At 59.3% G+C, this 65,601-nt stretch overlaps 7 protein-coding genes across 10 annotated transcripts; 3 read left to right on the plus strand and 4 right to left on the minus strand.

The window, feature by feature from the left end:
• The first annotated feature begins 12,738 nt into the window (after positions 1–12,738).
• On the plus strand, positions 12,739–26,887 carry TIMM44 (translocase of inner mitochondrial membrane 44). Its single transcript, XM_065874544.1, has 13 exons — positions 12,739–12,828; positions 14,619–14,720; positions 17,490–17,660; positions 18,657–18,737; positions 19,460–19,609; positions 20,584–20,723; positions 21,018–21,103; positions 21,725–21,817; positions 21,914–22,038; positions 23,415–23,465; positions 25,214–25,303; positions 25,918–26,028; positions 26,341–26,887. Exons 1-13 carry the CDS (start codon positions 12,745–12,747, stop codon positions 26,458–26,460), a joined length of 1,404 nt encoding a protein of 467 aa, XP_065730616.1. The 5' UTR covers positions 12,739–12,744; the 3' UTR covers positions 26,461–26,887.
• A 1,161-nt stretch (positions 26,888–28,048) lies between these two features.
• On the plus strand, positions 28,049–28,297 carry CTXN1 (cortexin 1). The gene has a single exon (XM_065875352.1). It carries the CDS (start codon positions 28,049–28,051, stop codon positions 28,295–28,297), a length of 249 nt encoding a protein of 82 aa, XP_065731424.1.
• Positions 28,298–30,780: 2,483 nt separating this feature from the next.
• Positions 30,781–33,179, minus strand: SNAPC2 (small nuclear RNA activating complex polypeptide 2). The gene is made up of 5 exons (XM_065875610.1): positions 32,977–33,179; positions 32,161–32,280; positions 31,943–32,011; positions 31,358–31,649; positions 30,781–31,265 (listed from the first exon to the last, which is right to left on the minus strand). Exons 1-5 carry the CDS (start codon positions 33,157–33,159, stop codon positions 30,934–30,936), a joined length of 996 nt encoding a protein of 331 aa, XP_065731682.1. The 5' UTR covers positions 33,160–33,179; the 3' UTR covers positions 30,781–30,933.
• Positions 33,180–34,638: 1,459 nt separating this feature from the next.
• Positions 34,639–37,234, minus strand: TGFBR3L (transforming growth factor beta receptor 3 like). The gene is made up of 7 exons (XM_065875611.1): positions 37,165–37,234; positions 36,030–36,166; positions 35,644–35,952; positions 35,553–35,561; positions 35,175–35,301; positions 34,914–35,072; positions 34,639–34,706 (listed from the first exon to the last, which is right to left on the minus strand). Exons 1-7 carry the CDS (start codon positions 37,232–37,234, stop codon positions 34,639–34,641), a joined length of 879 nt encoding a protein of 292 aa, XP_065731683.1.
• A 2,491-nt stretch (positions 37,235–39,725) lies between these two features.
• On the minus strand, positions 39,726–47,450 carry MAP2K7 (mitogen-activated protein kinase kinase 7). 4 transcript variants are annotated; one of them, XM_065875607.1, is made up of 12 exons: positions 47,327–47,450; positions 45,459–45,506; positions 42,312–42,453; positions 42,082–42,148; positions 41,851–41,964; positions 41,659–41,778; positions 41,404–41,511; positions 41,111–41,290; positions 40,930–41,010; positions 40,665–40,807; positions 39,983–40,028; positions 39,726–39,860 (listed from the first exon to the last, which is right to left on the minus strand). In XM_065875607.1, the coding sequence occupies exons 1-12, from the start codon at positions 47,448–47,450 to the stop codon at positions 39,726–39,728; spliced, it is 1,308 nt and encodes a 435-aa protein (XP_065731679.1). The 4 variants fall into 4 exon arrangements, with proteins under 4 accessions (XP_065731679.1, XP_065731681.1, XP_065731680.1 ...); XM_065875609.1 differs by lacking the exon at positions 45,459–45,506; XM_065875608.1 differs by lacking the exon at positions 45,459–45,506 and having other exon boundaries at positions 40,665–40,828.
• A 2,674-nt stretch (positions 47,451–50,124) lies between these two features.
• On the minus strand, positions 50,125–53,189 carry LRRC8E (leucine rich repeat containing 8 VRAC subunit E). Its single transcript, XM_065874693.1, has 2 exons — positions 53,052–53,189; positions 50,125–52,374 (listed from the first exon to the last, which is right to left on the minus strand). Exons 1-2 carry the CDS (start codon positions 53,187–53,189, stop codon positions 50,125–50,127), a joined length of 2,388 nt encoding a protein of 795 aa, XP_065730765.1.
• A 7,819-nt stretch (positions 53,190–61,008) lies between these two features.
• Positions 61,009–64,537, plus strand: PRR36 (proline rich 36). The gene is made up of 5 exons (XM_065873837.1): positions 61,009–61,276; positions 61,393–61,492; positions 61,721–61,833; positions 61,927–63,846; positions 64,023–64,537. The coding sequence occupies exons 1-5, from the start codon at positions 61,009–61,011 to the stop codon at positions 64,535–64,537; spliced, it is 2,916 nt and encodes a 971-aa protein (XP_065729909.1).
• The last annotated feature ends 1,064 nt before the right edge of the window (positions 64,538–65,601 follow it).

Consider the following 65,601-nt stretch of genomic DNA (forward strand, 5'->3'; position numbering starts at 1 on the left):
GCTGACCTAGGAGTCCCCGCTGGACTCCTGGCCCTGAGGGAGGGCGGCAGGGCCTGGGCCACCTGTGCCTCTGTCCCCACAGCTCACCTGTCCTCAACCTCTATCCTTCCGGTCATTCTTTTTTTCAGTCCGTACATGTTCACCGGGTAGAACATTTTAAGGCAGGTGGGCCATCAACACACGAACATAAACACAGTGTGGTCCATCCATACAGTGGAGTGTCATTCAGCCGTAAAAAGGGATGAAACACGGACAGACACACTACAACATGGATGAAGCCAGAGAACGTGATGCTCAGTGAAAGAAGCCAGACGCAAGAGGCCACACATTATATGATTCTATTGATGTGAAATGCCCAGTACAGGCACAGAAAGTAGATCAGTTATTTCCAGAGGCTGGGGGAGGAGGGAACGAGCGCTGCTGCTTAATGGGCACAGGGTTTCCTTCTGGGGTGAAGCAAATGTTTTGGAACAAGATGGAGGTGGTGGTTTCACAACCTTGTGAGTGTAGGGAAGTCCACTGAATTGTCCAGTTTAAAATGGTGAATTTTCTGGGACTTCCCTAGCAGTCCAGTTGGTTAGGACTCTGTGCTTTCACTGCTGAGGGCATGGGTTCAATCCCTAGTTGGGGAACTAAGATACTGCAAGCCGCACAGCACAGCAAATAAAATAAGACAAAATAAAATAAGACAAAATAGAAATTTCTGATACCGGAATTTTATCTCAATTAAAAAAACAAAAATCACCTTAGGGCTTTCCACTGCCAAGAGTCTGACATTCGTGGTGGATCAGCTGACCCAATCATGCGTGCTCAGCCCATGTGGGGACCCCATTCGGCACTCCAAATCGGTCAGCTCACGTAGGGAATATTGAGTCTATCCATGCACAGATATTAGCGTGCAACGGGCATTAACTAAAGACGTGTCTTAGTTTGCTAGGGTGGCTTAAACAACAGAAAAACTTCTCACAGTCCTAGAAACTAGAAGTCCAAGATCAAGGTGTCAGCAGAGTTGGCTCCTTCTGAGGGCTGTGAGGGGGAATCTCTCTCTCCTAGCTTCCATGGTTTCTGGCAATCTTTGGCGTTCCTTGGCTTCTGGTAGCCTGACTCCAATTTACGCCTTCACCTTCACATGGAATTCTCCCTGTGTGCGTGTCTGTGTCCAAATAAGGCCACCAGTCCTATCGGATTTGGGGTCCAGTATGACCTCATCTTTATGAATTACGTCTGCAATGAACCTATTTCCCAATACGGTCACATTCTGAGATCCTGGGGGTTATGACTCCAACACATGAATCTGGGGAGACATAATCCAACCCATAACAACCTACGATGCGCTGGTTCTGAGAGTACAAAGAGGAGCCCAAAAGGACAGTCCCCGTCCGCACGGAGCATGTGCTACGCTGGTCAAGGCTGAGCACAGCAAACAAGTACAGGACCGGAGCAGAGGTGTCTAGAAATGCGGGAAGCCGTTTGATATCGTTGCGACCTCCAAGCGCGTCCTCAGCTAAGCCTTCTCCTTGCCCAGGGTCGAAGCCAGTCTTAGAAGTCGCTTGGCACTTTCCCAGCTGTGTGTTGGCCACATACAGCAGAACCGCGCGTTGCTTCACAAGAGATTGGAAATTTAAAAAGAAGCACAACCACAACCCGATGCTTCACTATCCATTGTTAGAGAAGAACAGTGAGCCTCAAGAAGGGGCAGCAGAGGGGCCCAGTCTAGAGGGGGCTCAAGCAACTGGGTGGGGATTTCATCCAATCAGGAGGGGCCAGGGTAGGCAGGAGGACGGAGAAGCCATTGGCGGAAGCGGGCAGGAGGAAGCCAAGGGCGGCAGGGGCAGGGCTCCTGGGACGACTCCATCCACAGACACAGCGGCACCTGCCAGAAGCCGTAAGCAAAGCCAGAAGAAGACAGAGCCCCGGTGGTGCCGGCGTTGTCAGCCTGGACCCCAAGCTTGGTCCTGGCAATCCCCTCCGTTCCGCAGAAGGCTCGAAGGCAGAGGGCCTGGGAGGGATGGGGGGGAGGTCTCAGCATTGACGATCCCAGCCTCCCGCATCACCCATGTCGTAGAACCTGCCCTCAGTCCTGCTCCAGCCTTCCTGTCTTTGTCCTTTGGCGACGCTACTCCTGTTCCTTGCATATTAACTGTGTCCTTTATTTTCTGTATTCTGATGATTTGACATCTTGGGGCCTTGGTGATCTGGGAGAGACTCCCAGGGCTAGCTAATTCCTAGAGAGAGTAAGCAACTTACCAACAAGCGCACCTTTTGTGTTGGTGGACAAATCCACCAGTCCAGAGCCAAGAGCGGCAACCACCTCCTTTATCAGGCTTTCGCACTCCAGGAGGTAATATCCCTCTGCCCTGATCACCCCGGCACCAGGTGCCAGACAACTAGGGCCAGCCCCTACACCCAGAGCCTGCTGAAGTTATTCAAATTAGCCAAGCGTAAGCCTTGCCCATTTCTCCCCATGGAAACCACAATAAAGGCTGCTGCACACGCTCCCCGCCAGCCCCACCTTCCACCCCCCACCTCCTGACCAACCCTGGCCACCAACTCCTAATTTATCCCTCCCCCCCTTTACCCTTTGGTAACCATAAGTTTTCTACGTCTGTGAGTCTATTTCTGTTCTGTAAATATGTGTCACTTTTTAGATTCCATTTGAACTGTTTTTAAGGGTCCAGTTCAGGGGCATTCAGTACATTCACTTTATTGGGCAATCATCCCCACCATCCATCTCCAGAATTTCCTCATCACCCCAAACTGAAACTCTACCCCCATTAAGCACTAACTCGCCATTTCCTGTGTATATTCTTTTTTTCTAAATTTACTGAAGTATAGTTGATTTACAATGTTAATATCTGCTGTACAGCAAAGAGATTCAGGTATCCATACATATATTCTGTTTCATATTCTCTTCCATTATGGTTTATCACAGGATATTGAATATAGTTTCCTATGCTGTACGGTAGGACCTTGTTGTTTATGTATCCTATACATAATAGTTTGTATCTGCTAATCCCAAACTCCCAATCCTTCCCTCCCCCACTCCCCCTCCCCCTTTGCAACCACAAGTCTGTTCTCTGTATCTGTGAGTCTGTTTCTGTTTTGTAAATATGTTCATTTGTGTCATATTTTTGATTCCACATATAAATTACATCATATGGTATTTGTCTTTCTCTTTCTGACTTACCTGGCTTAGTATGATAATCTCTAGGTCCATCCATGTTGCTGCAAGTGGCATTAGTTCATTCATTTTTATGGCTGAACAGTATTTCATTGTATACATGTACCACATCTTCTTTATCCAGTCATCTGTCGATGGATATTTAGGTTGCTTCCATATCTTGGCTATTGTAAATAGTGCTGCCAGGAACATTGGGGTGCATGTATCTTTTCAAATTATAGTTTTGTCTGGGTATATGCCCAGGAGTGGGATTGCTGGATCATATGGCAACTCTATTTTTAGTTTTTTGAGGAACCTCCACACTGTTTTCCAGAGTGGCTGCACCAGTTTACTGCATTCCCACCAGCAGCATAGGAAGGAGGGTTCCCTTTTCTCCACACCCTCTCCAGCATCTGTTATTTGTAGACTTTTAAATGATGGCCATTCTGACAGGTGTGAGCTGGTACCTCATTGTAGCTTTGATTTGCATTTCTCTAGTAATTAGTGATGATGAGCAGCTTTTCATGTGCCTATTGGCCACCTGTATGTCTTCTTTGGAACCCTGTGTTTATTCTTAATAAGTAATGTTCACTGTGCAAAGCATACGAGGTCCAAAGATGAGTGAAGGAAAGCTCCCCCTCCCTCTGGTTTCCCAGCCACCTGGCTTTCCTCTCTCGAGCTGCCTGTGTGTATCCCTCCCGAAAAACTCTGCACATTCAAGCCAACTATAGGTCTATGCTGTATTTTAAGTGGGGAAGGGGAAGCGAGGCCACCAGATCTGTGTTTTAAGCCCACCCAAATGCTGAGAGGAGAAAGGCTCTTTACATGTAGAGTTTCGTGCATTTCAGAAACCGTAGGCTTATTTAACAAATGTTTTCAGATTCATCCATGCTGTAGCATGTATCAGAACTTCATTCCTGGGAATTCCCTGGCGGTCCAGTGGTTAGGGCTCAGTGCTTTCACTGCCAGGGCCCGGGTTCATCCCTGGTCAGGGAACTAAGATCCTGCAATCCACATGGCCAAAAAAAAAAAAAAAAAAGAAAGGAAGAAAAGGAAAGAGAAAAGAACTTCATTCCTTTTTAAGGCTGAATAACATTCCATCGTCTGGATGGACCACATTTCGTTTTTCCATTGGTCCCACTGCTTATTTTTTTCTCTCTTCCCTCCCCACCTCCCCTTCCTGGGTCATGGTAACAAAGGAGTTGATAATGGCACCCAAGACTGAAGAGACAGACCTTAGCGTGATAAGGCCAAAGAAGTAAGCTAAAATCACGCCCCGCTGTGACTTTCATGGGTCCCAGGCACTGTTGCCTTCATGGGTCCCATCCTTCACGAAAAAAAGAAAAAAAATTTTAAATTATATTTTACAACTAAGTTGGCATAAAGATGACTATAATTCCAACTAGATTATATATATTTTCCTTCTTATTTAAAAAAAAAAAAAAAAAGTGAAACATTTGCAAGGGCCCCCAAAGTGTCATGGGCCCTAGGCAACTAATAGGTAGGTCAGCCCTGCTAAGAGGTCAGGCCTGGTTCTTTGAAAGGCCTGATCGCCTTAGAAGCCCTGCATCTACTGCCTGACTATTCCACCCACACCCTCCATAGACTCTAATAAGCGCAAATAATTGTGAGAAGAGAGATGAGGTTCCAGAGAGAGAGAGTGTCCTCAAGGGCCACTGGAGATGCTAGAAGCCCCTCCCGATCGCCCGCCTGCGATGGCCAAGGGCACTGCACCACGGCCGCACCTGGAGGTTGACAACCAGGTGTGCCACCGACCTGCACCATAAAAGGTTTCCTTGTCCCTGAGTCCTGAGCACCCTGACTCCTGGCTGCTCAGCAGGCCCATCTGCCACGTCCCCTTCGTTTGGGACACTGTGATCTCCTAGCGACCACGGTGGCCTCCTCACTGGAACGAGAGGGGGAATCTTTCCACAAAACAGAACTGACCGTATGGCTCACACAACACCCCGCCACGCCCCATTTAAAACTCCCCGGAGCTCCTGGCTTAGGCGACCCTCGTGATCTTGTCCCTGCCTAGTCTCTCTGGCCAAGCTCTTTTGCTCCCCCGGACACTTCCCCAATCTGTCCTCATCCCCTGCTGGTGCTGTCCCCACAGCAAGCCTTCTAGTCTAGCTGCCCTTTATGGCTCCTTTCAAACGCCTTCGATTTCCCCATCCTAGCACTTGAGTGGCTTAACTTCTGGAGGCCTTTGCTTCCTTGCCAGGAAAGGGAATGATGCCACCAGCTTCACAGATATGAAGGAGGATTCAAAGCCTGTCTTACAGACGGCCCTTGCTTTCACATCACCTGGTCTGGGCACAGCCGACGGGGCCAGGGGTCTATGCTGTGACCTGGGTCCGAGGCTCTGCCCTAACCGGGCCAGCTAGATTCTCTTTGTTGACTTGGTCAGTACGGGCAGCTTCCTTTCCCTCTGCAAGCTTTGGGTGCCGGTCTGTACCAGAGCGCTAATGATAGCATCCGCCTTGAAGGCTGGTGGGCTGGTGCTAAATGAGACACCGCTTCCTGGGGCCTGGCGCGCCGTCTGGAACAGGGAAGGCACACAGCCAGTGCCAGCAGCTATTATTATTCCTGGGGAAGGAGGACAGGAGAAGGAGGAGAGAGTCAGCCGGGTAGAGGGGGCAGCAGAAGTGGGAAGGAGGCCAGACAGAAGGGAGACAGATGGCGGAGGCCCGTGGGCAGCAGAAGCTGGGTGTGCGCAGGGGCTCTGAGCCTGAGGGGAGAGGTAGAGGATCTGTTGTCTGAGTTTGCATGGGCTGCCCTAACAGAGGACCACAGTCTGGGCAGCTTACACAACAGAAATTAATTTTCTTGCCGTTTTGGAAGCTGCAAGTCCACAGTCAAGTTGTCTGTAGGGTTGGTTTCTCCTGAGGCATCTCTGCTAGCCTTGCAGACAGCTGTCTTCTCCCTGTGTCTTTACATGGTCGTCCCTCTGTGTGTGTCTGAGTCCTAATCTCCTCTTCTTATACGGACACCAGTCATACTGGCTTAGGTCCCACCCCGGTGACCTCATTTTACCGTAATTACCACCTCAAAGGCCCTCCCTCCAAACACACATCCTGAGGTCCTGGGGTTAGGACTTCAATACATGACTTTGGAGGGACACCACTCTGCCTATAACAGCTGGTGAGGGGGTCGTTGGGAGAAGGGGAGCAGGAAGGTTGGAGACAACAGATTTCTCTTAATAACCAAGTGCCTGCATCCCAGTCTGAGGCTGGAGGGACAGTTCAGTTCTGCCCACGAGGCCCAGCTGCAGGGTTAGATGGCTGTCCCCCACCCTCCCGACTCAGGCTCCTTCCAGCCACAGAGGGCCTCCCTAAACCAATGTGTGAAGCACTTGGCACACTGCCTAGCCCAGTAAGAGCTCTACAAATCGTAGCTATTATTGTTCTAAGGATTATTTGATCAGTGATATTAATTTCAGAAAAAAAAATCAATGAGGTCAAAAATATTAAGAACCTGATTATATAATGATTACCGTTACCGTAAAATTGGAGCTGTGGCATTATTAAACCTAGAGCCTTCATAAAATACAATAATAAAACGGAAAAAAATGTTAGGACTAGAAGGCATTGACAGAGGCGTTAATTGCAGCGAGAACTGAATATCAGTGTATATATTGAGTGTACTGAGTGTATAAAAAAGAAGTGTATAAAAAAGAAGTAATTCTGAGTGTATAAAAAAGAAGTAATTGATCCCGCAGTTGCCCCTGTTGGGATTTTTCCAAACGAGGTTAAAACTTACCAGCGCACAAAAACCTGCACGTGGATGTTTACAGCAGCTTTATTCATAATTACCAACCAAGACGTCCTTCAGCAGGTGAGTGGCTAAATAAACTGTGGTATATCTGGACAGCACTCAAAAGAAATGACCTACCCAGCCATGAAAACATGGAGGAAACTTAAATGCACGTGACTAAGTGAAAGAAGCCCATCAGGAAGGGCTACGTGATGTATGATTCCAACTCTATGACATTCTGGAAGAGGCAAACCTATGGAGACAGTAAAAAGATCAGTGGTTTCCAGGGCTTATGGGGCAGGGAGGGACGAATAGGCAGAGCCCAGAGGAGTTTTAGGACAATGAAATGATTGTCTGATACCGTGATGGTGGATACAGGTCGTTGTTCATTTGTCCAAACCCATAGAATGTTCAACACCAAGAGTGAACCCTAATGTAAACCATAGACTCTGGGTGGTGATGATATGTCAGTACAGGTTCATTGATTGTTACAAAGGCACCACTCTGGTGCCAATGTTGACAGTGGCGGGGAGGCTGTGTGGGGCGGCTGGGGGGCAGGGATTATATGGGAACTCCCTGGACTTTCTGCCCAATTTTGCTATGAGCCTAAAACTCTAAAAAATAAAGTTTTATGTTACAAAAAAAAAAAAAACCCAACAGAAGACGAAGAATGGTCCCTAATTATTCTTTTTACGTTAATGCCTATATTGAGACTAGTAAGGCGAATACATTAAAATTATGCATCTATTCATTAAAAATAATGACACAGACACCATTTCCCCTATTAGCAATATCTTAGACTGGTAGGAGACATTTGTTACAATTAAGGAACTGATACCGATACATTATAATGAACTGAAGTCCATACTTTATTCAGATTTTCTCAGATTTCCCCTAATGTCCTTTTTCTGCCCCAGGTTCTGTTTGGTACAACTGTAACAAATAACGTTTGAGTTAGCCCTCAGTCTTGGCCTCCCCAGGCCATAGAATCAAATTGCTCTAACACTTACAAAGAGTGTAGGTGGGGGGCAGCCTCTAAAGTAGCCTCCAGGATATTCATGCTCTGGTCTGATCCTGTCCCCTTGAGGGTGGGCAGGACCTAGTGAGCCCCTTTTAACTAATAGAATATGACAGATGTGGTGGGATGTCACAGCCAAGATTTGGTTACAAAAGACTGTCTTGCTGGCCCTCTCTTGCACCCTCGGATGGGAGCCAACCGCCATAATGGAAGCAGAAACTGAAGAGGGTCGCCAGGCAACAGTCAGTGGGAAGCAGAGGCCCTTCATCCATCAGCCAGCAAGGGACTGAATCCTGCCAACAGCCACGTGAGTGACCTTGGAGCAGAACCTTCCCCCAGTTGGGCCTAGGGGGGCAAACTTCCAGATGCTTCTCATCAAAGTGCCCCAGTACCTTTATAAAAGAGGCCCCAGAGAGATCCCTTGCCCCTTCCACCATGTGAGGACACACAGCGTTATTGAGGTACCATTGATATACACAAGCTGCATACATTCAGTGTATACAATTTGATGGGTTGGAGCATCTGCACACAGACCCCGTCGCCACCATCAAGGTGATGAGCACGTCCATCATTTCCAAAGTTTTCTATGTATCCCTTTGTTTTGTGTTTTGTGTTTGGCTTTTTGTTTGTTTGTTTGTTTGTTTTGAGGGGCGTGGGGAGGATGAGATCTACCCTCTTTTTTTTCACTTTCTTTTTGATTGATGTATAGTTGATGTACCATATCACATAAGTTACAGGTGTACAATATAGTGATTTACAATTTTTTGTGTGTCAATCCCAAACTCGCTATGTATCCCTGCCCCCCACCCTTCCCCCCTAGTAACCACAAGTTCATTCTCTAAGTCTGTGAGTCTGTTTCTGTTTTGTAAATAAGTTCATTTGTACCACTTTTTTTTAGATTCTGCATATAAGTGATATCATATGATATCTCTCTTTCTCTGTCTTACTGAGATCTACCCTCTTAAGAAATGTTTTAAGTGCACAGTACAAGACTATTAACTGTAGGCACCAAGCTGGCTGTATGAGAGAGCTCTAGAATTCACGCACCTTGTGTATCTACCCCCAATCCCTGGCAACCACCATCCTACTCTCTGTTAAGCCGTTACATTTTGGGTAATTTGTTGCAGAGCAGTAGATGAATAATACAAAGAGTCTTTCTGTGATCATCTCAGCCCCAGATCTTGCCCTTCCGGGGACACCATGCACACACTGCCACGCACACACTCCCCATTGCCTTGGTCCATGTCCCACTCCTGGCCTTGCTGTTGACTGTGCCCAGCCCACTGTAACACACACTCACTGGACGGCATTGGGAAGGTTTCCAGGCAGCCTGGGGTTAGTCTGCTGATCCGGGAGAACAGACTTGTCTTAGTCAGCTAGGGCGGCTATAACAAAACACCACACCCACTGGTGGCTTCAACAACAGACCATGATTTACTAGTATGCTTTGCAGGAACATGTAGATCAATCACAATCACCAATGACACACCAAGTCACAAGACGAAGCTGGTAAGTCTGCAACTGAGGTCTTATCAGGGAGCTGAAATCACAAAGACCCCTTCCCTTTTACCTTTTTTTTGCCTTTAAGAAGACCTAAACAGACATTTCTCCAAAGAAGACAAACAGATGGCCAACAGGCACATGAAAAGATGCTCAACATCACTAATTATTAGAGAAGTGGAAATCAAAACTACAATGAGGTACCACCTCACACTGGTCGGAATGACCATCGTTAGAAAGCCTACAAAATAACAAATGCTGGAGAGGGTGTGGAGAAAAGGGAACCCTCCTACACTTTGGTGGGAATGTAAATTGGTACAGCCACTATGGAGAACAGTATAGAGGTTCCTTAAAAAACTAAAAATAGAGTTGCCATATGATCCAGCAATCCCACTCCTGGGCATATATCCAGAAAAGACAAAAGCTCTAATTTGAAAAGATACATGCACCTCAGTGTTCAGAGCAGTACTATTTATAATAGCCAAGACATGGAGTCAACCTAAGTGCCCATCAACAGACGAATGGATAAAGAAGATGCGGTATACGTAATGGTATATATAATAAGTAATGGAATATTACTCAGTCATAAAAAAGAATGAAATAATGCCATTTGCAGCAACATGGAAGGGCATAGAGAAAAGCTTACTAAGTGAAGTAAGTCAGAAAGAGAAAGGCAAATACCATATGATGTCACTTATATGTGGAATCTAAAAAATAGTACAAATGAACTTATTTACAAAACAGAAACAGACTCACACACATGGAAAACAAACTTACGTTTACCAAAGGGGAAGGGGGGGAGGGATAAATTGGGAGTATGGGATTAACAGATACACACCACTATATATAAAATAGATAAACAGCAAGGACCTACTGTATAGCACAGGGAACTATTTCCAATGTCTTGTAACAAACTATAATGGAAAAAAATTTTTTTAATCATTATACATATACATATATGTATATAATTGAATCGCTTAGCTGTACACCTGAAAGTACCACAATACTGTAAATTAACTATACTTCAGTAAAAACAAAAACCTTGTGCCCACAGCCAGCCAGAAAGATGGATTTGAGATGAGTCTAGGTCTCCCATCTTCCAGGTTGGTGCCTCTTCAACTAATTAACCTTTCTCTGCTCCGAAGTCCAATGTTTCGGTTTGTTTGCCTCACTGTTCCTTGGGCACACAACCTTGAGTTTGACAACACATATATATTTGTTTGCATACATATGTTTGTTTGCATATACATAGAGAAAGAATGCTAAAGCAAGTGTAGCAAAATGAATCTAGGTGAAGGGTATATGAGTGTTCATTATAGTGTTCTTGCAACTTTTTTGTAGCTTTGAAATTTTTCAAAATAAAAAGGTGGGAATAACACAAACCACCCTCACTCTACCCCATATGTCCCTCCAGCTGTCATCATTTCACCTTCTAAGCACGGCAAAGATTCCTTGGAGGCGTCTCTGTTCTCTCTCTCTATGTGGTGGTTAAACATTTAATAACTGGCCCTCCAAACAAACCAGAAAGCTACCGATCTGTAGTGTTTGTCAATTCCTAAATACTCCCACCACGGGAGTAAATACTCCCACCACGGCCAATTTCAGGCTATTAATGTGGTGTCATTAAAGACAAAATGCATAAGAGATGCACCGCATATAGTATGGTATTTCCAGCCTACAGATGTGATATATGCAAATAACCTCAGTAACATAGATAGTAACATAATTAAGAAGTGTTGAGTTTTGAGTAGTTATTACCTTTGTTTTAATATAATCCAGTTGATCGTAAGGTTATACAATCAATTTTTAAATAATGGTTGTGTTTAACAACTGGCCCCAAAATTCCTGAAAATTTGATAGTTGGCTCTTGTCAGGCAGTACAAGCTGGCTCCAGTACACCTCTGTAAAAAAAAAAAAAAAAGAAAAAATCTCAGCCCACTGAAACCTGGCTTCCACAGCCACCATTCAACCAAAACCCTCTAGCCTGTCTCCCCAGGGACCTCCTCCATACTACAAAATGAAAAGAACGACAGATAGAGCTCTGGCCTGGTCTACCTTGCTTGAGTTCTCTACAACATTTAGCACTGTTTACTCTACCTGCCTTTTCCAAGGCCCTCTAGGTCCTCTTCTGACCTGCTGACCAGTCCTTCCCAGTCTCCTTTAAGGGCTCTTCTTCCTCCATTTGACTATGGGGCTTTGATGTGCCCCTCTGACATACTCCCCCTGGGTGCCCTTGTCCAACTCCACGGTTTCAACTACAACTAAGAAGCCCAGACCTCTTTCTCAACAACAAACCTGTATATCCCAACCTCTTAACTAGTTTGCTCCTCTTGCAGTAAAGACATTTCAAACAAAGCCGAGTGGAAGCCCTCATCCCTTCTGTCACCTCGAGGTGGAGGTCCTGAGTTACAGGAAACGCAGATCTGTCCAATCCTGAAGCCAGGGAATGTATGTTGCCTCCCTTTCAAGTCCCATAGACCTTATCACAGTTTAGTAATGCAAAAGGTTTCAATAGGGCAAAGGCAACATACATTAACTCTCCCCGGGGTACCAGCCCACCACCCCTCCCCAGCCTCAGATTGCATGGCCATGTCAAGGTACCGCCACTTGGTGGCGGCATTCTCCAAATGGAAAATAGTATCTGGGTGCTGACATGACAGAGGCTTGAGCTTCTTCAGGGCCAGGTGTATCAATTCACAATGAATCGATGGAGGGAGGAGTAGTCCACCACCACCCAGGTCTCAGCTCCCCGTTCCTTTTCTGGACCAAAACCAACAGGCGCCTTCCCAAAGTGCTGTACAAAAGTGGGCTCATTCGCCCTTGCTCGTGAAGCAACTCACTTGCCCGTCTGTTGATCACTGTCCATCATTGTCAGTGAGAGCCAGAGTCAGTGGCTTTCGGGCTGGTGCGTCGGTGTGGGTGGCTCTGTTTACCCGTTCTTCCGGCCACGAGAACCCCGAGTTGCCAGTCGGAGAATCACAGCTCGCGACAGAATCCACACCCTCAGGCTCCGCCCCCCCGCTGTTTTATCCAACCATACGTCTCTGCCTCACAGGAGTACCCGCCCCCCAGGTCACATCCAGTCACAGTCCCCGCTCTTCCGAAATTCTGCCCTATCAGAGGCCTAGCTCTCTAGGAATCCCCGCCCACTATTAGGCCACGCCCCCATTGTGGATTTCCCTCCACGGCGCCGCCCTCCTTGGGAGCCCTGTCCAGTGATAGGCCTTTCCCTCCCACAAACCCCACCCGCAGGTCTCGCTTTTCCCAGGCCCGGGCCGCACTAGGCCGACGCGGCGGATGACGCCATCGGATGACGCCGCGAGAAGGTCACACGGGATCTTCCAGCATGGCGGCGGCGGCGGCGCTGCGGGGATGCTGGTGCCGCTGCCCGCGGGTGAGCAGAGTGCGGGGCCGGGGGGGCGGGCTTAGGGAGCTCCGGACCCGTGACCTCCAGGGCCTCGTTCTCCCCAGGCCTTTGACCCCTTCGGCTCTTCCCTGAGCTCGGCGAGAGGCTAGGAGTTTGGTCGCTGGGTCAGCCGAGGCCGGGGCGGGGGCCCCGGAGCGAGGCCTCGGAACGTGGATCCCGAAGCAAGGCCGGAGGGCGGGGGCCGGGCGTGCCGGGCCGGGAGCGGATCGCCCCTCACTTCCTGGCTGACCCCATGTGTACCGAGGAGTGAATGGTGTCCGTGGTGCTCAGTGGAGAAAAAGTAGCGAGGAAAAGGCAAAAAACCGTGACAGTCACAGCTCACCTTTATATGCCACGTCCCCCTACCAGGAGCATTTCCTGCATCGCCTCTCTTAATCCTCTGAAAGTGTGGGAGGTAGTTGTCGCCCTGGCTAAGAGCCTGGGCTCATAGATGTCCTGGGGGTCAAGGCGTGTAAAGCGGCTTCAGAAAATAGTACTCACGTTGCAGCTGTTTGTCGCTGTTTCACAGGGTAGGAAGCTGGGAACTCAGAATTGTTAAGCAAGCCGCGCACGGTCTCAAGAGTTTAGTGGGGTGGCTGACCTGGTCCAAAGCTCAGGTCAGTCTGACGCCAGAGCCAGACTCTGGAGGAAGGAAAATATCTGCCAGGAATCTGAGTGTCAGGAGAAAGAAGGTGTTTTTGACTCAGGACTGAGCTTTTTTTTCTGGACTTGCTTGTCTTTTGAGGCAGGTTTTAAAGGTTGAATGTACACGTGTTTGGATTTGGACACGTCCCAAGGAGAACCACCCTCAGGTTTGGTCCTGCTGGGGGATTTTTCTCCTCAGTGAGACAACCATCCACGTCTATTTCAGGCTGTTGCTGAAGTCAGTGGCTCCAGGATCAATGGGTGTAGGCATTCAGAGGAGTAAAACAAGTTAGTTAAACTCCCAAGAGTTACTCTTGAGTAACTATAGGAGAGTGTGGCATCTGTGTAAGTTCGGGGTGTTGCTTAGAGTGACTGGAGACAGGAAGCATGGAATGGGGAGAGGAAGGGCCCAGGGGATGTGGAAATGGAAGAGTGGTTCTATCAGGTCATTGACATCAGTGTACCTAGCTCCGTGCTGGGTGCTAAGGTGTAGCGTTGAACAGGACCTGCATGGAGCTTCCCTCATGGAGCTTTAAGTTCATCATTTGGTAGGAGAAGAAATGCTTACCAAAGAGGTGCTGCACATGAGGTTAGCAGCATCTTTGCCCAGGTGACGCCCCTAAGTTGCTCCGCTCACATCTCAACCCTGGACCAGGACATGGTAGCTTTATTCCAAGGTTGTGCCTGGGACAAGTTAGCAGTGTTTACCCCTTGAAGCCCGGGCCTCTGGTCCTCCAAGGCTGGCAGAAGTAGGGTGGGCTGGTGAGAGAAGACTGCTTGCCACCAGCATCGAGTCTTAGCCTGCCCATTTTCAGACTAAGGTGTTCAGCTAGACTGGCATATTTAGCCTTCTTCCACCATACGTTGGCATTTCCTAGGACCCATCGGTTTCCCCCACGTTCAGAGGCAGGAGGGTAGATATGGGCCCCGGAGGTGCAAAATCGAGCGTTTTCTCTTTCCACCAGATTCCGCTGGCTTCTCAGAATTTGGGAAGATGATCAAGCATCTAGCATGGAGCAGACATGTGATAAAAATCGTCAAATGAGTCTCAGACAACCCCTGCTCTTTTAGCGTGGCCTACTTCCTCATCACCCTCTAGTCTAAATGGATCTTTCTCTTTTCTCCCTCAATAGAGATGCCTTGGAGGGGGAGTCCATCTTCTCTCCAGCCACAACCTAGTGCCACTACCCCATCGTACCTATCAGATGCCCCGGCCGAGTGGAGAGCTGACCCTGGTGAGTGACTCAGGATACAAGCAAGCCGGCAGGAGGGGGAGGTGTGAAAATCAGACCTAGTTGACAGGAGAGAGGGCTGCAGGATGCTGTCCACACTGCTGGGGGTGTCTGATTGGCAGGCATTCCACATCCAAGGTCTTCCGGAGTTACAGAGCCCAGTGGGCCTGGTCCTCTTGGTATCCCGGGAAGTGCTCGACACTGTTAGGGGTAGGGCTCCTGCCTCACACAAAGTAGCGTGTCTCAGCTCTGATGGCTAGAAGGGCATTCCTCTAGCTGAGCTGAAATCCACCTCCCGGTGGCTCCCACGTGTGGGTCCTTCGCTAAGCAAGGCTGTGCCCTCTGCTGGGTGACAGCCCTCTGGGCATTTGAGCAGAGTCACCCATCCATCTCCTGGAGCTGGGTTTCCCCAGGCCATATCTCCCTTCCTCTTTATGTTGTTCCTCACAGAGAGCATTTTCTAGAGCTTTTTTGCCCTCCCTGTCATTTCTCTTCAACCACGTTTCTGTTGGTTCCTTACCACCATGGGGAAGAAAGCCTGAAATCTCACAGTCTCCAAATCCACATGCTCAGGCAGCCCACACCCTCCCTTCCCTTCTGAGTCTCATCTCAGCCTCAGCATGCTTTATCTCCCAGATCCTGTCCTGGGGCTGTTGTGGGCTTGGGACATGCCCTTTGGCACTTCCCCTTAGTTGTCCAGCCCCGCCCTCACCCCCAGTTTGCAGCCCTGGAGTGAGCGGTGGGGCTGCCGCGAGCTGGCGCAGTCCCTGACAGTCTTAGAACTTGGACTTCCCCTGGAGCAAGGCTGGTCAGGGCACATCTGGACCAGACAGCAGCCTGCTGTTGCCAGGCCGGGCCACCGCACCTGTGGGGCGGCACCCAGACTTGCTGCTGTTCTCCCTGGGGCTGGACAGGGACCGGGTAAGCAGTCGCCCCTGAAACTGGTAGGGTGAACCCCCAGCCGCTGCAGCGGACCCTGCACACCGGCAGGGGTGGTGGGAGCAGCTGAGCCCGTGCGGCTATTTCCCTGTGACTTACTGGCTCACGGTCAGCCTCTAAGCTTTCTCTCTCCCGAGCCTGCACGTAGTTACACGGGGGGCGAAGCAGGCATCTACAGCCGGCTGTGTCTGACCCCGAAGGCTGCGTCTCAGGTAGGGCAGTGCCTGGAGCAGGGCCTCAGGCTGTCTTCTGGCCTCTGGGTGTGTTCGGTTGGGTTTTCCTGTGGGGATTGGAGGGGGGACGCTGAGCTTGGGCTCTCAGAGACTGTGATCCTGTGGGCCAAGAGAGGGAGGTTTGTACCAGTCCCCAGGCCCTTGGGTGACATGTAAAGCCCAGCTGGGGACTCGGGAGTGGCCCCAAAGGAAGAAGTTACGCTGGGCCCAGAAGCCCCTGGAGTAGTGCCTGGGCCGGCTCTTTTGGGATAAGGGGCCACAGAGTCCTTTCAACTCTAGTCCTGGGACGAGGGTCCGTTTGGGTGTTGGCCTTTTCCTTGGGTGGGCGTGTGTGAGGCCCCATGAGGATTCCAAGCTGTGCCTGTTTCTCTCACCCCAGAGAGAGAAGGGGCCTGGCATTTTCTTTTGTTTTTTAATAGACTTTATGTTTTTGAGCAGTTTTAGTTTTACAGGGATATTGAGTGGAAAGTACAGGGCCTGCCCATCAACCTCCTGTCCCCCTCTCCTCCCACCGGGCACGCAGTTTTCCTCCGGTTGTACATCTTGCCGTTAGGGCGGTACATTTGTTAAAATTGATGAGCCAGTATTGACACATTATTGTTGACTTTAGTCTGTGGTTGACATTGGGTTCACTCTCTGTGTTGTACATTTTATGGGTATGAACAAATGTATAACGTATCTACCATTAACAGTATGGTTACAGAGTAGTTTCATTGCGGTGAAAATCCTCTGTGCTCTGTCTGTCCACCCTCCCTCCCCTCCTCCAGCCCCTGGCAACCACCGGCCTTTTCCTTGTCTTCATAGTTTCACCTTTTCCAGGATCTTAGAGTTGGAATCCTACAGCCTGTGGCCTTTGCAGATTGGCCTCTCTCCTTTAGTGATATGCCCTTAAGGTTCCTCCGCATCTTGTTTTATTGCGATGTAATTGACATAACATGTCATGTGACTCCTGTATTTTTTTCATGGCTTGATAACTCATTTCTTTTTCTTTCTTTTTTTTTTTGCGGTACGCGGGCCTCTCACCGTTGTGGCCTCTCCCGTTGCGGAGCACAGGCTCCGGACTCGCAGGGTCAGCGGCCATGGCTCACAGGCCCAGCCGCTCCACGGCATGTGGGATCTTCCCAGACCGGGGCACGAACCCGCGTCCCCTGCATCGGCAGGCGGACTCCCAACCACTGCACCACCAGGGAAGCCCAACTCATTTCTTTTTCTTGCTGAATATCTTGTCCCACAGTTTACCGCCTGGTGGCTTTTTACTTTGTCTGTTATCTCTTCTAAAAGAGATAACTATTCATTATGGGGTTTTTTTGCCTTTTGTTTTGCTTTGTTTTGTTTTCGTTGTTGTTTTTGTCCGCACGGAGCAGCCTGCAGGATCCTAGTGCCCCAACCAGGGATTGAACCCGAGCCCTCGGCAGTGAAAGTGTGGAGTCCTAACCACTGGACTGCCAGGAAATTCCCAAATATTGTTTTTATTTATTTTTAATTTTTTACTTATTTATTTATTTTTGGCCACGCCGTGCGGCTTGTATTCATTGTTAAACCTATATCAACAGAAAGGAGAAAATGAAAAAATTCTTCGTTCCTTTTACATTCTTTCTAGTCCAGATCCTATTCTTCTGGAAACAGGAAAGGCTTTCTCTCCGGCTTGCTAGATAATATCAAACAAGAATTAGCCAAAAACAAAGAAATGAAAGAAAGTATAAAAAAGTTCCGAGACGAGGCCCGGAAGCTGGAAGAGTCCGACGCACTCCAGGAAGCCAGGAGGAAATACGTGAGTCCCCTTTGCTCTCAGTCTGCCTGGGCAGTCACACTTGCTCTCAGAGCCAGGAGTTCCCTCCCAGTGCAGTGCTGGGGCGGCCGGGGAGTGAGGGGACAGGAGCAGGCCCCCAGCCTTCCAGTTCAGCGGTGAGACTGCAGCCTTCTCTGCACACGGCCCAGCAGCACTGACGGGGTTTCAGAGCCCTCTCGACCTGCTGCATCAGGATCTGCATCTCCACGGGCCCCTCGGGCACTAGGTTTGAGATACGCTGCTCCTGAGGGCCTCTGACTGAAATGGGTAGAAAGTGAGTTGCGGGGCTGGTGTAATTATTATATCAATCGCTGCCGCCGTCTCTCACGGAGCAGCTGCCAGGCACCCGCCAGCGGATGGGCTTGGCGCCCTTTATTTGTCTGCCCTTGAGGGCTCTGCCCGGCGGCACCCCCATCTCACCTGTGGGCAGCTGAGCCTGGGGTTGTGGGCATTTGCCCCAGGCCCCTCGGGGGTTTTGTTCTGTTGGCGCCCCTCCCAGGCCATGGGCGACGCCTGTACCCCTGAGTCTCCCCAAGTCACTCACTTGTATGTAACTACCTGTGAGGGATCCGACCCTGCGGGAGATCGCCCTTCCTTTTCATTAAGGAAGAGGAGTGAGCCGAGGTGTCGTCTGGGGGCAGCGCAGGCCGAGCTTGGGGCCGGGTGATGGGGAGGGGGCAGAGCCAGGCAGGATGACGCTGAGAATGCCCCGCCCCACCCCCAATATATCACTGGTGAGCATATGGGCAAGATCACCCCCTGCTGCCCAGAGACAGATGCGGGGCCTGAGGCCCTGTGCTCAGGAGGGTCCCTGTCCCAGCCTACAGCCAGGGACCCTGGGGGGCCGGGAGGGGCCGGGTGGACAGGCTGAGGGGGTGGAAGAACGGAGTGTGTCTGGGGAGGAAGGAAGGGACTTCTGAGAAAACACTTCTTTAGACCGTGTGTCGCAACACAAAAATACAACATCCTTTACCCTAGAGAACCATTGAATCAGAAACCATGCGGACGGGCGAGGTGATCAGGAAGAAGCTGGGGGAGATCACCGGCACCGTGAAGGAGGTAATGGCCTCCGGACCCCCAAGGCCCCTTAGGGCCCCCAGAGCCCATCTGTTCCTCACCTCTGGCAGAGGAGTCAGGGAGCAATGCTGGGGGCAGCCGGGGGTGAGCAGGCGGGGGAGGCTGCCTGGTCGGGAGGCTTCTGGAATCAAAGTGCAGGATGCCTTTGGGAAGGAGGGAGAGCTCAGACTAACCCACTGGCCTGCGAGTCACCACTTAGGTTAGAAGCCTCTGAACTACAGGCGAAAACAGGAGGGTGAAAGGAGGATGCTTTTCTTCCTGCCTTAGGCTAGAGGGAAGCTGGGACCCTGCACGCCCCGCCCCCCACCCCGACAGGGTGGAGGTGGGGGCGAGACTCCTGGAGGGCCTGGGAGACTTTCTTTTTGTTGCTTCTCCTGGGCTGGAGAGAGGGGCAGGGCTTTACCTCGAGGCCAGCCCGGCGCGCTGGACACACCTACTTCCCCTTCGTGTCCTGACCCCGGGGCTGCTGCTCCTGTACTGTCCTTCCTGCGTGTTCCAGGCCGGAGCCCTAGGGTCCAGCGCCCCAGAAATCGTAGGCAGCCTTCTGGGGCATGTGCACCCCAGTCTTGGCTCCATGAGCCAGATGGGCTCAGGACACCTGCTCCCGCCCTCTGGAGGCCGGGTCTGCTGTTAGCTAGGGGGGGAGCTCCCGCAGGCCCCCACCGGGTGCCACGCCAACACCGCCCTCTTCTCTGTCTCAGTAGAGTCTTGACGAAGTCAGTAGAAGCGACCTTGGCCGGAAGATCAAGGAGGGTGTGGAAGAAGCAGCCAAGACCGCCAAGCAGTCGGCTGAGTCTGTGTCCAAAGGTGGGGAGAAGCTCGGCAGGACCGCCGCCTTCAAAGCCCTCTCCCAGGTGAGCCGGGCTGGGGCTTGTGCCCGCGGGCTCTCTGGGCTCAGCCCCGAGAGACCTCACCGAGGGCTGCAGGGCACACCAGGCCTCAGCCCCTCCTGGCTGAGCAGCCTCGGGCAAGTCACAGCCCCGAGGGAGCTACACATAACCCGATGTCAGCGGCTGACACCCTTAGCTCACATCCAGAACCCAGAGACTGTCGGGCTCTGGGTCACTTGAGGTCCTGAATTCATTCCATCAATATCACTTACCACACGCTGGGCCCTCTACTGGCCATGGGGCCTCAGGAGAGAAGGTCCGAGTTCTTGCTCTCAGAGCATCCTGGGACAGGAATAGGGACAGGGAAGGGGCAGGCAGTTCCAAGTAACACGTGACAGAGGAATGCTCGGGGAAGGCGCCGGGCCAGGGGAGCGGGCATCACCGGCTCGGGGTGCCCCACGCAGCTAGGTGTGGCCAGAGTGGCTGCAGGGACATCAGAGGGTCCTGGAGGCTGTGCGGGGAGTTTAGGTTCATCCTGAAAGCACAGCCTCCCGGTAAGGATTCCGGCAGCAGCTCAGAGGAGGCCGGAGAGTGCCTTGGGTGATGGAGCCAGGAGGGAAATGGGCTCCAGAGGTTTGCGGAGGTGGGATCCAGAGGCTGGGTCAGCTCGGATGGAGGTGGTGGGGCAGAGGCAGCCTCTCAGGACGCCTGTCCGGTTTCTGGTCCATGTGAAGGAATGTTTCCAGCGAGAGTGTGGAATCGGCCTCAGAATGTGAGGGTCATCTGGGGGCAGCTCTTGGCGGGGGGCAGGTGGGGGCAGAAGTCAGAGCTGGGGTCTCCCCTCTGCCTCCCCCCCGAGGCTTGGGCGTGTCCTTGCCCTGCACCTGCGAGTCACGTGACCTTGAGACCTGGGAGGCATGGCCCTGGGGTGGGTCCACAGCTGCTGGTCTGGGGTGTTGGGGAGCCCCAGCTCCTACGTGGCCGGCTGTGCTCTGCAGGGTGTGGAGTCCGTCAAGAAGGAGATCGACGAGAGTGTCCTGGGGCAGACCGGGCCCTACAGGCGGCCCGAGCGGCTCAGGAAAAGGAAAGAGTTCTCCGGAGAGAAATTCAAGGAAGAGAAAGTGTTTGAGGCCAATGAGTAGGTACCAGACCTGCCAAGGGGCCCACCTCTCACCACCTCCCTTTGCAGCACCTGCACTGCTGTCCGTTTCCCAGGACCCACAGAGGGTTCCTACCCAAGTCAGTTTCTGGGGTTTCTTTCTGCTCGAGGTTTCCAGGCACCCTGAGAGAACCGGGAGGGGAAGGGTAGGGTGGCAGGAAGGGGCAAAGAGAAGGCAGGAGGCCGGGGTCATCACACCGTCCTGCTGCCCCCTCTGGCCGCGAGCGGAGCGGCTCCCGGGCTGCGCTCACTGGCTTCCCCGATCTTCCGCAGGGAGGCCCTGGGGGTCGTGCTGCACAAGGACTCCAGGTGGTATCAGCAGTGGAAGGACTTCAGGGACAACAACGTGGTGTTTAATCGTGAGTGTTCCCATCTCAGAATTGCCTGACAGCGGGCCGGTGATGGACACCTACCGAGTGCTCCCCGAGGGCCGGGCACGAGGCAGAGGAGGAGGCGGGGGTCGGAGAGGACCAGTCACTCCCACAGGGTCGCCCAGCGAGTGAGCAGTGGAGCGCAGGCCTCAGGCGGCCTGAGGGGAAGCGAGCAGTACCTCTCGGGCGCGGGCGGCCGCCGTCAGGGCTGGGCCACCAGCTTGGCTGGAGCCAGTGTCGCTGTGAGGCAGCCAGGTGCACGCGCCAGCCACCCCTCCGTGTGAACTTGGCCTCGACACACCCCCTCACGGGCCAGGAGCCAGCTCAAGGCCCAGAGCTCTCTGCTCAGTCTGGGGCACGTGGCTTCCCAGGCGCTGACAGGGAGCCCTGGCCCTCCTCAAATGAGGATGTCCAGAGGCCTGTGTTCCCTCAGTAGCGACAGCCGCAGCCAGGAGGGGTGGCGCCGGGCGTTCACTCGGCTCCCCTCAGCCCCTGGCGGAGGGGTCTCTGCAGCCTCCCAGGGTCGGCCAGCAGGCTCGGAGGGGGCTGCGATGGAGTGGGTGTGTCTCTCCGGAAGGGGCCCGTGACCCCATCCGCCACCCCCGACAGGATTCTTTGAGATGAAGATGAAGTATGACGAAAGCGACAACGCTTTCATCCGGGCGTCCCGCCTGCTGACAGACAAGGTCACAGACTTGCTGGGTGAGTGGGCTGCCCCGGGACCGTCCCCCCACAGCCCGAGCCGGCGGTGGGAGGGGGTCCCGGACCCTCACCCCACTCCTGGCTCGGCTGCCCCAGGGGGCCTGTTCTCGAAGACGGAGATGTCGGAGGTGCTCACGGAGATCCTGCGGGTGGACCCCGCCTTCGACAAGGACCGCTTTCTGCAGCAGTGTGAGAACGACATCATCCCCAACGTCCTGGAGGTGGGTGTGCGGCTGGCAGGGCCGCGGCCCTGTGGAGAGTTCTGGCAGGGCCGCTTGGCTGTGGACAGGGCTTCTGAGCGGAGAGGTGGCTCCAGTGTTGACAGAGGCCTGAGCACCCCACACGCCCAGCCCTTGTTAGTCAAGCAGCTCAAGAAAGCCAGGCCGCTGTGGTCTCCTGCAGCCCCCGCTGGTCCCTGGGCCGGTGCCCTGACCATTCTTGCCTCGCCCACAGGGTGTGTCTGCCCCAGGGGCTGAGTTTCTCACCCACTGGAGCCTGGAGCCCCGTGGCTTGTTTCCCTCGAGCTGTCTTCCTGAAGTTGTTCCCTTGAAGCTGCCAGGGGCCAGGTGTTTGTCTCCCAGAGGCCAGGGGCCTTTCAGGGGTTGGGAGAAGCCGGCTGCTGCTTCAAGGGTGCGGGGGGCAGCGCATGACTCAGGGCAGGGAGGCAGGACCAGCACAGCAGCCCAGGGGCCTTTCCTCTCTGGGAGCCCTGAAGCTCATCTTCTGGTCTTCTCGCCTCTCCTTTTGGCACATAAACAAGGAGGAGGCGACTTGCTCAAGGTCACCCTCCTCGAGACCCCCCCCCCGCCCCAAGCTGGGGCTGGAGCCTAGGCATCCCGCAGCCCAGCCAAGCCAGGGGCTGTTGGCACGGCCTTAGTGGGACCGCAGGCAGCCCGTCCAGCCCCGTGAGAATGTCCATCCTTTCCTCCCGCACCGCATCTGCCTGGCCCCCTCTCCCGCCTCCGAGTTCCCAGATCCCTCACGACACTTGGCGGGCTTGGGAGGAGGTGAAAGTGTAGCATTTCCCCAAAGCAGCAGCCCAAGCACGGGCAGAATCTTCTGGGCTGAGATTATCTCAGCCCCCAGATTCCCTGTGGTTTCCCACCAGCATCTCACCACCCCACTCCCCCCAAAACCCACCCTCTCCCTCACCAGATCCAGCCCTGTCTCTGGGTTCCTGTGGAAGCTTCTCTCATTGCACCCTGGGAACCCTCCCTTGCACTTCCCCTCTGCCCCGTCCCACGTGGACCTGGCTGCCTAAGGCTTCTTCGTCCCCAGGGGAGGTAGAATGCCCTGCCTGGCCTCCTTGGGTCGGTTTCCCAGCCAGGGCGAGAGCCCCAAACGCTGCCACCTTCCTTTTCCTTCCAGCAGGCCGTTGGGACCCAGCCTGGGCTGCCCCGTTGTCACTTGTGGGGGCTCTGCTCCCACTGCTGCAGCCTGGCCCAGTCTCCCTTCCCCAGACTAGGACCCGGAGGCTGGGGCCGGGGGTCTGCAGAGGAAAGGTTCTAACTGGAGAGTATTCTCCAGAGTTTACCTGCCTCAAAAGCCCACTCTCATTCTCACACTTTTTTTTTTTTTTTTGTCTTTCCCTTTTTAGGCCATGATTTCTGGAGAGCTCGACATTCTCAAAGACTGGTGCTATGAAGCTGTAAGTGCTTGCTTGCTTTCCCCCCCTATTTAGGCCTCAGAAGAAATCACAGTTCAGAGGAGATCTGCTTGGGTGGCTCAGTCTGAGAAGGGCTGAGATGTCAGGGGCGGGGGTGGCTACAGGCTGGGGGCCCAGGGGTCAGGGGGTGGGCAGAAAGGGACGGCGGATAACTCGGAGGGTGCATTCGATGTTCCCTCAGTGCACGGGGGTCGTGGGTGCTGGCGGGCAAGTGGGGTTTGAGGCCCTACAGCCTCCCTTCCCTGGGCCGGAGTTACATCATCGGGCTCATCTCATGGGGGTCGTGAGGATGCTTTGGGGACACAAGGGCAGCGCTCCAGCACATGCAGTGCTGGATGTATTCATTAGCTGTTCTCATTGCAAGATCCTCAAACACATCCAAACAGACATTGATAGATTCCCACCCGGGAAGAGCCGCGTGTCCTGACGAGGCCCGGCTGCTTCCTGGAGTCCGGGCTCTGGGCCCCGGGCCACAGGCTGCGCTGGGCTGCATGGCGGCAGCTCAGGCGTCCTTGGGAGCATCCTGTCTGCACTGCCCCTTCCTGGCAGCCTCCCCATCCCCGTCATCAGGCCACCTCATCCCACCCTGCTCACTCCCTGACCTGTGTCTTCACAGCATTCGTTCCCCCCGTCCCTCCCCCACCAGCTTCTTGATACTGAGCAATCCAGAGTCTCTTTTGGCTGATTTTATTCTGTACCCAGCTCACAAACAACTTGAAAAAGCAGAGGAGAAGATGTCAGGTTTCCTTGTTAAATACTCCCCTGCACGGTGACTAATCCAGCGGGCATTTATGAGTGGTTTGGTTTTTGTTGTTGTTGTTTTGGTTTTTTTTTTTTTACTTTGGGACCATTAGGATGTAGCTGGTTATCTTTGCCAGCAAGCTGCTGCTGGTGCCCCTGGAAACGCAGCTGAAGTTGCAGCCGCTCACACAGGGGTGTTTTGAAAGTGTCATCTTTGAGAAACCACACAAGATTGGCGCTTTTTTTTTTTTTTTTTTTTTCACTTGGTGGATCAGTTACTTCCATAAAGAGTGGATGCTGTTGGAATGTCTTCTGTCATGGTTGCTTGTTGAGATATAAAGCTGCTGGCTGCTGTGTCCCGGGCCTGGGAGCAGGCACAAGAGGGTTAGGGTGTCATCTGGGGCACCACTGCCCCGGTAAGAGGAAGAGGCTGCCAGTGGCCGAGACCCGCCCACAGGGGCTGGTCAGTGACAAGGCAGTAGACCCAGGTAGTTCACCCCAGAGCAGCCACGGGGTAGGATGAATCCTAGAAAAAGCGTTTGGTTCCAGGCCAGGATTCACAGTGAGGTGAACATGGGGATGTTCAGGGTCAGCCAGAGAGGCCTCGACTTACCTCTGGGGGTGTATTCCAGATCGCGTTCCCGGAGAATTAACCAGACTCACTGATTAATACCGCTTTCAATAACGTTGATACGGTGCTGTCTTTATAATGAGAGGGCAGTGTGTGATTCGAGCCAGCCAACGGGTGGCACCGGCCTCCCTGCTTGGACCCATACTCCTGGCATCTGCCACTCCTGGCGCCGCACGCCCAGGAGCCGGGAGCCATTTCTGGAAGGTACAAGAGCTGAAAGCCTGAAACCCCATGGTGAGCTCGCCCTCAGGGAGCTTCCCGAGACACCGCAACAGCCCCCGGCTCCCCTGCGGTGCAGTGCCTTGGCCTGGCTCGCACGGTGGCCGGCCATACGGTTGTGTCTGGCTTCTTGTTGCAGACCTACAGCCAGTTGGCCCACCCGATCCAGCAGGCCAAGGCGCTGGGCCTCCAGTTCCACTCCCGCATCCTGGACATCGACAACATCGACGTGAGTGCCTCTTCCGGGGGCCCAGGTGGACCCCAGGGTGGGCAGGGGTGCTTCTCTGAATGGCGCTCGGCTGGGAGGGTTGAGCTCCCCCTCCCTGGAGGAGTTCCAGTGCTTGGATTAAGTGACCTCCAGGGTCCCTTTCAGTGGAAGGTTTCCACAGTCTTGCTGTCGGGAATTCTCAGGCAAGTGGTGGCCCAGGGGGTGCTGTTGCCCGGACCCAGGGTCCCCTGAGGCCCCTGAAGCCAGGGCTATCCCTGCACCTTCACTGAGGAGGCTTTGTCAGGACCGCTCAGGTCCCCCACTGGGCTGCTCTGCCACGATCCCCTCGATTTCCTCCCCGTGGGGAGCTGAAGGCACACCCACCACACCTGTGTGCGAGACAGCTGGCTCCGAGAGGCCATTACACGCCTGCACCGCTTCAGTGTGCGGAGCCTGTGTGGGTCCTCAGTGGTTCACATCCTTCCTCACAATTGAGAAGTGCCCGCCCAGAAACGGGCCAGTGGCAGGTGGCAGCCCTGGGGTGCTGAAGCAGGGGTCTGCACCTGGAGGGGGGAGCGGCAGCGAAGGGGCTGGGGACCATTCTCAGGCCTGCCTGCCCTGTCGTGCCCCTGCAGTTGGCCATGGGCAAGATGATGGAGCAGGGCCCTGTGCTGATCATCACCTTCCAGGCCCAGCTGGTGATGGTGATCAAGAATCCCAAAGGCGAGGTGGTCGAGGGTGACCCGGTGAGTGAGCGGGGGAGGGGATGGGGCGGGAACATGCAGTGAGGCCAGTTGAGAGTCAGGGGTTGCGGCGTGGCAGGGCAGCACCTTGAGCTGGGCCTGGTGGAGGGTAGCTGATCTCTCCAGTTTGACCAAGTCCTGAGTTACAGCCTCTGTCCCTGCCTCTGCTCTGGACCCCAGACCCCGCAGCACCACTCCCTGGTCCCTCCCAGTGCCCTGATCTGGCAGCGTCTCTCTCCGTGCCCTGCGCTCGTCCTGGAGTGGGTGCCGGGCTCGCACCCTGCCTTTAGCCCTCACCCTTCCCCGATTCTGCAGGACAAGGTACTGCGAATGCTGTGCGTGTGGGCTCTCTGCCGAGACCAGGGCGAGCTCAACCCCTATGCGGCCTGGCGGCTCTTGGACATCTCTGCCTCCAGCACAGAGCAGGTCCTCTGAGCGCAGCAGCCACGAGTGGGGCCTCGGGGCTGGATCGTCACTGCAGACACACGGGGGACTGGTGTCCACCTGCAGCAACTAGACCTCTGGGGACAAGACTGTCAGCTGTGCCCCCGCCGTGCCAGGACTGCTGCAGAGCTAGCGGGATGCGGCGGGGAAGGGAGGGACTGCTGTGCACAACGCCAGCCCCAGCACCGCCCCTCTGCCCCATGGGGGCTGCTTGGGCCATGGGCACCCAGGCTACGGGCAGTGCCCAGAGGCCCCCAGCCCAGGGGTACCCTCCCTAGACCCAGTGGTGCGGCCTGGGCCCACTGGCCACATCAGCCAGGCCGTTTCAGCCTTTTTTTTTTTTAACAGTGCCCTTATTATTATCCTATACATATGCAGAGATTTGGAAATAATAAAACACCAGAGTGCAGGAGAGCAACCTGGGTAGTCCAAGGTGTCTGTCACTGGGGTGAGGGGAGCTGGGACTGGGGGTGGGCAGCCCAGTGGTCATGGGGCGGCGGTCATGGTCACTGAAGGAACTACAGAAGAGGGGGAGGACTCACCTGGACAGGACCCTGCCCACCCTGAGTATGTTGTCGGGTGGGGGGAGGGGGGGAGGAAGGAGACTGGAAAAGCTACGGAGGTTTTTAGTGACCTGGCTGGGGTTGCTTGAGGGTTGGGGTCCCTGAGGCTGGAGGACCTTAAGCGCCTGTATGAGTTTTGGGGGCACTGGGATCCCCCAAACAGGGAGTCTGAGGGGTCGGTTGCAGAGGAGAATGGGGCTGTGGGAGCTTAAGTCGGGCTGGGTGGTTTTGGGGGGGTGCCTGTGGGGGTGGGGGGGTGCCTGTGGGGGTGGGAGGGCGAGGCCCTCGGTGCTCATGGTTCTTTGGGGCCGGTGGTCTCCCCGGCGCCTCTGGGCGGGGCCCGGTTCTCTCGGAGGACGGGGCGGGGTCGCGGGCCCGAGCGCCGCTCCCTGCGCAGCCTCCGCCCCCCGCGGCGGCCCCGCCCCCGTCGCCATGGGAACAGCCGCGGCGGCCCGGCTGGCGCGGAGCTCGCCTGCCTCGGTCTCCGCCGCTCCAGGGGCGGGTGGGGTGGGCAGAGTCCGGGCGGCCGCCGCCGCGGCCACCGGGGAGAGACCAGGAGCGGGTGCGGGTCCCGGAAGAGAGCGCGGCTGCCGGCCGCTTGGTCCCGGTCCCGGTCGAGGCCAGGGTGAGGGGCGCGGCGGGGCGGGGGCGGTGGCGGTGGGGGAGGGGGGGTCCCCAGGACGCAAGAACAAAGGGAGCGGGGTGGGGGAACTGGGTCTCGCCCCCCACCACGCAGCCCGGGCCGCGCGTTCGCACCTGTTGTGCGCGGGCCGGCCGGGTCGGGGTTTCCTCTCCTTGCTCTTAGCGTCCCCACCTGCGCGCACGCCCGGAGTTGGGTGCCCGCGGGCCAGGCATGGGCGTAGCCAGGGGACAAAGGCGCGTGCGGGGGCTGGGGCTCGGCAGGGTGTATGGGGGGGGCGGCGGGTGGGGACGACGCGGGGGCGCGGGAAGGCGCAGCTTCATCCCTGCCTCCCGGGCGGGCCCCCTCCTCCGCAGGGCGCGCGGCGATGTGAGCCATGAGCGCGACGTGGACGCTGTCCCCCGAGCCGCTGCCGCCATCGACGGGGCCCCCGGTGGGCGCGGGCCTGGACGCGGAGCAGCGCACCGTGTTCGCCTTCGTGCTGTGCCTGCTCGTGGTGCTGGTGCTGCTGATGGTTCGCTGCGTGCGTATCCTGCTCGACCCCTACAGCCGCATGCCCGCCTCGTCCTGGACAGACCACAAGGAGGCGCTCGAGCGCGGGCAGTTCGACTACGCGCTGGTCTGAGCGGTGCGGCGCCCTCGGCCGGCCCTCCGCGGGGTCTCTCTCCCGGGGCCGATCCGACGGTGCGCCGCCGGGCCTGGACCGCGCTCAGGATCCTGCCCCCGAGCCCGCAGCCCGAGGGGGGAGGGCGTCAGGAGAAGTCCAACCCCTCCCCCCTCACACCCCTCCCATCTTCCCTTCTGGCCAGGCCGGAGCCCCACTTCGTGCCTTTATCCCGCCCTGTCCTCTCTCCGTAACTCACCGGCCCGGCTGGCCCCCGACTCTAAAGCCTGGGTGGGAAGAGGACGCCCGCCCCTCCGCCCCCAGCGTGTAGGAGGCTCTGCTACTGCCCTGCCGCCGAGCATGAGTGTCATGTCCGCTCCCGGGTTCGGGGACCCCCGTGTCCCTTCCCCTCCCTCCCCTGTCCTCTGGCCATCCTCACTCCCCCGCCGCCCGCCCCCCTTAAGTGTTGAGCCCCTCCTCGGGCTCTGGGCCTGCGGGCTCTCCTGGGCCCATGAGGTGGACGCTGCATACCAATATGCCCTGCGGGGCCTGCTCCGGAGACAGTGACTGAAGAGCGACAACAACGGCTGCTGTGTCCAGGATGCGAGGCTCCTTCCATGGGGGGGAGAGGGCAGACAGGCTCCCTCCCGCCCCCAGCCCAGGCCCCAGTTCAGGTCAGCGCGCCCCTCCCTCTGTCACCACCTCCACCCCTCATTGGCCCTCCTGCCACCTCCCCCTGGTCCCTCCTGCAACACCCCCTCCCAGGCCCTCCCCTTGCTTTCTCACTCCTCCCTGCCTCTGAGCCCATGGTATTAATAAAAGCTGTTACTGAGCGCTTACTGCATGCCAAGCAGCGTGCTGAGGTGGCTCCTCCTGTACTTGGTCTGTTCTCTTTTCAGGACCCTGTTAGCATCCTCATTCTACAGGCCAGGGGACTCGGGTCCAGGCAGGTTGAGTGACCTGCCTATAGCTGGCTTCTAGCCAGGCTAGAATTTGAACCCAGGGCTGACTTCACACTCTTAACAGCTGCCCAGGGCTGCGAAACACCCAGATGTACACTCTGGGGGACCAAGGCATAATCCATCCCCCTCGCTCCAGGAACAGCCAAGACCACCCTTCTTTCCCTTGACTTGAGGAGACTCTGGGGGCCATGGAATGGACTTAGGCTAGTAGGGAGCCTGGATGGGGTGCCCTCAGCCAGCCCTGGAGGTTGTCGCCAAGAACTGGCACGGCCTTCTGGTACTGTGACCACACCCACAGCCCCAAACCTCTCTGGCCTGGTCCCTCTGTCCCACCATCAGCATGTGCACTTTGCACACCACGGGGCTGGTGCTGTGAGTCCTTGGGCATGGAGTGGGCTGGCTCCGCTCCACGGCTCGCCTGCGAGATGTGTTGTGCGCCCCCGGGGGGAGCCGTGTGCAGTGTGTGTGGGGAGAGACGAGCGTTGCTATAAAAGGAAGGCTGTGTGAATGCACAGGCTCAGCGAACAGAAAATTCACTGGCTCTCAGAGGACTGGTTCGATTTGGGGGAAGGTAGTGCCGTAGGAGGACACCCGGTTCCCCCACCCGACCCTCACCAACCTGCCCCTGAATCCACACGCTCATCGAGGCTGAGGGAGGGGGGCCCCGTGCAGGGAGACCTGGCAGCACCTCTGGGACTTGGAGACCTTGGGTCACGGCCAGGACCCTAGCCCCCTCCTCCACCCAGCTCTGCTCCCCCTTTCCTGCTCCTAAGGCCCCTCCAGCTCTCCCTCCCTCCCCCACTTGCTTCCCCAAGGCTACCTCAGGGACTCCCTCCCCTCCCTCCAACTTCCTGCCACATGGGCAGCCCACCTTTAACCCTCCTGTGGTCAGGAGTCCAGCTCCCCCGACCTGGCCACCCTCACTCTGCTAGCCTCTCCCCTCCATCTGTATGATGGAGGGTCATCGGGCTCTGAAAACCTTTCCTCAACACGGGTCAGGCTCAGGCCTAGACCCTCCAAACAATCACCAAGGGTCCCCTCACAGCCAAGCCAAGGTCGCTCCAGATGGCATCAGACTGGACCTGGTGCAGTGGCCTTTACCGAAAACCACACCCTCCTCCCTGGCATGTCCCCGCTCTGTCCCCAGGACTCCAAGCTATGACTCCCTACCTCTGATTCTAGGCCCCCTCCCACCTTTCACTCACAGGAGAAAGAGAGCCAGGGGGATAGACCAGAACTTTATTCACAGTTACAGGACACCGGATACAGGACTTCAGAAGGGATGAGAAACCAGTGGGGGGAGTATTTGAGGGTGATTTTAGCCCAGCCATCTGGCTGGAACCCCCTCACCCCAGTTCTATGGCTGAAACCCTGTAAACTTCGCTTCGGTTTTTTGGGTTTTTTTGGCTGTGCTGGACAGCTTGTGGGTTTTTAGTTCCCCAACCAGGGACTGAACACGAGCGCTCGGCAGGGAGAGCGTGTAGTCCAACCACTGGATCACCAGGGAATTCCCTGTGCTTCCATTTCTGAGACCCACGCTGTATCGAGCATCTTAAAGGCGACCTGTACTGCACGCTGCGTCAGGGACCTTCCACCGTGGCAAGATCCTCAATGACAACCCTGTGTCAGCCCAAGCAGGACTGAGGGCCTGGGGGCTCACCGATGTCCGGTGTGTCTGGTGAGGCGCCGGACCCCTCACCTTGCAGGGGTGGCCACCTGGCCCAGAAGCTCCAGGGGTACCAGGAATGGGTTCAGGGGGCAGATCCCAGCTGCTTGCCAAGTGGATATCGGTTCGCTGGGCCCAGCATTCTCGGGGGCCTGAGGAGTGGCCTGGCCAGCCTCCTCTTGCCCCCTGGAACCTGTCCCGTCATCCTCAGCCCCAGACCCCAGGCCCCCACTGGCAGGGTCGGGCTGGGGGGCCATCAGGCGTAGGTACATATCTGACATATGTTCAACCAGGGCAGCGCAGGGCAGGCGGGACAACTCCTCAGGAAGTGCCATGAGCAGGTCAAGGACCACAGCTGACTCTGATGATGGATGGAAAGGGGACGGGTGAGGGAAGGGCGGGGCTTGCCGCCGGAGACTCCCACCCCCAGATCGTCAGCCCCTCCCTTCTCACCAGCTGGGGAAAGCTCGGGGCCTTGGCCGCCGCGGGAGATGGACGACAGGTACTTGTAGATCTTCTCGAAGTCCACAGAAAAGTCTTCCTCAGCGGACGGGCCAGCCAGGAACTCAGAGGATGCCTCAGGGGCAGGGCCTTGTGTCTTGGGGGCGGGGCCAGGAGCCTCAGGGCCCAGGTCCTCCCGCCTTCCAGGGGCGCTGAGGAGCAGTAGCTTTCCACGAGCCTGCGTGGGCTTGGGGGGCCGGGAGTGCAGGAGGCTGATGGGCTCCGTGGCTGCGATGGTGAGCACCTGGCAGGCAGAGAGATCAGGCAAGGAAAGGCAGAAGCGTCCCCGTGGGCTACTCCCCTGCCCTGCAGGAGACAGCCTTCTACCTCCAAATCCTCCCTGCCACCCTGAGGAAGGCGTCACATTCAGCAGAGGGCCTCAGAAGGGCGGACACTGAGGCTAGGGTGTCCGGTGACGGACCAGAGTCACAGAGCTGGCAAGAGGAAGGGACCCAGGAACCAGGTCCAGCTTAATGAGACTCACATATATGACCCCGTCCCCGGGACACCCCCATCCTTCCTGGCGGATGGCTGTACCTGTGAGAAAGCCACGGTCAGGGCCTCCTCCAGCGGGCCTGTTATCTTCTCAGCCAGATCCATCCACACCTGGGTGGAGTAACCAGAAGGTGCTCACGGATCAACCTTCAGGAGTCCCCCAAGCCCTACCCCTCCTGCGGCTCCCCTGACCAGGTTATCCCCCCAACTCCCACCTCATCCTCCAGGGGCCGGCCTTGGGGAGCCTCGCCCCGCCTCACCTCGATGGGGGCCGGGGTCTGTGTTTCCCGGCGCCTAGGACCCTGTGGGCCACCTGGATGCATCCTCCGAGTGGCCTTTCGGAGCACTCGGCCCTTGAGCTGCCGGAGAAAGTCCTGGATCTGGGGAAGTGAGAGGATGAGGCCAAATGGACCTTCTAGAAGCCCAGGGCTAGGCAGTCCACTGCCTGCTCCAGGGCCGGCCACTGCTCCCTAGCCTCCCGCTGGCCCGGAGTTAAGGGTCATAGGGACTCTGCCCAGGGGTCTTGGGCCAAGGCCCCAGGTGTGACCAGCTACCTGACAAAGATGTAAGGCCCTGGCTGGTTCTGGCTCCTCCCCGCAGCCAGGGCCCACCCTTTGCTAAGTACTACCCTAGTCACCTGCCCGCTTCGTCCACTCCGCCCCATTTCCTGACTCTCGCTTCAACCTCATTCCCGCCCAGTCCCTCTGCGCCTTCCACCCAGCCCGGGGCCTCCGCTCTCAGAGTTCGCTCCGCCCCCAAATTTTGGCTTCGCCCCGCCCCTCAGCCTGCCGCAGCACTGCCTCCTCCTCGCCCCGCCTCTCGGCTATGTTCCGCCCTCGCCCCGCCCTCAGCTTCTCGCAGGCACACAAGGCCCAGCCTTGCACTAATCCCGCCTCCTCCGGCGTTCTTCCGGTTCCGCAACCTCGCCCCCGCCTCACCCTCGACCCGCCCACTCCAAAGCCCCGCCCCCCAGCCTCACTCTCGTCCCGCCAACTCCCGGGGCCAGCCCCTCCGCCAGCCCCGAACACATCCTAGCCCCACCTCCAGCCTCGCTCCCATCCCGAGACCCCTCTCACCTCGACCTCGCTCCGGCCCGACAGCTGCCGGGCCAGCTCGGCGGCGTCCGGCTCCGGCTGGCCCCGTCGCGCCTGCAGTAGTCGTAACAGCTGCCGCTTCTCGCGGGCGCTCCAGGCCGCGGGGCCGGTCACCTCACCCAGGTAGCGCGCCGGGGCCGCTCGCTGCCGCTGCGGGGGCTTCATGCCGGTGAGGCGGGTGAGGGCGGTGTCGTCGTTCCGGGGCCGTTTCCCTAGTGGGCGGGGTTACGGCGGCCGCTGGGGCCAAAAGACCCCGCGCGGAGGCAGAAGTAGATGGGGGCGTGGCTCTGCGTTTGCGGGCCGAAGGGAACTGCTTCCCCGGGAAGTAATGGGGAGACTGGCGTCTAGCTGAGGCGGGGGCGAACGAGACCCCGCCCCCGCCCGCATTCTATCTCACTCGTGAACTGGAGCCAAGTTCTTAGATCTCGTGCCCTCCCTCCCTTCCAGAACTACGTCTTGTGAAACTCCTATTATGTGCTTTGTAGCCAAGAGCCTGGGCTGTGGGGTCGGCCAGCCCTGACTGGTGAGCAAGTGATTTGGCCTTGCCGAACCTCAGTTTCCTCAACCGTAAAATGGAGCTAATAGTCACCCCCTTGTCTGTGCTCTGGGGAGGGAGGAGCTCGGGCAGGAGGGATTTAAGGACCTTTAGGCTAGACGGAGAGGAGACGAGCAGAGGCCTGAGCTCGAGGCCCTAGCGAGGGCAGGGTCCGGGCGGTGGGAGTGGAGAGCGGAGAAATCCTGGGGTTGAGAAGGCAGGTGGGCGGTGCAGGAGTGGAGAAGGAGACGAGGCTTATTTTTAAACTTAAGCTGGTGGGGTTGGGTGTCCCCTTTTTGTTTGGGACAAAATGCCCTTGGGGCTCCCCTGGGCGGTAACCGCACACGTATATATAAGGGCGTATGAGGCCCGCCCCAGAGCTCCACCCCTCCAGTCTGGACCTTTTCCACCCCGGAATCCCCACCCCCGCGCCACGCGCGCACGCAGACTTCAGAACGCTTCAGTTCAGGCCAGATGTTTATTCTGAGCCCAGGTGGGAGGGTGGGAGGAGGAGCAAGAGGGGGCGCGGGGCGCAGGGATCTTAGTCCCATCGAGTCTCAGGTCCTGGCGGGCCTGGTCCAAGGCTGTGGCTGGTATGTCTCCGGACCCTGTTGGGGGCGCGCTATCTCTGGAGAGGGGCGACTCAGGCTGAGCAGGGTAGAGGACGCTACGGCAGGTCACCCCCTTCCCAACAGATCATTGGCCGCCCCATCAGTCTGTGTGCCGGGGCGAGGGTGGGTGCTAGGTCTGAAACCCGAATTCTCCTTGCCTAGTGTGCCTGTCTGAGGTGTTGAGGTCCTTTCTTACGACACTAAGCCCTCAGTCGGCCGCGAGTCACCCACTACGTGATTTAGAATCCCAGCTCCACCAAATTTTGTGACTTTTGGCAAGTTAATTTCAGAGAGTGCCTCATTTTTAAATATCTATTATGAGGATTATAGGAGTATCTACCCGAAGCTTGTTACAAGGATTAATATGCGTAAAACATTTGGTACTCCGCCTGGCAGAGAGAACGCGCTATGAAGAGTCATTATCACCTCCCTCCTCCATCCGTCCTACCGGCCCCAGGTTACACTCCCCCTCTTCCCTCCCCCCAACACTTACCTGCCTCACTGGGGCCTGCTGGGCGGGGGGCCGCTGGGCGAGGCTCTCGGGGGCGGGCCGGGGGGCAGGGGCGCTGGAGAGGAAAGGCAGGCTGGGGAGTAGGGGTTGCTGTGCGCTGGGCCGGGGCAAGGGCGCCCCCTGGGGGGCTGCTGCAGGCGTAGCGGAAGCAGGTCTAGGGATGGTCAGGCCCGAGCAGGCTGGGATCGCCGCGACCAGGGGTCCGGACGCGTGGGAATAGGCTGGGGGCCAGGCGGAGATCACGGCGGACGCAGGTTGGTACCTGAGTGAGCGCAGACGAGGCCGAGCCCGGCGGCCAGAGCGGCGCCCAGCACGAAGGCGGCCAACACAAGTGCTACCACCGGCGCGGGCTCCAGGACCCCCGGGGCCGGCGCGGGAGGCTCGGGTCGCACGGCTCTGCCGGGGACGCCCTTGGGTGGCCCTGTGAGGAGTACAACGCAGAGACTGGGCTCATGCCTCAGATGTCCTCCCCATCCCCCTTCCCGACCCCAGAGACCCCCGCTGAGGACTACTGCGTGCTCACTCGGGGGCAGCCGCGGCACCGTGACCACGATGGGCTGCGTCAGCGTGTGCAGGTGAGGGCTGTCGGCACCCAGACTCTCATCGCGGCCACTGCCGGCGCCCGCGCACGCCTCATCCCGAGGCAGACACTGGGAGGAGGGGGAGGCAAGAGGCGGGGACGTCAGGGCCCCGGCTCCAGGGGCGGGTCCCCAGGGCTCCCAAGAGATCTAAGCGTCCAGCACTATATTGCAACCAGGTGTCGCAATACTAGACCCCTGGAAATTCGGCCCCTTCGGACGCCCCTGCGCCCAACCTCAGCCTGAGACCCAGTGCCTACTCCCAGTTTCGAGGTACCTCCGCCCCCAGGTCCAAAAGCTCCCAGACCCCCAGATCCCCAAACCCTAAGAGGCTTCTCCCTCAGATGCCAGAGGCTCTTGTGCCCAGCCCCGACGGGCCCGGGCGCCCAGATTCCCCGCCCCGTGCCCGAGCACCGGCGACGGTGGAGACAGCGTCAGAGGCGCAGGCGTCTGGCGGGCTCCCCGGAGGCGGCGGCAGCGGCTCAGCTGGCAGTGCAGGAACTGCACAGAGGCGTTGAAGACCGGGCGCAGGCGGAAGCTGAAGAGCGCGGGGCGAGCGGCACCTGGGAGCGGCCGCGGTGGCGGGAAGGTGACCGAGGAGTCGGCGGAACAGCCCCCGCGCAGCAGCGCCAGGGCGGGGCCCGGGGTCTGGCGTGAGGATGGTGTCACCGAGCAGCGGTGCAGGGCCATGCCCCAGCGCGGGGAGGGACGGGCCAGGGCCGCCTGGGGGGCGGGGTCGCGGTCAGGGTCGGCTGCCCCCACCGGCTGCCACCCGGCCTCGGTGAGCCCCGTGCCCGTACCTGCACGAACACGCGGCTGTCAGCCGGGACCTCCAACGGCCCCGCGCGGCGCGGGAAGGCGTCCTCCGCGTCCGACAGCTCCAGACTGAAAAGGGGTCGGCGCAGCCTGGGCCCTGGCGCCGCGGGGAACGGGGACACTGGCAGGGAGAAATGGTGGCACAGGGGAAGGAGGATGCGCTGTCCCTTAGGCCCCCTTGGCAAGTGAGCCAACCTCGCCTCCACTGCCTACTTTGGAAAATGGATGCAGTTGCGGTGGAGGATTCACGCGCGCTCGGCTCCGCGCTTCCCACCGCCAGCCGTAAAGCAGCTGGGATGTACCCGCTGGAGACCTGGGGGACATCCCAGCCCAGCCCCTGAGCCTGGGCGCAAAGCTGCGCCTTCCAGGGGAGGAGCCCCCTTCCCAGACCTCTACTTCACCATCCTCAGTGAGCGAGCGAATCCCTGGCCCGGAAGGGGCCGAGGGGCACCTGATGGTGGAGGGTCAGCCTGGGTGAGGTCAAAGGCCCTCCCCTTCTGGAGTCTGAACCCCCCGCTCATCCACCGAGGACCAGGGGCTCCTCTGGGGTCACAGCAGGGCCGTTTGGGGGGAGGGTGCTGGCCCCATTCTTGCCTTTCTAAGGGGAGGGAAGAATAGCAAGGTGCTCTCCCCCAAGACCTTTGGGCATCGTGGAGGCCCAGGCCGGCCACACGGGTCTGGGCCTTTTCCCTTTGTCAGTGTTCCTCACTCACTCGCAGGCTGAGGGCAGCGTCGGCAAAGCGCAGAGGCACAGGGGAGCCTCCACTGGGGTGTGTGGTCACACACACATGCACCACACTGACAAAGACCTCGGCCTTAAGGAGGCGCTCAGCTGGGGTCCTCATCAAAGGATGTTCTCAAATGTCCAGAATTACCGGCACAGACATTCCCTAAAAGCATTGGCGCAGACCGCTCCCCTCCCACAGCCCTTGGTCTCACCTGGCTGCTGGGACTTCGAAGAAGTTGGGGATCCCAGAGAACCTGGAAAACGGGGGATGGGGCAGACCCCACCTCCCACCCACCCCCGTTCCCCCAGGCGGGGTGGGTGAAAGGGTGCACTGAGAAAGAGTAACACGGGAGTGGGGGTGTGCTGGGCCACGTCCCCTTGCCTGTACATACCAGCTGACTCGCTGGGCAAGGTGGTCATCCCTGGGAGCAGGGCCAGCAGCAGGATCGCGGTGCCCAGCATGCTGGACCGGCTGAGGCAGCACTGGGCCCAGCAGGTGGGCAGGCGGTTCTGGCCTTGGCTGGGGGGCCATTTGGGGAGGCAAGGAGCGGGGGCGGTGCACTGATGGGCCGACATCAGAGCCCACGGCCAAGGCCTGCTGGAGATTAAGGGCTCTCTGGCCAGACCTGTAGCTATTGGGCTGGGGGGAGGTCCCTCAAAATGGCCATTAGATATGGGGCTAGTCACTACAAACACCTTCCCTCCAGCCCCCAGCCCTGCCTGTCTCTCTTCACTGCAGAGGCCCCATCCACCAGCCCCCGAGCCCCAAGGTCGGGGCTCACAACGCCTTCCCTGGCCCCTTTCCCCACCTCACTGCCAGGCCCTGCCAGGCTCACAACACACACCACAGACACCGCAGAAGAAAAGGGAGGGGTTTTATTCTCAAGCGTCTAAGGATTTACAAACGAGGGTGTTTCGTTTTAAAAAGGGACGGGGCAGTACTGGCGGCCTGAGAAGGGGTTGTAGACCATGGGCTGGGCCCAGGCCGCCCCAGGCCCCCACCTGCCCACTTCACCCTCTGCCTGATGGAGAGGGATGGCTGGTGACTGGTGACTGGGTGGGTGGGGGGGGGGGAGACATGGGAAAGGTAGGGGGGAAGGAGAGGCTCCCATTTAACACTGAAGGCGGGTAGGGGAAACGGGCCGACACACACTCACAAAACAGAAAATAAAGTTAAATAAAAATAAACTCAGGCAGCTGGCCCTTTGGGCCAGCCACGCGACCTTCCCGGCTACCCACAAAGGCCCCTGTGGCTGGGGCCCATGAGGGAGGGCGGGAGCCAGGCCTACTGGCCCCGCACCCTGCCCCCCTCCCCTCACAAAGGGGATTGGAGCAAAAGAAGGTGGCCACCCCCCAGAGGGGGGGAGCAGAGAAAAGATGACTTCGAGTACTTTTTAAAACATGCGGCGTTTTGTGACTATCCTAGTGGTAACTACGGTCAGTGAGCTAGATGGAGGCTACAGTGATGCCTAGTCTAGATTGCTTCGGCTACATCCAGCGAGCTTCCCCACCTTTGGTGTTGGTTGCTTTTTGCGGTTTTTCTGGAGTTTTCTTTTGTTTTTTGTTGTTATTTCGTTGTCCACTTGATTTGCATGCATCACCAACAAAAAGGAAACACACCCCCTCCTCCTGCTCTCGCTGCTCCCCAGGGCCCGGGCCTCGGTGTGGGCTGGGGACTGGCCAGCTCTGGGTGAGTCGAGGGGCGCTCAGGGCCACTACGAGGGCGTGACTGCCTCCACACGCCCAGCCCTCGGCCTGCCCCACCTCTATCCCTGTCACACATCCTCAGACCCCCACGTCCACTCCACGTGCCCTCAATCCCTGTCTCCCCGGGCCCCATGGCCCCCACTCCTGTCACCCGTTCCCTCCTCCTCCTCTGCCTCACCGGCACCTGCTGCCCTCCACCATGCCCCACACCTGCCTTCCCTGAAGGCCACCCTGTGTGGCCACGGCCCCTTGGGCTCCCTCCACACCCCCCGAGGTCCTCAACTCACCCCTACAAGCTGTGGCCAGTCTCCAGCCCCGAGGGAGGAGCACCCCGCGCCCCCCCACCCCAGAGCCCACCTTTGGGACTAGTCTCTCCCCGGCGGGGTGGCCCAGGCCCCCAAGGCTCGGCCCCCAGCCCCCCAGCGCCCGTGGGCCATCGGGGGGGCTGCCACCACAAGCAGCTAAACATGACTTTGGTAAAAGTTTCTGAAGGTACCGACAAACCCCATGAGAACAAGCTCTTCTCCTCCCCCCACCCCCCAAACACCCCACCAAGTATAATAAAATACGATAAACTCCAAAAAGGACCCCCTGAGATCAAAAAGAGAAAGAGAGAGAGACCAGCCCAGGTCTGGCTGCAGTCACAACGTCCAGCCCGCCTGCCCAGGGCGAGGACGCCAGCCAACTGACTCATGGCTTGCCGGAGACCTAAACGGACCCAGGGGTGCCGCCGGGGGTGGCAGGGCCTGGGCCAGGAGAGAGGCAGAGGCAGGGAGGGAGACAGGGAAAGCCAGAGAGGTAGAGAGGGAGGGGACAGAGAGAGGGAGATGGAGCCAGGGTGCATGTGCGTGCGAGGCGGCGGTGGGACAGCGCGGTGTGGAGGGGAGGGGACAGGACGGGCGGCTCTCTCCCGGTCCCTGGGGGCCGCCCCAGCCCAGAGGTTACAACTGAATAAATAGCGAGTCTGCTCGCGGCCTGCTGTCTTCCGTTCACAGTGTCTGTCGGGGGGGATGCGCACAGCCGGCTGATCCTGGGACGGGAAGGGCTGGGGCCTGGCGGGCCCATCTGTCCATGGCTGGTGGGCAGGGAGTCAGGGGTGGGTCGGCGCCCCCTACTTTCTGTCCTCAGCCCTCGGCGGCCATCCAGGTCCCAGGGCTCCCCTGGCGGGCAGCTGGGTGGCCGGGTGGGGAAGGGGAGGCCGGTGGCCACGCCCCCGGCCCCCAGTGGGCTGGCCGCCGCTGTGCGGCTACCTGAAGAAGGGCAGGTGGTGCTGGCTCAGGACCCCACTCGCCCGCGGCGACTCGGTCTTCGCCATGACATCCTTGAACCAGGACGCCACGTCCACCTCCAGCGTCTCGTAGCGCTTGATGAAGCTGTGTTCCTGTGGGGCCCAAGGCAGGGCACTTAGGGCAAGGGCGTCTTCCCTGCTAGCCTTGCTCAGGCCCGGCGCCCAGTGTGGCGGGGGGCTTAGGATGGGGGCTGGGGAGGGCCCCGGGTACTCACAAGTAGCTTATTATACTTTGGTCTCTTCCTGTGATCTTTAGTAAGGCTGGAGGGAGAAGAGGAAAGGAAGAGAAGTGAGAGCAGGTAGGAGAGGCCTGGCCGCCCTCGTGGCTGAGTCGGGTCTGCAAGATCTGTGGGCAGAAGCCCGCACCCTCCCAGGCCTGCGCTTGGGCCCCCCACCGTGACAGAAGCCCAATGTGGGCAGTGAGACGCCCATGGGAGAGGTGGGTGGGCTCCCGCATGGGAGGCTCCAATGTGGACGTCCCGCGTGCGCTACTCTTGCCAGTTGGTGCAGGACACTCAGAGCCCTTAGCCCTGGGGCGCCTCTGCTCGTTCAAAGCTCCCCAAGGTGAAGCCCGAGGGCCACCCTGCCAAATACCCCTCGGGCCAGGAGTCCCCTCGGGCTGAGTCCAAACCCAACTCCTAGCTCCCGGGGCTCAGGCTCCAGCCCCCACACCATCCTGGGGCCCCTCTCCCCTCCCCAGTGGCCTGGGCGCAGGGCCACATCTGACCTCACCCTGCCTTCCAGAGTGGAGGGCGGGGGCGGGGCTCCTCACCAGTCTTTAACTCTTAGTTGCGGCATGCATGTGGGATCTAGTTCCCTGACCAGGGATTGAGCCCGGGCCCCCTGCATCGGGAGCGTGGAGTCTTAACCGCTGTGCCACCAGGCAAGTCCCCTCACCAGTCTTTGACGAAGGACTGAAAGTCCCCCGAGAAGCCCATGTGACCAGGCAGGAGTGGGGGTTCTTCCTGTAGGACTTTGGTGAGGACCTCAAAGTCCGTCTTGCAGTTCTTGTAGGGAAACTGTCCCGTCGCCAGCTCCACCTCGGAGAGAGACGGGCAAGGCTGGGCCGGCCAAGGACAGGATCCTGCCCTTTCCCGCCACCTGCCTCTGTACCCCGAGAAGACCCCACCCCTGGCCTCAGAGAGCAGGGACCCCAACTCACCAAAGAGATGCCCAGGCTCCACACGTCGGCCCGGATGTCGTAGTCAGGCTTGGTGGGGTCCGGGGGGTCGATGCGCTCAGGCTGCCGGTGGGAAGTAGGAGAGGGTGGATGTACCCCTGTGGCTGGGGTGGGTGCACCGCCCCTCATGCCCGGCCGCCGGGCGCTGCTGGGCCCCACTTACTGCCATGTAGGCAGCGCAACCCGCGCTCCGTGTTTTGGCTTTGGAGTCAACGAGGCGGCCGCTGATGCCGAAGTCGCAGAGCTTGATCTGGCCCCGCTCATCCAGCAGGATGTTGGAGGGCTTGACGTCCCGGTGGATCACGCCGTGCTTCTCCTTCAGGTAGTAGAGTGCCTTCACGATCTGCGGCGCGGGCAGAGGAGGGCACCAGTGATGGCAGGGACGGGGCCTGGTGGGGCGGGGGGGGGGGGGGGGTGGGGACAACCCGCCCGCCCGCGCCCCACCCAGCTGCTCACCGCCACCGTCATCTTGCCCAGGATCCGCTCAGGGATAGGGCCCTGCATCCGCTTCTTGAGCTTCTCGGCGCACGTGCCCATGAGCTCCATGGCAATGAAGACGTCTGTCTGCGGGGACAGCAGGCGGCGGCTTGGCGGGGTGGCTGTACCCTCCTGCCCACCCCAGACAGGCTCGGGTCCTGGGGGAGGGGCGGGGGGCATGGGGCTGGCTCAGAGACCAGCACGGGAGGCTTGGGGGGCGGGCGGCCGGCTCACGTTGGTGATGAAGGTCCCGAAGCACTGCACGATGTAGGGGCAATCGTGGCTCTTGAGCACCACGTCCAGGTCCATGAGGATCCGCTTGTTCTCTTCCTTGTTCCCCGAGCGCCGCATTTGCTGCACGGGACAGCAGGGGCCTTAGCGCTGAGCCTGGGGCGCGGGGCCCACCCGGGGCGGGGGCAGGCTCACCTTGACAGCGATGACGTGCCCCGTCTTCCGGAAACGCATCTTCCACACCTGGCCACAGGTGCCGCTGCCCATCTCCCCCAGGTTCTCCAGGTCGTTGATTTCCGCCTGGTAGCGCTGGCGAGGAGAGCCAGGGCTGGGGGTCCACCGGGCCTCTGCCCTCCACCCCCAGCCCAGACCTACCAGCAGCGTCCTGCCTACCCTCCCTGGGGGGGGCCGAGGGAAGGGCAGTACCTGGCCCCCAATGGTCAGGTAGCCCGTCTGCTTCATGATCTCCTGCAGCTTCTGGTCAATCTCGATGCTGAGGGGACAGAGAGTGGGTCATGACCAACCTGAAGCCACCCCAGCCCCTAACACACAGGGTTCCACAGAGCTCACCAGCTCCTCCCTGAGGCTTGCCCTGCGCCCCGCCCCGCCCCGGCCCCAACCTCCCGGCCCTCCCACGGGCCACCCTAGCCGCTCACCTCTCCATGCTGCGGGGTGTGAACAAGGTTGACGGGAGCCCCAGCATGTGGCGGGGCCGTGCGGGGGGCGTGGGGTGCTGCGGGGAGCTCTCGGAGGACGGTGAGCGGCTGCCCCCATCGTTGGCCAGTGGGAGCTGCAGGGCTGGGGTGGTGAGAACCAGGGGCGGGGAGGGGGTTAGCTTCCAGCTGGCCCCAACTCAAGGGCCTGGAACCCTCATCTTACCCTCCCTGGCATCCCTCAGGTAGGGCGGCACAGCCCCCTGCCCTGCTGGGCTGGAGGAGCTCCCCGCTCCCAGACCACTCCTAGGGTGCCTTTTCCCACCCCACACCCCGCCCACTCCTCTGACCTGGAAGGGCTTGCGGTGGGCTGTTGAGGTGGGGTGGTCCCCAGAGGCTGAGGGTTCATCCCCAAGCCTCCCCTGACAGAAAACAGAGGCCCAGAGGCGGATGCCGTCCCTCGGGCAGGCAGCCTCCCCGCTGTGTCCTTTTCCTCCCCACCTCCGCCCGGGGAAGCAGGCCCAGGGCCACCACACCCACACACTGGACCACACAAGGCAGGAATGCCCGCTGGGATCAGCCCGAGCTCTGGCGCTGTGGGCAGCCTGACCTTCGCTGGACCACCCTGGGGAGAGAGTGGGCAAGGGACCTAGGCTTCCAGCTGCCTCGCCCAGCACTCTGTTTCAGGGTCAGGGAGGGCCGCCCTCTGGCCTGCGGGCTCATCGGTGAGCCTCCCGGCCTGGCCTGCGGAGCTAGGGCCGACGAGGCAGGGGCAGGACCCCAGGCTGGGGTGAGGGGATCCAGGTGGCACAGCCCCTCCAGGGGCCAGGCCAGGCGGCGAGTCTGGTTCTTTCCAGAAGCCTGCATGCGGACAGCTCGGGCATGCTACAGGCAGGCAGCGGGCAGGCAGCGTGCAGGCAGCGGGCACCCCAGGATGGGCAGGCGGCATTAGGGGACGGGAGGGCGGGAGACAGACAGCCGGGAGCCGAGACTCGGGGCCCAGCTGCCCAGAGGACGCGCTGCAGAGACAGGCCGGGGAGGGGCCTGGGAAAGGAGAGCGGATTCCCTGAGGGGCTAGGAGCCTCTGGGCTGGGCAGGCCCCAAGGTGGGGAGTGGGGGCCAGGGTGATGACCCTCCAGTGAACCCCTGAACCCCGGAGACCCTGGCACTCGGCCTCCAGAAGGGGAGCCCCTGGCTGGGGAGGCTGCAGGCTACAAGCACCTCCCAGGTTCACCTTCCCCTGGAGAGCAGGCCAGGAGCTGGGGGCCTGCCATTCTCCTTAGCCCTTGGCTGACGCCCCCTCCTCTCTCCACACTTCCCGCACGGCCCACCTTCTCCTCCCACAGTTCTCCAGGCACCTGGTGACGTGGGCCCAGTGATCAACGGGTAGAGACAGGTATGTTCAGCACCTGGTGCCCGGGCGCTTTGCTGGCCTGCAACCCTGACCGCAGCCAGGGCGAGGGGCAGGTCTATGAGCCTGGCCTGCAGTCCTAGGAGGGCCTGGCGGGAGTGATGGAAGAGCTCTGCGGACCCCGGGGACGTGGCCGGGCCCAGTCCCCTCCACTGGCCCGGAGGCCTCTCCTCCCGTGCCCTCCCTGCTGCTCTGCTCTGCCGGGGCCAGAATCCCAGTCGTAATCCCTCCCTCTCTGGCTGGACAACCTCCGGGGCTCCCGAGGACCCTCGAGCTCCCCCTGCACCGGGACCCTGAATCCCTGTCAGGTTCAGGTTCCCTGGGGGCACCAGGGCCCCCTTTCTGAGTGAGGACCACAGCCCTCTCCTACCCACACCTCTCGGGGTGGTGTCCTGTCGGTCCCCTCCCTTACACAGTCCACCGGGCCCTCTGAGGGCTGCCCCAGAACCCGGGGCCAAGGCTGTAGGGGGACAGAGGCTTCCAGCCAGCCCCACAAACTGACGCACGGTAGGCGTGTGAGCGGGGCCGGTGCGGGGTGGCTAAGGTGGGGTGGAGGGAGGTAGACAAAGACCCTGAGAACAGAAGTCACAGAGGTGGTACCGGGCCCACGGCAGGTCAGGAGGGCAGAATGAGAGCGAGAGGCTGAAGGGGAAAGAGAGAGAGAGAGAAGAATGAATGAGAGAGAACGAGAAAGGACACGGGGCGGGGGCGGGGGCGGGGGTGGGGAGCACGCGGCCATCAGGAGCCACACACGTACCAGGCTGTCAGTCGACACACGTAGGCACACGCACACAGGGCATGGCACAAACCCACGCAGATGGGCAGACAACATGCCACAGGGTCTCCAGCAGAGCCACAGAGCCCCTCACCTTCCGGCGCGCGCGCACACACACACACACAGACACACACACACACACACACACACACTTCCCAACCTAGTCCTGCTCACATGCACAAGGACCAATGAGGCCAGACACCCACCCCATCTCTCTCAGCATCCCCGCCCTTCGCACAGGCATGCCCCACACCCATCTGCTCCCAGATCCACTGGCACCTGCCCTCCGCCCCTAGGGGGACTGCTTCCTCTACTTCCATCCCTGCGCTGCCCCCACCTCCCAGGAGACTTTGCTCAAATTCCACCTTCTCCAGAGGTTTCCCCGACTGCAACCCTGCTCCCTGCTCCAGCCGGCCTTCCCTCCAAGGCGCCGGGGTCTCTTCCACTTCCCACCCGGAGGCCCTCAGTGCTCACTGCCCTCCAACCCCCAGGGCCCCCCACCCCCTGGGGCGCGCCAGCCCCGAGAGGACAGGGACTCAGTCCAAGCCTAGCATGGCTCAGCCCAGGGGGCGACACGGGTCCGCTGGGCTGCTGAGACGGATGAGCAGCTCTCCCTCCCCCCGCTCATGCACACGCCTGCAGGCACACGCACGGACACTCGTGACCCCCTTGGCAGGCGACAGACTCCCGGCCGGCGAGGGAGTCTGTCTCCTCCTCCAGGGAGTCCAAACCTGAGCCCGAGAGGAAGGGAGGAGCGGGAGGTGAGAAGACAGAGGAAGTGGCCGGGTGGGCCGGACGCGGACGGTGTGGATGGACAGAGAGTGAGGGTGGGGGGGGGGGGGATGCGCACACGCACACACGGAGCACGTGGGAGGGGGAAGGGGGGCGATGGCATTCTGCGGCCGGGGCAGCGGTTAGGTCAATGGTGCAGAGGTCCAAGCAGCGATGATAAAAAGGCTGGTACCTGCTCGTTGGGACGGGGCAGGAGCAGGGCTTAGAGTGATCACAATAACTGGATGGGGAAAAGGAAGAAAAAAAAAAAAAAAACAACACCACGATAAATCACAACGGAAACAACCGATTTGTCCAAAAGAAAAGAAATCAAATCAAATCATAACGGAGAGGAGGGGGAGGCACGCGCTACCAAACTGCAGAGATGGGTAGAAACCGACAGAGATGGGAGAACTGGGAGGATGGGATGGAGCTGACACAGACACAGACGCCTGGAGGGGGCTCCCCGCGGCCTGCTTGCCATGGGTCTCACCGTGCCTCGCTCTGCATCTGGGACAGCCACCCTGCAAGGCACCCCAGGCCCCGTACCTAGGCCTGTCTCGTCCACGCTGGGGTTGGAGGGGGAGTAACACTGCAGAGCCCAGCGGGGACCCTCCAGTCCTGGCTGGGCTTCCTACCCCAGGCAGTGTCCAGTGCCAGCACTGCCACCTCGGGTTTTTTCCTGGGCCCCAAGAGACACACACACACACCCCCAATCCAGTGAGAAACCCACACGGGCCCAGGTCAGGAAAGGGAGGATGGAGAGTGGACCCTACACAAGGATGGGGGCGCCAGGCTGGGGGAGCAGGCAGTGGTGGGGGAACCCAGATGAGGAAGTGTCTTCCCCATCCTGTCAGGATGACTCCACAGGGAGCTACATAAGCCACAGGAGTCATATCAGAGGGGATAAAAAGGAGAGCAATTTGCTGGGTCAAGAGAGACACAGAAGGCATGGGTGTGTGGGCAGGGGAATTCCCTGGTGGTCCAGTGGTTAAGACTGCACTTCCAACGCAGGGGGCACGGGTTCGATCCTTGGTGGGGGAACTAACATGCCACATGCCTCGCGGTGCGTCCAAAAACAAAAACAGAAAGCATGTGTGTGGGCTGCTGTTCATCAGGTCTGTAGGGAGGGGAAAAATCTGACTCCCTCTGAGCTTCAAGGATATGGGGAGGGGATCATGCAGGAAATCACAAGGAGACTAGATGTGGTCACGGTGATTCCGAGCCAGGTGTGGGTGCTGGGGGGTAGCTCTTGACTCCAGATGACAAGACGCCAGGGAGACAGGCACGGGGACTGTGGGACCAGAAAGGAGGTGTACGTGCCCTGGGATGCCTAGATAAAGTCGCACTGGCCTCAGGTATCCCCGGGCTGGATGGGTGTGGGTGTGTAAGAATGGGGAAGTCACTTGATTCTAAATGACAAAGTCACCACGCTTGGGAGTTGCGTGTTTATTTCTGGAGAAGCCAGAAAGATGGCAACAGTGAAACGAGTCAGAGGAGTATGAGGGGGCCTGGTGTATATGGGTAAACTGTATGTGGGAGGGAGTCCGCTGAGCCCAATGACAAGATCCCAGACACGGACCCAGGTGCGGAACGGGGCGGGGAGGGGGTGGGGGAACCTCTTGACACAGTCACTGAGATGGCGGGAGTAGAATCAGCTGGTGAAAAGGGATGTGTACATGTTAGCGGAAGACCTGGATGTAGTCACGGTCGCATGAAGTAGGAGAAGCAAGGCTCAGGGTAGGTGACAGAGGCTCCGAGGATCCCGGTGATTGGGGGCGGGTCATCAGGTGGGGGGCCTCGCCTGGAGCCGGATAACTAGGCTCCCAGGCCCCGTTAAGGGGGAACCCCCAGGCAGGGGAAGGGCTGCCCGGGAACCCGCGGGCCCCACGCCTCCCGGGTCACCGTGACCCTGTCACCGATGGCCGATAGCGAGGAGCGGGGCGGAGAGGAGGAGCTAGAGCGCCCCGGAAGCGGGGGCGGGGCCTGGAGGCGGGGGCGGGGCCTCCCGCGGCGCGCGCCCCGCCCCGCTCGCCCCCTCCCCCACGCCGCCGTGCTTACTGGGCCTGGGCCGCTGGGGGCTGATATCCAGGTTGAGGTCGATCCTCCGCCGGGCCTCGCGGTTCTCCTGCTTCAGCTTTGCTTCCAGGCGGGACAGCTTCTGCTCCAGGGAGGACGCCGCCATCTTCCCCGCCGCCGCCGCGCACCGCCCGGCCGCCCGTCAGTCCCGCAGACAAACACCGCACTGCGCCTGCGCTCGGATGACCCCGCCGAGCCGCCGTCTCGCTCAGCAGGGCGCATGCTCGCGGTGCACACCCGCCCTTCCCGCGTGCGAACTTCCGCGCGTGCGTGCTTCGTCCCGACCGGAGGGATGACGCCGCCTAGAGCTAGCTGCTGGCAACGTGCGAATCCTCTCAGTGTGAGGCGCATGCGTGAATTCCCGAGCGCTCCGGCAAGAGGCGCTGTCTGGAAACCCACACTCACCGTTCCGCTAACAGCGGTGGGCGGAGAAAGCAGCGCGCAAGCGTACAGAGGAGGAGACCGGGTCACGCCCGTGGCCTCTGCTGCGCCTGCGCACTCGTGACTTTTTTTTTTTTTTTTTCCTGTCGCTGTCCCCGGTGGTCGCCATGGTTGTGTGTCCTCAGCCTCGTTCTTTCTCTTCCCGGCCCGGCCATCGCTGGCACCTACTCCCTCTCGGAACTGCCTTTCTCATCTCAGACAGTGCTTCATTAGGATCCCTGTTATGCTTAATTGCTGCCTCCTCACCATAATTAGGCACCCGGGGCAAGCCCTTTCCGTTTCAGCAGGCTCAGGGTTAGCCGAGGACATGTAGGATGGGCGGGGTAGGGCTCGGGCCACTGTCAGGACCCTGGGAATCCAGTGGCGTGACCCCTGCCCTCGGCGACTGGGGGGCCGGTAGGGGGGCCAAGGTCAAGGTCCGAGAGTTCCAAATCAGACTTGCGTGGGACATTTTAAGACTCCCCTCAACTGCCCTGCCCCCAAAATTTGCTCCCAGCTCCTGGACAACGCAGAAGATAGGCCCCGGGGTTTGGTGCCTCTACCTGGCGCCTCCGCGGCCTACACATTTTCTTTAGCTGGTCTGAAGAGTGCTGGGAAAATGTCCCCATCTGGAACCCTGGGGCCCCCGGAGAGCACCTTGCCTCTGCTCTCTGGTGCCAGGAGGAGGCTCGCATTTTGCAGACACCATGGAGGTGGTGATCCCAGGAAGTCAGGGTTGGGCAGGCTGTGTCCTGCCCGCTCCAGCACAGGGACACTGTGATGGGCGTTGAAGGCTTGTGGCGACTCCTCTGGTGACAACTTACAGGTAGAGCAGATCCAAAACTGTGGAGCCGGGAGACTAACAGGGAAGGTAGAGGAAGAGCAGTTCTCCAGGAAAAAACCTAGGCAGACGATGCCACCTGATTTCTCCTGGTTAGCTGAGGTCTCTCTCTGCCTCTGCTTCCGGGATGCACTGATACCCTTGATTCTGGAATGTGACTGTCGCCACTTCCCTGTACTTGGTCTGGTGGAATCGAAGGCTTAGACTGACAGGAGTGGACACAAGGATCAAGATTCTAGTTCTCATAGTTAGTATCATTTATTAAGCACCCACTGATATACATTCCCTCGCATAGGGAACATGTGAAAGACAAAGTCCCAGCCTGTCTTCAGAAAAATGTACCCTCCACAGCAGGTGTTCTTAACCTGGGGTCTCCGATCCTTAGGCTGTCCATAAACAGCCCTCTAGGGGATCTGGGGGAATCTGCTGATTGCCTCAAGTTGTTTGCAGAACTTTTCACATACGTGAGCATTTTCCTGAGGAAGGAGGTGCCCAGCTCTCATCAGGTTTCTCAAAGCATCTAGGGATCTAAACAAAAGTTCAGAATCCCTGCTCTAGACACCCAGATACCTGACTCTGTAGGTCAGCATTTTCCAACACACAGGCCTGGGACTGTCTTTGTCAGAATTACCTGGGATGCTTATATTTACCGGCAAGTTCCTGGCCTCCCGGCAAAGCTCCTGAGTCAGTCTTTCAGGGGTGGGGCCTGGGATGTTTTGTTTTGGTGATGTTGATTTTGATGCCTAGCCAAATATGAAAACCATTTTTTCTGAGTTCAGGTGTCCATAGCAAACAACTTATAAATAGGGGATTGGGCTTCCCTGGTGGCGCAGTGGTTGGGAGTCCGCCTGCCGATGCAGGGGACACGGGTTCGTGCCCCGGCCCGGGAAGATCCCACATGCTGCGGAACGGCTGGGCCTGTGAGCCATGGCCGCTGAGCCTGCGTGTCCGGAGCCTGTGCTCCGCAACGGGAGAGGCCACAACAGTGAGAGGCCCGCGTGCCGCAAAAAAATAAATAAATAAATGAAAAAAAAAGTAGGGGATTAACATCCAAGTTGGGGGTGGAGGAGGGGGGAGCTTGTCCGTTGTGTCTGTGTCCCCTCCTTGGGAGAGAACCCCAGATGTAAGCTGTTTTGGTCAGGAAGAGAGGGTTGAAGTCCCATTGGGATGAGCCCCACCCCCATATGTGGCATTGATTGAGCCAGAATGTTCGGAGTGGGTTGGGGGAGCCGCAGCTCTGGCCCAGGGCTGGGGGCAGGCAAGCTAGCCAAAGACACAGGTGTGGTTTTGCTCTGAGAGTCTTATGACTGAGTTAATCCCTCCAGGATGTTCCACCCTAGATCCACAGCCTCCCAGGCAAACCAATCCTAGGATCTTGCCTTGGGCTCCACCAGCCTGGCACGTCTGCTCCTCCTGTCCCGGCCTGGGCTCACTTGGCCCCCTCCCTTGAAGATAACAGTAGAGATTCCAGGGTGGTAGCATCCGGAAGGCCTCTACAGCAACCTGCCCCTCCCTGGCTTCACTCCACCTCCATCCTGTCCCGCACCTCTGCCGGCAGCCCTTCGTAAAGGGTGTCCTCCACCAGGAGCCCCGACTTCTTCAGTCCCCCACAGTTGCCGAGTTCTTCCGGCAGCGCCTCCAGCCGGTTGCCCTTGAGCTCCAGGCGGCTGAGGGCCCCGAGGGCCCCCACCTGAGGTGAGAGCTGGCTCAGGTTGTTGTAGCCGAGGAGCAGCGTCCGCAGCTTGCGGCAGAAGAAGAGCTCCTCGGGCAGAAGCTCCAGGGCGTTGTAGGAGACAGCCAGGTGCTGCAGGTTCTGGAGGAGGCCCAGCTCGGCCGGCAGGGAGTGCAGCCCGTTATGGGAGACGTCCAGCAGGCGGAGGCCAGAGCACATGCCGAGCTGGGTGGGCAGTGTCTCCAGCTTGTTGTGGCTGAGATAGAGCTGCTCAAGGCCCCGGAGCTTCCGTACGTGCTCAGGGACATAGGCGATCTGGTTGTGCCACAGCCGTAGTGTGACCAGCTTGCGGCAGTGCTGGAAGCTGGGGATCTCCTCGATGGACCGCAGGTGGTTGTCCTTGAGGTCCAGTTCCTGTAGTGCGCTCAGGCTGAAGACAGCATGGGGGATGCGCTCCAGCCCGCAGGCCACCAGCTCCAGCTCCCGAAGCACCGCCAGCTTCTTGAGGCTGTTCAGTGCCAGCAGGCGGGCCCCGTCGTTGTGCAGGCTGAGCCGTTGCAGGTGACCGGCCACGTCGGTCACGCTGGCGGGCACTTTGCCGGCGTTGCTCCGCAGAGACAGCACCTTCAGCTGCTTCAGCTCCCGGAGGCTCTCGAGGGTCGCTGCCCGGGCCAGCTCCGGGGGGAAGAGCCCCTCCAGGTGCAGCTCCTCCAGGCTGCGCAGCCCGAACACCCAGAGGGGCACCTCTCGGAGCTCCTTGCGCTTGACCCGGATGACCTTCAGGTGGTCCCGCAGGAAGATCTGCGAGGAGAAGGGCAGCCTGGCCGGAGAGTGGAGCAGGCTGATCTCCTGCAGGTGCACCAGCTGCGAGAGGCCTGGGGGGAAGGTGACGTCACAGATGGCCTCCAGCCGCAGGGCCTCCACCTCGCTGAGCTCGAAGACCGTGTCGGGCAGCCCCGGGAGCATGCAGAGGGCCAGCTCGAGCCGGCCGCAGGCGTTGCGCTGCAGCTTCTGCCGCAGCTTCTCGGTCGTCCACTCGTGGTTGAGGTTGAGCTGCTTCAGGCGGCTCTCGCTGACCTCGGAGAGGAAGACAGCGAAGCGCTTGGAGTAGAGCGAGTCGTACTGGTCGATGAGGTGCAGCATGAAGGCGAAGTCGTTCTTGACGTCGGGGATGTCGCCCATGCCCGTCTCCTCCCGCACGGACCGGAAGGAGTACTCCTTGAGGGGCCGGTGGAAGAGCCAGCAGAGTGTGTAAAAGCAGATGATCCCGTAGACGCACACGAAGCAGATGTAGCAGAAAGCCAGCTTGGAGAAGAGGTGGGCCTTGGTGTGGCTGCAGCAGAAGCTGGCATAGCCCGTGACCTCTGAGGTGTCCACCCTACAGGCCACCAGGAAGCTGATCTTCCCCACGTAGACGAGGTTGTAGACCAGGATGGCCAAGAACTTGCAGACCTTGAGCACCGTCTGCCGGATGTACATGGTGTACAGGATGTCCCCCTCTTCCACGTGCACGCGGAATTTCTTGACCTTCTCAAACAGGGCTTTGGCCTGCTCACCCTCCTTTTTGTCCAGCAGGGTGACAGCCGGTGGCTCCGTCACCACCTTCTCGGGCTCCGCCAGCATCTTCTCCTTCTCACCCTCACCTGCCTTCCCCGGTCCTGCCGCCGCCGCTGCCGTGGTCACCGTTGCCCGCCCGGTGGCGGCAGGTCCCTTGTGGTTCTCCCTGGAGACCTCGGATAGGGCCCGCGTGGTCCACGGAGAGTCGAAACACTTGCCCAGGATAGAGATGAAGTGCTCGATCTTGGAGCTGGTGCCGGGGAACTTGAACCAGAAGCTGGTGCAGACCATGAAGTTGAGCGTGTGGATGACGACCAGGTAGGGGAAGTACTTGGCGTACCAGTGGAGGGCCGTCTCGTAGCAGAGCTGGTTAATGAAGCTGTATTGCTGCAGGTCCAGGTTGTTCCTGAGGCCGCTCAACTCCCGGAGGTCCCCCACGTGCTCGGAGACCCCCCGGGGTAGCAGTTGCTGGCACGGGGCCTCTGATAAGTTCTCCCGGGGTCCATGACTGGGCAGACAGATGATCTTGTCCTGTGTCACCTGGGGATGGGAGAGAGGGTGAAAGATGGTGAAGGATCTGGGGCGGCCTGGGAAGTTGTGGGGTGGAGGAGGAAGCAGGCTGAAGGCAAGAGGGGTTTCCATCAACCCCCAACTGTCCCCAGTTTGTTCCCCAGCTTTGGAAGAGTCAATAAACCTCTGAGCATCGGACTTTGTCTGAAAAAAAGGGCTGGGTTGATTTGTGTCCTTCGAAAAGATGTTGAAGTCCTAACCCCCAAATACCTGTGAATGTTGCCTTGTTTGGAAATAATAGTCTTTGCAGAGCAGATGTAATCAAGTTAAGATGGGCTCATTGGGGGTGAGCCCTAACCCAATAGGACTCTGGCCTTATAAAAGGGAGAAATCTGGACACAGACACACACAGACACACAGACATACACACACACACATACACACACACACACACACACACACACACACGGAAGATGCTTTGAAGATACAGGGAGAACGTTATCTGTAAACCAAGGAATGCCTGAGGCCACCAGAGGCTAGAAGGGAGCCGTGGAACACATTCTCCCTCACAGCTTTCGGAAGGAACCAACCCTGTCAACACTTTGATTTCAGACTTCCAGTCTCCAGAACTAAGAGACGGTAACGGAAGACTTCCGGAACCTCCCAGACCCCGCCCCTAGAGACCCCGCCCCTGCCCCGCCCCTTACCTGGAGGGTGCAGCCGAAGACCCCGATCATGAGCATAGCCACGGTGAGGTACTCGGCCAGCACGTCCCACCAAGGTTTGAGCACCTTGAAGGCGGGCTGGTGCTCCGCGAACTGCTTGAACTCCGCCACCGGAATCATCCCGCCTGTGGGAGAGCAGGAAGTGGAGGGTGCAGAGAGAGACCCTCAGGAAAGGGCTCCCGGCGCCGGGTCCCCAGAAGAGCCAGACACACGCATCTGCTCCCAATCCGCGCTCGGCCCTGCCAAACTCTGGCAGAACCCACAAGCTGTGCGCTTCCTTCCCCTCCCCCCACAGACCATGCCTCCTTCCTGGAGCCGGGCAATACTGTCCTCACCACCTCTGCTCCCAGGGACCCCTGCCTCGGTCGGACTCTGCTTGCCCTCAGAGCTCAGGAGGGGCAGTCCACGGGGCCGCTGCCCCACAGCTTGCCCGTGTGGCCTTCTCCCGGAGCCCAGGCATCTCCTCCCACCCTTGACGCCAATTGCAAACACTTCGCTCTGCTTCTCTGACCCCAGGCACCCGGTATCCAGGCGGCCAGCCCCCGGCTCCCTCCACCACTGGACCAGAGAGAGTCCCAGAGACTCGGAGACTTCCGGGGCATGGGCCCCGCACCCCCTTCAGGGGCGCTCCGGGCACCACCTCCAACCTCCAACCGGAAAAGCCGGCTGGAGCCTGGCTCTGGTTTCGGGCCCCAGGGGCAGGGAGTGGCAAAGCTGAAGGCTGGTCAGCCCTGGGGGGTGGGAGTGACTAGGACACCTGGGTTTCTAGTGGGGCAAGTGCCTAGGATCTAAGGCAGAAAACAGAGACCTGGCCTCTGAGAGTCAGGGGCAGGGGGGCGTGAGGACAGGGCAGAGGATCAGGAAATGGAAAACTCACAGGGAGAGAGCCAGGGTGACACCTACGACTGGGACAGGGCTGGGCTGCCAGGCTCCTGGGCGGCCAGCCCACTCTGTCTGTCCCAGGCTTTCATTTTAGACCAAGGTATCATTATTCCAGATACAGACAACTAGGCGCAAGTCACACGGGGGCGTGGGCCACGGGCTGGGACATCACCCTCCCCGACAGGCAGTCGGGAGCCTTTTCCCCCACCTCCGAGGCTGGAGGGGCGAAGGAAAGGGAGGCAGCAAGCCCCTCACCGCCTCTGAGGGGGCTCCTAGGCACTCTGCCCCCCTCCCCAGCATCCATGCTCCCAAATATAAAGATCCTGTTTTATATCAGGCAGGTTTCCTGCGGCCTGCGGTCCTCATCCTGATAGCCTGTCACTGGGCACAGGCTGGGCAAAGAAGGGAGGCATCTGGGCCACCAGCTGGTCCTCCAGCCTCCCACCCATCTCCTGGGTGGGAGGGAAACTGGCCTCTGTCCCACACCTCAGTCAATCGCTCTGACACCTCCTTGCCTCCCTTTTTGGTCTCCACAACCCTTGAAGGCCTTAGGGTTACTCCTGAGTGAGGACAAGGTGGAAGTGGGCAGGGATATGGGATGCAGGCCCCACCCGCCAGGCTGAAGTCGGGGCAGTCCGTAATCCCCTTAATCCCATCAGAGGTTCCAACCTCAGTACCAGGGATAATATGTAAGGGACAGGGACACGCCTGCCCACACCCAGTCTCCGGGGCCTCCTGACTCAGGCCCTGACTCACCCAGCAGCCGGCACATGCGAGGGGGTGTGCAGACAGAGCACAGGATCCCTCACCCAATGGCTCATCCCTCGTGCTCAGTTTCACACCCTGTCCTAAACGATAAGCTGAGTAAAGATGCCTCCAGTGCCTCAGGCTCAAACACCAGGGAATCTGCTAGAAACACACTCAGGGCAGCTCAACAGCCCCCAGGAGCCAAATTGCAGCCACCCGAAAGGGACACCCTGGGGGCATTCTGGAGCGTGCACCTCAGGGCATGTGTGTACAAAGGGCAAGTACACACTAAGTTGAGGAGAGACCCAGGACCAGGGAGCCGGCCATATGCCCTCCTCCAGTTCTGGCCACCCACTGTTCTCCCTGCCCTGACCACCTACCCCTGCGAGGGACACTGCTTTAGCTGCTTCACCTGAGAATGGTAACTGTTAGCAAAAATGCCACACAGACGGGCAGGGACCAACTGCCTGCCCCCGAGTCCTTGCCACCCTTCAGGACCCATCTCACAATGGTGGAAGCTCCCCACTGGCCATCCCGGGTCCACAATCAAAGGCAAGAAGGCAGAGACACACCCAGGGTCCCCAGCAGATGGCCCAGGGGATGCACCCACAGAGCAAAGTGTATACGCAACAGCCTCAGAAGCAGACATGGGGTTATCATTATCTGTCTCCATGACTCAATCTTGATCGTCCCGAACCTGCCATTAAGTTTCCCCAGACACAAGGCTGGTCCCCCTGTGTCTGAACAGGGCTGGTGGGAGGGCCTGGGGAGAAGGCTTCATGGGGGTGTGGGAGCAGAGAACTTATGACCACCAGATGCCTTCAGTGTTTCGTTTTTTCCCAGCTCTGGGAGTGTGGATGTTGGGACCCTCCTTTTCCAGACTCAGGAGAGTGAAATAACTTGCTCAACGTGTCACAGCTTGTGACAAGTGGCATTCGAGGCGAGACTCCCCCAAGTCCCGTCTGTCTGATCACGTTGTTGAGCGAGAACGTCTCGCTGAGTTAAAGCATCTTTGCCAAAAGAACCTCAGAAGGGGTTCCTTCAGGCAGAGAAGAAATGGAGGGAGGACGGCTGCTCTGCCCAGCAGGCTGAGTTGTCCTCCTCAGCCTAGGGCCAGGAACATGCCCCCTACCCAGCCTTAGCTCCGCTCACCCATGCCTCACCCTGCTTCTGCTTCCCTCTCAGGCCTTCCCCAAGCCCCCCGCTTGCCTCTGACCACGTGGCGGTGGCGGGTGCTCCTGGACCAGCGCGCCATCCCACACCGTCCCCACCCACAGTCCATGCTGAGGGGCAAAGAAGAAACAGTGACTGTTGTCAGCCCTGAAATGGGTCTGGGAGGACACAGGGTCCAACTTTGGACTTTTACACAAGTGAGAAACTGTGGCCTGGGTGGGGGAGGGTGGCCCCGGTGGGGGAGGGTGGCCCCGTAGTAGCAGATCCTGCTCTGGGCCCCAGGCCTGGGGACTCCCAACCCAGTACTTTTCCAAGCTGTCCTGCCAGGACTAGGGGGGTCTGGGGAGTCTTGAGGTTCAAGAGTCCCAGAAGGGACAGCCTGGTGAGGCTCCCAAGTGGTAGGGTTCTAGGAATTGAGGGGCTCACAGGGTTGAGTCGTCAGCAGCGGAGGAGAGGGGAGCACAGTCAAGACCCTCGGGTGGACCCCAGCCTGTTTATCTTCACTCCGTCCTTGGCCAGGCCTGCCGGGCTCCCTGACAGGCGCCCTTGGGTTGGCCAGGGCGGGGCCTCTCTCTGCACCCCCCCCAGCCCACCCCCCCAGCTCCTTCTGTGCCCCGGACAGCGTTGGGCTCAGGTCACAGGGCCAGCCGCACCTGGGGCGGTCCTCCCGTGGGCCAGATCCTCACCCCGCCACCTGGTCCCCAGGGGCGGAGAGCCACCTACTCACCTCACGGGCCGGACGCTTGTTCCAACTCCTGTGTCTCTGGGAGCGGAGCGGCCGGGACTCCCGCAGAGTTCGCGGGACGGGCTGGGTGAGTCAGGGCGGGCGGACGGGCGAGCTGGACAAGAGCCGGGAGCAGCTCCGCCTCTCCAGGCCCCGCCCACCAGCCGTCTCGGCCCCGCCTCCCTTAGGGCGCTCACAGGTCGCCCCCGACTCCTGGTACCGCGGGATCGCAGGAGGAGGGCGATCCTAATCCTGATGTCTCCGAGGTGGGCGAGGGGCTGGTCGGAGGAGCGGGGACCGTAGAATTCTGGGCTCCGCTTCAGTGAGGCAAACCTGGCACGGGGGAAACTGAGGAGGGCTGGAGGCGCTGCGCTCCCAAAGCCGAACTGAAGGCACGCTTCCGGGAGCCCAGCTGCATAAACCCTGTCAGGAACGCGTGGAAGTCCTCCTTCCCCTCCTCCTCCCTTCACTCCCAGGTGCAGCTACCTGGCCTGGAGGCTCAACCAAGGAATCAGTGACCAGGGCCCAAGAGAGGGCACGGCGCTTCCCCCTTCCTGCTCTGACCACCCAGCCAGGGGAAGCTCTCCACTGGGGGAGGAGAGGGAGTGAGCCTCTCTCGGGTCCTGGTGGGGTTGGGCACGGGGGTCAGAGGGCTCTGGGACCCGGGGTTGGAGTCCAGTCTGGAAGGCCGGCTTCTCAAAGGGAGACTCTGCCTCCCCCCCGACCCCACGATTTCCTCCCCACTTTGGGAGGCCTGAGCTGCGTCTTAGGCGACAGTTGACCTTGATCTGCCCTGTCTGCAAAACTCAGGGGAGAGGGGACCTGGACCAGGTGGCAGAGTGAGACCCCATCTCCCATGGGGAAAAAGAAAACAAGTTCACCAGGGTAGAGACATTCTGAAACCTTGAGGGTTGGGATCCCCTAAGCTTCAGTTCCCCCGTGAAACCCTGCAATGGGCGCGACCCTTGAAGAAGTCCCTGTGGGCTCGACCACAGGCTACCCAAAGGCAAACCTTCTCTCTCAGAGCTTCTGCTCTATTTGGTGTGTGTGTGGATTGGGGGTGGAGTGCGGTTGGCTGAGACAGAGATAAGGAAGCAAATAAGTAAGGAACAAGGTAATGTCAGTTTGTGACAAACGCTGTGTATATAACAAAGTAGGGTGAGGTGAGGTGGTAGCAAGGGGGCAGGGGCCTTTTGAGGTGAATAGTTTCTCCCTTTCCTCTAGCCTCGGGAGAAGCTCCTTGAGATCCATACCCTGGCGGTTTGTTTCCAGCTTTATGTTGGGATAAGTGTTTTCATAAACGACGCTTTGCACACTTGTGCAAGAGTCTCTGTGGTGACTGGAATCGAAGCCCCATGATCCCCAGACACGTGTCTCTTCTGTTCCCTACTGTGTCCCCAGCACTTGGGATGGTGCCTGGCGCACAGTGGGCATTCAGTAAATGATGGACGGATGGATGCTTAGTTCGGGCCCTTCTAGAGGCAGATCCTGAGGCAAGGAATTAGATGCAAATAGTTTCTCTGGAAGGTGAGGCAGTGGGGAAGGGAAGGAAGCCAGTGGGGAAGGGAAGGAAGCCAGTAGTGTTAATGAGGGTGAAGGAGCAGGCTGCCAGTATGGGCAACTGTGGTTCCATTGTGCTGGGGAGCTCTGGGAGATGGTGGAGGACACACCTCCAAGTTTTCCCACCCAAGAGGTGAGGGAGTTGAAGCATTGATGTACCAGCTCCTGCCTGTCGTGGCTGAGGGCTGCTCTGGAGAGGGGGATGGAGGGAGTGTTGAGGCCCTGACACTTCTGACTTTCCTGCAGGTGGGGACTGTGGGTGCTCAGGAGATATGGAAGGAGCTGTATGGCACTGCCACAGGTACAGATGCTTGAGTGGAATGTCTCAGTCATATGACACGCATACAATGCTTTCCAGTTGTCCTCCAGAAAGCCTGCCCCCTTTACATTCCTGCAGGTAGTTTGTGAACACTGTCCAGGTTTTAAACAATTGTGGTAGAGCACACACATAACATAGAATTTGTCATCCTAACCATTTTTAAGTTTACAGCTCAGTGCCATTAAGTACATTCAGTGTTGGGCAACCATCGCCACTATCCATCTTCAGAACGTTTTTTGTTTTGCAGAACTGAAACTCTGTCCCCATTGAACTCGTATTTCTCATTCCTCTCCCTAGCTCCTGGCACCCACCATTCTACCATCCATCTCTATGAATTTGAATCCTCTGGAGACCCCATATAAGTGGAATCACAGTGGTTGCACCATTTTACATTCCCATCAACAGTACAACTGTTCCAATTTCTCCACATTCTCACCAACACTTGATATGTTATACCCAGCTTTTAAGGTTTTCTGAGCCTGAGGTAGTTACATATTACTGTGCTGTGTAACAAATTGCCCCCAAACCTAGCACCTTAAGACAACAAGAATTTATTGTCTCACATAGTTTCTGAGGGTGAGGAATCAATCAGAGTGGCTTCAATTGGTGGTTCAAAAGTTTCCCTCCCCCGGTGGTCCCCAACAACCACTGATTCGCTTTCTGTCACTATAGATTAGCTTGTGTTTTCCAGAACATTATATAAATGGAATCATACGGTGGATACGCTGTGTTTGTGTATGTATGTACAAATGTGATGGGGGAAAGGGTGAGGCAGAAGGAGCTGGTTCTTTGGGATGGGGTAGTGAGTGGCTAAGAGTCTGAAGAGATGGGGCTTGGGGGCAGAGAGCACAGTGTGTGTGAGTGTGTGTGTGGGGAGCCTTGTGGCCTTGCGTATAAGCAGAGGTGCAAGAGGGCACCTGGCACTGTTGGCCAGCTCTGGGCAGCTGAGGATGGCCATCTTCCTCTTCTTGCTTCAACCCCCTCAATGCCACAGTCCCCTACCAAGGTCCTCCATGAGGCCTCTGCACCAGTTTGGCGGGTCACCAAAATGACACCTCTTACTCCCTCAGGTTGGGCTGGGAAACCTCAGACGGGATCTTCTCGGCTCCTCTTGCACCCGTTTTTACACCTCCAGGTCCCCCATAATCTCATCCCCACAAATCCCGGCTCTGCCAGGAAACCTTTGCTGACTTGACTTCGTGTGACCTGGGAGGGTGTGGCGAGTGGGGGGGGTGCTCTGCCCTGCGGAAGGCTGGGTCATCTCTCACCATCCTCCGTCTCTCGCTCTTGTCCTTTCTTCCTCTCTTCCCCCAAATCTGGGGTCTACCCCTACATTCCCAGGGCTGCATTCTCCCACCAGTCCCCCTAGCCCAACCAGGTACGGGGTTTCCTGGGGTCTGTGAAAACCCTTTGGGTATGAGAGGGGCGGAAGCCCCAAGAATCCTGGGGGGCCTGCCTCTGCGGTCGCAAAAGCGAGGACAGGGCCTGGGACACCGAGCGGCCGGATTGGTCAATTGGGCACGAGGCGCGATGGTCCCGCCCCCTGGTTGCCAGGGCCCAACCTATCCGCGTCCAGGCGGGCCTTGGTCACCAAGTAGTTGGGGTGGGGGCCGGGGCAGGTGTGTATGGCAGGGGTTGGGGAGAGGAGGTTAGGCTGAGTTCGGGACCCCAAGGGATTCCCCCCGAAGCCCGACCGGTTGGGTGTCTGGGGTCCTCAGGCGCAGCCGCGGAGAAGCAGCCCCTCCCTCCTACGCGCTCCCGGCCGCCCTACTCGGCGCGCTCCCGCCTCTGCCTGCCGGGTCTGCATCCAGCGCGCGCGGCCCCTGCTCCCCCGCCCGCCGCCGAGGGGCCGGCCGGCCTCCCCGCGCCGCCGCCCGCCGCCCCCTCCCCTCGCCTGCCCTCCGCTCGCGGCCGCCGCGGCGCTCCCACCCTGCCCCACCCCAGGCGACCCAGCGTGGAGCGGCGGGAGGCCGGAGCCCAAGGTGAGCTCGGCTCGAGCAGGTGGAAGGGTGGCGCGGACCAGGGCCCAGCTGGGGGAGGGGAAGGGCTCGGGACGCGGCTCTTTGTCTCCCCGAGCCCGTGCGCGGGCAGCCAGGGCCGCTCCTCCTCCCGGCAGGTGCCGACATCCCTCCGGGACGGCGCTGGTGGCTGGCGAGGGGGACCTGGGCGTGTGCTCCCGTCCCCTTCATCTGGAACCTGTGGCAGCCCCCTGTCCCGACGCTGGTGGTCAGGGTCCCTGAGGGGCCAAGGGGTAGGGGGGAGGATCTCCGGTCCTGAGAGGGAGCAGGGGGTTGGCTGAGGCTGGCATGGCCTGGAGGAAGGCGGTGAGGGTGGGACTTGGGGACAACCATGAGCAGCTGCGCTGGTGAGTGGTGGGTGGGTGGGAAGGAAGTGGATCCAGGCAGAGGTTTGGGCGCGCATGGGTGGCGACGCTGGGGAAAGAGCCGAGAGGTGCCAGGACCCAGATCCCTGCAGGCAGCGTAGCTGTCCAGGACCTGGGATGCTGATCGGTCTGTCTCCTCATCAGGTGCGAGATGGACAAGAGGGACAAGTCCAGGACAGGGGCCGCCGGTCGGACGCCCTCTTCTCGCCCTCCCAACCTTCCGACCCCCAAGCCCCCAGGGTCTCCACGACCCCTTCCCCCCGTAACCAGCGCGGCTCTTCGAGTTCTGGGAGCAGCGGGAGCTTCAGGGCGAGGGCCTCTGGCAGAGCGAGCGGGGGGCAGCCGGGGAGCCGCTCTCCCGGAGGCTACTCCCCGGGGGGGACCACCGCGGAGTGCTGGGACAGGCCCCCGGAGCCCAGGTACTCCAGCCTCTTTCCCTGATTCGGACCCCATCTTCTTGCCCCCCTCTCCTCTGAGGCACCAGCCTCCCCTTCCTTTCCGGGGCACCTGCGTTGACTCGGCCTTCCCCCCACAGCCTCCAGGCCCCCAGCAGCTGGGAGAGGGGAGCGGGCCCCTGCGAAGACCCCAGGCCCAGGCTGTATCTCTAGCTCGGGGCATGCCAGCGCGCCCACCAGGTAACAAGCCCCCTCTCCCCTGTTGCCTTGGGCAAGGGTTAGTGTCTCCATCTGGAAGCTTTTAATTAAAGTGTGTGGGAGTACTTGCTCATCACTGGGCGCAAATTGGTGAAAGCTATTATTGGTTGGCAGAGAGGGCATATGTCCTCACCCACGGGGAAATGTAGACTTGGGAGACGAAACAAGGAGCTGGAGCGCTGTCCTGAGCGCAGACCCTTTTGTCCCCAGGCCAGGCCCTCTTGGGCAGAAGGGGCTCCGGCCCCCAGCTGAGGAACCTGTGGCCAGAGGAAAAGCCCCTGAAGGGCCCAGAAGGAGCGCCCTGAGCGCTGGGGCACGGAGAGGTATGTGATCTGGGGAGGAAGGGGGTTCCTCGGATGTGAGGGGGACCAGCCTAGAAGGATCGGCGACCCTTCGGTTTTCTGCTTTGTCCCCAGACTCTTCTGGGTCCACTCCAGCCGTCTCCTCCTCGGCCATCTCCCGTCGATCCCGGGCTGCGGGCGCTGAGGTGGGTGTCCCCCGGGCAGCTCCGAGTGCCCGGCCCCGGCCCCCGACCGAGGCTTCCAGAAAATCAGTGAGCAGCGCCCCAGAGCGCAGCGCCGCGGAGCCGAGCCCTGCCACCAGGAGGCGACCCAGCGCCGGCGGGGGCCTCCAGAGGCCAACCTTGCGCCCCCTGGGCTCCAGCGCCACTCCTCTGTCCTCCCCAGCCCGCTCCGGGGCTTCCCCGGCTGGAACACCCCGGGCTCTGGGGCATCCCTCGCAGCCCAAGTCCAGAGGACTGCAGGCTCTACGCCCCCCGCAGGCCACACCCCCAAGGAAGGGCGCAGTCCCCGCACAGGGCTTTTCTCCTCCTTTGGCCACCTCCTCCCTACCCTGTCCTATTGCACCGCCTTCCCATATCACAGACACTCCCTTGAGGGGCTCGCTCCCACCATCTCCACCGACCACGCCCCCTCCCCAGGCCCATATCCACCCATTGGCCACGCCCCCTCCACTAGCCCCTCCTCCCTCTGCTCCACCCTCTCTGCCGACCCTCCCCTCTCCACCGGCCACACCTCCTTTGCAAGCTCCCCCCGCACATCTGGGTACATCTTTTCCGGAGGTATCCGCCTCTTCCTTGGCCACGGCCACTTTTCTGACTTCAGTCCCTCCATCAGTTTCACCCGCTCTGCAGAGTATGCCCCCCACCGAGGCGTCTTTGGCTTTACCCCCTTTTCCAGCTCTCCCCTCTCCCTTGGCCACACCTCCTTTGTCGGGTCCTCTGCCACCAGCCACTGCCCCTCTACAAGCCTCTCTATCTCAAGCAACATCTCTGAGGAGCCCGTCTTCTTCCCTAACCACACCCCCTCTTCAGGCTCCTTCTGCTCTGCCCACGCCCCCTCCGGAGGCCGGTCCTTCTCTGTCTCCACCTCCTCAGGCCACGCCTTATACACTGGCCACGCCTCCCACACAGGACCCTTCTCTGGCCATATCCCCTCCACAGACCTCTCCCCCTTCCTCTCGTCTGACCACACTCTCTCGGCCAGGTGCTCCTCCTGTAGGCTCACCCTCTCCCCTGGCCGCGCCTCTGGCCACTCCCCCTCTACAGGCCACTCCTCCTATACAGACACCATCTCTGGCCTCACAGCCTCTGCAGGCCTCTCCTCCACTGGCCGTGCCCCCCACACACACTCCACCTTCTCTGGCCACGCCTCCCTTTCAGGCCGCTCCCTCTCCTCAGAACTTGCCTCCTCTGCAGGCTCCACCTCCTCTGGCCTCGCTCCCTCTGCAGGCCCCTCTCTCTCCCCCTGCTTCACCCCCTCTGCAAGACCCTCCCTCTCCCCTGGCCACGCCCCCTCATCGGGCTCCACCTTCTCTGGCCTCACCTCCTCCGCAGGCCCCTCCCTCTCCCCCCTCTTCACCCCCTCTGCAAGTTCCTCCCTCTCCCCCTGCTTCACCCCCTCTGCAAGATCCTCCCCTTCCCCTGGCCTCGCCCCCTCCGCGGGCTCCACCTTCCCTGGCCTTGCCCGCTTTGCAGACCCCTCCCTCTCCCCCTGCCTCACCCCCTCTGCAAGCCCCACGCCGCCCCCCAACCCCGGGTCCCGATGCCCCAATCTCGGGCCCACGGCTGACCCTGGCGCTGGCCCCGGGCCCACCGCCGCCACCCTCGCGCAGCCCGTCCAGTACGCTGAGCGGCCCGGACCTGGCGGGCCACAGCAGCAGCGCCACGAGCACGCCCGAAGAGCTGCGCGGCTACGACAGTGGGCCCGAGAGCGGCGCCGCAACCTCCCCGCCCGCCGATGCGGAGCTCGCCGCCTGCCACCCGGCCGCCTGGAGCCAAGGTTCTGCTCCGCCGCTGGCCATCCGCGGCACCTCAGGTAAGCAGCCCTCCGGACACTGCGGACCAGTAGGAGGGGCGAGGTCGGAGGCGAGGCTTTGCAACTCGGGGGCAGGACAGTTGGGTCTGAGGGCGGAGTTGACGGAAGGGGCGGGGTCTTGTGTCAGGGGCGGGGCTTCCCTCTCCCTTTGCCCAGCGTGGCTCCTCTCCCCGCAGGAGCGCCCCTGCCTTGGTCTCCTGCTGCCGGGTCGGGCTCTGCTGACGGCTTGTGCACCATCTACGAGGCTGAAGGGCCCGAGTCGGCGACTCCTGCCGCAGGCGCGCTGGATCCGGGGCCCGGGTCTGGCGCGGGCGGTGGGAAGGCGGCGGCTGGGGCTGGGGCTGGGGCTGGAGCGGCTTCGCGGGGAGCGAAGCCGGCGCGTCTGGGCGAGCTGCCGCTGGGGGCGCTGCAGGCGAGCGTCGTGCAGCACCTGCTGAGCCGGACGCTGCTGCTAGCTGCGGCCGAGGGTGCCGCGGGCGGCACCGGTGGCTCAGGGGACGCGGGGGGTGCCGGCAGCGCGGGGGGAGCCCGCACTGCGCTCAGCGACGCCGAACTGGGCCGCTGGGCCGAACTATTGTCTCCCCTGGACGAGTCCCGCGCCAGCATCACCTCAGTCACTAGCTTCTCCCCGGATGACGTGACTTCCCCGCAGGGTGACTGGACCGTGGTAGAGGTGGAGACCTTCCACTGAGCCAGACCCTAGCCCTGCCCACCCGCCCCACCCCTGCCTTAGGATCCGTCCCTCAGGTTGTACATCTTTGTCTTAGATCTCCCCCTCCCCTCCTCCTGGACTGGTCTCAGACCCCTTAGAGCCCTAGAATTTTGGCCCAGACTTGCGACCCACCCACACCTTTGGCCAAGGCTCACCCTTGAGCCCCGCCCCTTTGGCTTAGGACAAGCTCCCGCTCCCCTCGAGTCTCGTCCCTCCCTCGGCCTAGGCCCTGCCTGGAGTCCAGTGTATCGTCTACCGCGCGCAGCCCGAGTTTGCAATAAAGCCGGGACACTGAAGCCTGTTCACTTTCGCCTTCGCGGTCGCGGGCTGGGGCCCTTCAGCGGCGCAGCTGACCGCAGGGCGGCGAGAGGGTCCGGGCCGGGCTGTGCTGGCAGCTGTGCACAGCAGGTTGTAGCTCTGGTTGAAGGCCTTCCTGAACACTCCCCGGCCTTGCGTCTTCTCCGCTGAGGATAGGGTCGCGCGAGGAGGGGCTGGGGTGGGACCAGGCGATGCCGAGTCCCCGTGGTCCAGCGCCGCGCACCCACCCACGTTTGTGAACGTAGGTTTTCTCATGCCCAATTTCTCATGGAAAAATTAAGTGCAGGAGGGGCCCAGGTGGGGCCGCGCGACCGAGTGAGCAAGGCGTGGGCCGTGTGGCCAGTTGACCAAGCTCTTCCCACGCTCGGCCAGGGGAGCGCGCACTCCTGGGGGGAAGGGAAAGACGTGGGAAAGACTTGCTTGGATCCGAGGGGGCGGGGCCCTTCCTGAGGTCCCTCCTCACAGTGTGCACCGCCCTACTTTGCACACCCTGGGGTGTAGGAGGGAGACGGGTGGCCTGAGACCCATGGCCATCTTGGGTCCCTCCAGGGCCTCTCAAGCGCGCACACTGCCCTCTGCTCACCGAGGAGGCTGCAGTGCAAAAGGCGGGCCTGCAGCTGGGTCCAGGGCTCATGAAGGGCATTCCCTGCCTCCTGGGAGGACCGCACTAGGAGGGCCTGCAGGGAAGGAGCAGCCTCTCCCAAGGCTGGGTGGGAGATCAGGGA

The sequence above is a fragment of the Phocoena phocoena genome, chromosome 3 (genome assembly GCF_963924675.1).
Source record: "Phocoena phocoena chromosome 3, mPhoPho1.1, whole genome shotgun sequence".
Classification (NCBI taxonomy): Eukaryota; Metazoa; Chordata; class Mammalia; order Artiodactyla; family Phocoenidae; genus Phocoena; species Phocoena phocoena.

What these genes read in the sequence shown, in the direction of transcription:
- TIMM44 (XM_065874544.1), top strand. Translation starts at nt 12,745, where the DNA reads ATGACGCCGCGAGAAGGTCACACGGGATCTTCCAGCATGGCGGCGGCG. An exon ending in AAAGTGTTTGAGGCCAATGA is followed by an intron (nt 20,724 to 21,017) that starts GTAGGTACCAGA and finishes GATCTTCCGCAG; the next exon opens with GGAGGCCCTGGGGGTCGTGC. An exon ending in AGGTGGTCGAGGGTGACCCG is followed by an intron (nt 26,029 to 26,340) that starts GTGAGTGAGCGG and finishes CCGATTCTGCAG; the next exon opens with GACAAGGTACTGCGAATGCT.
- CTXN1 (XM_065875352.1), top strand. Translation starts at nt 28,049, where the DNA reads ATGAGCGCGACGTGGACGCTGTCCCCCGAGCCGCTGCCGCCATCGACG.
- SNAPC2 (XM_065875610.1), bottom strand. Translation starts at nt 33,159, where the DNA reads ATGAAGCCCCCGCAGCGGCAGCGAGCGGCCCCGGCGCGCTACCTGGGT. An exon ending in CGGGCCGGAGCGAGGTCGAG is followed by an intron (nt 32,281 to 32,976) that starts GTGAGAGGGGTC and finishes TCACTTCCCCAG; the next exon opens with ATCCAGGACTTTCTCCGGCA. An exon ending in AGACCCCGGCCCCCATCGAG is followed by an intron (nt 32,012 to 32,160) that starts GTGAGGCGGGGC and finishes TACTCCACCCAG; the next exon opens with GTGTGGATGGATCTGGCTGA.
- TGFBR3L (XM_065875611.1), bottom strand. Translation starts at nt 37,234, where the DNA reads ATGCTGGGCACCGCGATCCTGCTGCTGGCCCTGCTCCCAGGGATGACC. An exon ending in ACAGCCGCGTGTTCGTGCAG is followed by an intron (nt 35,953 to 36,029) that starts GTACGGGCACGG and finishes CCCGCCCCCCAG; the next exon opens with GCGGCCCTGGCCCGTCCCTC. An exon ending in GGTGCCGCGGCTGCCCCCGA is followed by an intron (nt 35,073 to 35,174) that starts GTGAGCACGCAG and finishes TACTCCTCACAG; the next exon opens with GGCCACCCAAGGGCGTCCCC.
- MAP2K7 (XM_065875606.1), bottom strand. Translation starts at nt 47,450, where the DNA reads ATGGCGGCGTCCTCCCTGGAGCAGAAGCTGTCCCGCCTGGAAGCAAAG. An exon ending in ACACCCCGCAGCATGGAGAG is followed by an intron (nt 42,149 to 42,311) that starts GTGAGCGGCTAG and finishes CTGTCCCCTCAG; the next exon opens with CATCGAGATTGACCAGAAGC. An exon ending in GGAGCCTGGGCATCTCTTTG is followed by an intron (nt 40,808 to 40,929) that starts GTGAGTTGGGGT and finishes TCTCTCTCCGAG; the next exon opens with GTGGAGCTGGCGACGGGACA.
- LRRC8E (XM_065874693.1), bottom strand. Translation starts at nt 53,189, where the DNA reads ATGATTCCGGTGGCGGAGTTCAAGCAGTTCGCGGAGCACCAGCCCGCC. An exon ending in TCTTCGGCTGCACCCTCCAG is followed by an intron (nt 52,375 to 53,051) that starts GTAAGGGGCGGG and finishes TCCCATCCCCAG; the next exon opens with GTGACACAGGACAAGATCAT.
- PRR36 (XM_065873837.1), top strand. Translation starts at nt 61,009, where the DNA reads ATGGACAAGAGGGACAAGTCCAGGACAGGGGCCGCCGGTCGGACGCCC. An exon ending in GAGCGCTGGGGCACGGAGAG is followed by an intron (nt 61,834 to 61,926) that starts GTATGTGATCTG and finishes CTTTGTCCCCAG; the next exon opens with ACTCTTCTGGGTCCACTCCA. An exon ending in GGCCATCCGCGGCACCTCAG is followed by an intron (nt 63,847 to 64,022) that starts GTAAGCAGCCCT and finishes CTCTCCCCGCAG; the next exon opens with GAGCGCCCCTGCCTTGGTCT.